The 72,089-nt window shown below is 43.8% G+C and overlaps 1 protein-coding gene across 2 annotated transcripts; it reads left to right on the forward strand.

The window, feature by feature from the left end:
* The first annotated feature begins 38,646 nt into the window (after positions 1–38,646).
* Positions 38,647–39,741, forward strand: LOC147897710 (LYR family of Fe/S cluster biogenesis protein). 2 transcript variants are annotated; one of them, XM_087380803.1, is made up of 3 exons: positions 38,647–38,803; positions 39,103–39,273; positions 39,413–39,741. In XM_087380803.1, exons 1-2 carry the CDS (start codon positions 38,683–38,685, stop codon positions 39,243–39,245), a joined length of 264 nt encoding a protein of 87 aa, XP_087236929.1. In that variant the 5' UTR covers positions 38,647–38,682; the 3' UTR covers positions 39,246–39,273; positions 39,413–39,741. The 2 variants fall into 2 exon arrangements, with proteins under 2 accessions (XP_087236929.1, XP_087236928.1); XM_087380802.1 differs by having other exon boundaries at positions 39,103–39,741.
* The last annotated feature ends 32,348 nt before the right edge of the window (positions 39,742–72,089 follow it).

Raw genomic sequence — 72,089 nt, forward strand, 5'->3', positions numbered from 1 at the left:
CACAAGTTCAAGAAATGTATGCAAGATTTTTATTATTTCAAGGAAATTCCAAACTCCCAACTATCTTATCAACCTCTCTATAGCAAGCATCTCCCAGCTCTAGAGGCGAGTCTGCTGCACTATGGCAAACCTCTTCACACACTCAGATCACACGCTACTTGCTTGACTCTACTGACTTATACGCCCATAGTAACTCCTCCTTTTATTGGGGGTCTTCATACTGCTCTTTACACTCTATACATCTTTGAGCATCTTTCATGTCCTGCCAAAAGAAACCTACATCATGAGCTTGACAAGTATCTTAAAGGAGCAAAAAAAACCCATAGCCAAGGAAATTAATAATCACCGTCTGTGCCGACTCCAAGTAATACACCCACCAGCGAAGCATGTCCTCCTTGCAGCTATTTTCCTACTTCTCCAGGTCTGTTTCTGCGAGGATGCCATCCAACATCATTTTCAGATAGAACAAAAGCATTCCAAAGTCTTTCCGGTATGCCATAGATTTGCAGTAGGTGGATCGATGTATAGAGTTTTGGGGCTAGATTTCGTAATGGGCTCTTAGTTGTGTTAGCACTTCACTTGAATAGGGAGAGAGTTCATTGAGCCCAACCTTATCATTCTTCAGTGTCATGTTAGTTGTCTAATCTAAATCTTTTGTCTCACATTAGTTGTCTAATTGAAATCTTTTATGGTACAATAGTTCACTAATCAAAATCTTTCAGTCTCACATTAGTCATCTAATTGAAATCTTTCGTCTTACATTACCTGCAAATCAAAATCTTTTGTCTCATTATTATCACCGTGCTAGCGTGGATCAAAGGATACTGTCTAATCACTTAGCTGAGAAAACATTGCCCAAGTAGACTCTGGAGAAGATTAACAATTCAATAGATTATACACAGATTACATAGATTACAATCTCAAAGACTCCTTCCCTTCATGCCGCTTCCTCTTTCCTTGATTTGAGCTTCCTGGTTGTAGGCTTGGCCCTTTTCGCTCCTTTCTGAAAGGGGGCTAGTTCCTCCCTTTAGGCTCCTTTTCCTCGCAGTTAGGTTCAGTCTTGGCCTTCTTCAATTTGAGCTCCTTGTCTTTACAGTCTTTTGCCCAAATGCCAAATTGAGCTGCAGCATCTACTTTCTCATCGTAGATAGCTGTAGTAGGCAAGCAAATTTGGTCTATCCATGACCTGGGCAATGGCAAATGACATTCTCTACATAGCGATTTTGTATGCACCCACACTCCAAAGCAAAAAACGTGCATAGGGTGGTAGCATGCAGGCCATCGTATACAGCAATCATCTATGATGGGGGTATGGCAGACCATGCATTTTGGACCCTGCTGCATAGTAGGATAAGCATCCGATTTAACTATTGCGGCCGTCAATACCACAGTCTTGCTGTGTACATGACGAAGTTGCTTCTTGATTCCTTCCTCCCTCATCCTAAGGCTACGGATGTTCTCCTTCATCTCCTCCACTTTTTGATCACTCTGTGCAACAACTACATCAGAATCCCTTAGCATCTATTGAACTTTCGTAAATTCTTGAAAAACTTCTTCATGGGCAGTTTCCAAGAATTCCACTCTAGTTTGGAAATCTCGCATGGCAACGAACTACTTTTCATAACTTCGAAAGCCATGGCAAGCTTGTGCAAACATCTATCGTGGTCTTCTTGCAGGGTATTGTAGATTGCTCTTTGGACTTCCAACAGTGTTTCATAAAAACAACCCTCACAGTGGCTGTTGCAAATTTCTCCACCGCAGTGGCTGAAACTTCCTTCACCATGGTGACTGCTCTCTGCATCCTTTCTAACCTGGGGAGCTGCCTTGTTGTCTTCTCCACCCCGGCTGCTCTCTACCCCATCCTTCCTAGCCTCAAAGCTCTCTTGCAATTTATACATCACCTTTCTGGTTTCTGCATTCTCCCTTTTCAGCTCCATCATCTGGTCTTTTTCAATGTTCAATGAGTTCTGCATGTTATAGAGCCATTTGTAAAGACCCTCCTTTTCGGCTCTCTGATCTGCAAGGTCCTTTCGCATCTTTTCTAGCACCTTTGTCTGCCATGTCCCCATCATTTCTCACTTCTTCAAGCCTATCTCGGAGCTCCTTCATGTGCTTCTCTGCTTCTTCTCTTCTATGCCTTTCCATGTCGACCAATTTTGTGGCAGCCTCAGCTTGCTCTTGTGCCTCCTCTACCTTGGCTTCTACACCTTCCCTGAGACTTTTCTCAAGTTGCACTGCCTTTGCTGCATCAGTGGCTTTCTCTTGTAGAAAAGTCACCTTTTGAGACATCTGCTTCTCGTATTGCTTAAAAATCCCTTTGAGGGTGGATGCCATCAGGTGCATTGCAACTCTAATGGACTAAGATGACAATTGGGATTTGCCATCCATGCAATTCTTTAGGTTGGTTAACATGCTCTTGGAGATCGCCCTTGAGAAAGATACATCATGTCCTTTTAGTTGCTCTACTACTACTTGAACCTGCCAGAATTTGCAGGTTCCTCTCAAATCAGGAAAGAAATGAATTGTCTTCTTCAGTACATGTTGGTCTGTTGGCAAGCTCGAAATCTTGACTCCAACATCTTTACTAATCTAAGCATTGGGGTATAAGTCTAGAATATCCTGTCTCTTCCACTGCTTCTCAAAAAAGTGTGCTTGTGTACTGCCTCCAAAAATTCCTAGAGCCTTTTCAATCATGCTTTCATTTATGGTAATCTTGTGACCTTGATAGACTAGTTGCCCCTCCTTCACGTTCACCTCCTGCACCATCCTGGTCAAGTTTTGGAGAGCATCCAAATTGGGCTTTTGAATCGCGAGAGAGGAGCTCCCATATGTCACAATTTCAAGATGAGGGGAGGAGGGGCACTGGCACTATGCTACAGAGGGGGAGGAAAGATTTTGTGAGGAGCTCTCAGACTGTGCAGGGTCCATTACAAGAGGGGATAGAAGTTGCAGGAACAAGGAAGAAAGAAATGGTCAAGAGGGATAGAAGATGAAGTAGTGAAGGAAATGGAATAGTGGAGGCTTGAGATTGCAAGGGAGAACAAAACGTTCAAGAGGGATATAAGAGGAAATGGTTAAGGGAATGGAATAGCTGACTACACCATCAAGGTGAGAGCCAGCATGGTAGTTGTAGCCCGACTACTATCAAGGTGAGAGCCACCATGGTGGTTGGCCTGAATTTTGAATAATTCAAGGTGGTAGTACTGACTTGCATGGTAATGAATGATTAGATGTGGTGGCATCTAAGATTCCTAGCCACATCTGTGGTGGTGGCTAAGATCCACCAAGCTGTCAGTTAATTACCAGCCACCGTAGTGGCTCGCAATTACTCAGCTTCCAATTACCACCACCGGGCTTGCATGCATGATTACTATGAGTGCAGTAAATTATGGTAATGAGGGATTAGAGGTGATTAGGCTTCATGATTTACTTTTATAGGAATTACGGCCTGATGGTGGTGGCTGTCATTAGCCACGTTTGTCGTGGCTATGATTCCACCATGCCATCGCTCACCCACCATCATGCTTTAGCATGCACAATCACTACGAGTGTAGTAAATAATACCAATCACCAGGATTGCATGCTTAGTAGAGAACTAGAGTGCATGGTAATGAGTGATTAGACATAGTAATGAGTGACTAGACATGGTAATGAGCATTACTGCCTGGTGGTGGTGGCTCTCATCAGCCATGTCTGTCGTGGCTAAGTTAATTACCAACCACCGGAGTGGCACCACATGGTGTCTTCTTCATGATTACTAGCCCCCGTCTTGGGGATTCCACCGTGGTGGCCTGCAATTAATATCGATGGACCCTTAGGCTCCAACCACCACGGTGGCTCAAGCTTTATAATATATATAAGATATGTGGCATTTGGCATTTTACTACATTGCTCTAATCCGCCCATGCTCTGCTACTTTGCTGCACACCCCTCCTCTATCCTCTATCTCTTTTTCGCCTTGCTCTACTTTCCTCCATGCTCCCTTCTCCAACTCTCATCATTGCATCTACTCCCCTGCTCATCTTTTGCTCACCCACTCATCTTCTACTCACCCACTCATCTTCTGCTCATCTTCTACTCACCCACTCATCTTCAGCATGCCTAGTTGGTCCCCCCCTTGATGCTCTGTGATCCCAATAATATCTGCCTTCTCATATAAGGTGATTGCATTGCACTTACTTCGAATAGAAATGCTCGCACTAGTGGAGACACTTTGTTCCCATAGGCGACTCCCCACACATCTAAATGATCACCTTGGATAACATGCTCACAGAGGACCTCTTTATGGTTGTGTTGTATGGGTTCCCCCTAGATGTCGATGAAGCCCTCAATATTTTTAGACCAAAGTACCCTCGACTTGCTAGGGGCGTGATTAACTGAGTCTTGGCAATGTGCATTGGTCTTCGGCCTCTCCATTGTATCCTCCTTTGGCTCCCTAAAAATTTTTAATACAACAAGCTAGACTGGCTGAAAATTGAGTTGTACAAATTCCCTCTTGCTCAAACGAGGCTCTCAGCAATGGTTGGATGTAATCTTTTGGGCAAGCTCAACGATCTTTTGGCTCACTGGATGTAATGTTTTGGTCTCTAAGGCATTTATGTAATCTCTTTTTGTTCAATTTGAGGCTCTCAGTATGCACTGTTTTTAGCTTTTATATTTATATTTGAATGGTTATGGCCGCTACCTATAATCTTTTGTTTAAGGCTCTCAGCAATTGCTGAGTTTTTATAAATGTAAGATCCTCTGTTCAATTTTTGCTCGGTATAAGTTGATAATTTTCATATAATCTGTTATTAGACATAAATGTACATTGTAATCTCTTTTGCTCAATTTTCACTCGATAAATTATACTTTTTCCATAATTTATATTTACAGCAACAAGGACTAAAATACCAAGAAAGAAGGACTACAATTTCCTTAGTTTATGACCAAAATAGCACTAAAATAACTCCAACGACCCCACCGTTGTGGTTGCATGGAGATACATCTAGAAAAATACAATTAAACTTTTAGAAAATGCAATTGACGATATGGCTGTTGAGGGGTCTCCTTTAGGGGAAAGGGCCATATCGACATGCTATTTATGTCCAGTGGCATCCTGGATATTGTATAATGCATGTAGATATGGCCCTTGCCCCTAAAGGGGAACCCTCAAGGGCCATATCATCAATTGCGTTTTGCTTGGTTGCACAACGGAATACATTTTCCTTGGTACACAAATATATAACTCCAAGAACCAGTGCGGTGGCTTTCATAGATCTCTCCCCATAATACGTAAAAATAGGTAACGTAGCTATAACACCAAGAACCGGCGCTTTGATTTCTCCAAAACAACCTTGAATTCTGGGCAATGAAAGGTGGTCACACCAGATACTGCATTGAGGTGATGCTCAAAATGATAGATTGCGTCTCATTATTACACCAAAAACCAGCGCGGTGGTCTCTCTAAGCCAACCTATGATTTGCATGGGTTGCAAGCAAAGAAGCGGCAAAAGGTTGCATGATGACAGGTGGTCAGCGCTACGGCAATGTTCAAAATGATAGATTGTGTCTAATTATTACGGCAAGAACCAGCACGATGGTCTCTCCAAGCCAACCTTCAATTTTAATGATCTGCATGGGTGCGTGCCCAGTGATAGTTGGCAAAGCTACAGCAAAAGGTTGTGTGATAATAAGTGATGCCATGTGTCAAGCTATGCGGTGTTTTGAACAAATAGATTGCATCTCATTATTATGCTAGTGCACCTTCATGACGTCGGGAAAATTTCTGGTGAGAGCACGGGTCCGCGCAAAATTCAAATATTCACCTAGAAGCGCATTGCGTCGTGGCCCCAAAATGGCCTCAAAAATAGTTTCGCGATTGGCTACACCCAAGCTAATGTTGGATGCAAAAAAGTAGTAGAGCTAATTCATGCCTTTATAGCAAACAACTTTCACAGATTCAAACTTAAATACCCAGAAAACTGTACAACCTTTAATTATTCATTCAAGTTCTTCTTCATTATACAAGTTGAACTAGTAGATTTCATCTAGTAGATCACAATCACTAGGTAAGTTCACATCCACCCACTCTTCCTCTTCTACACACAACACTATATGCCATATAATAGCATCTCTACAATCCAGCATCACTTCATAATGAAAACTCTAGTTAAACCTGATAAACTAAACTTTTGGATCAATCTCTATCACAAGAAACATGAGAAAACCACACAATTCCTCTGCTTCTGTATGCAATGGGCTGAATTTCTTTGCTGCAGATTTTTATAGCCCTCAGTTGTCCTTTGTTTCCCTCTTATTTTATCCACAAAACATGCATAAATCACCTCTTCCTGTTGCCAACAACCTCCTCACACCAAAACAGGTCTAATTTTTGTATTTTTCAGTAAGTTCCTAGGGTCTATCACACTCCTACTACCTCCCTCTTCATGAAACACAGTAGCAACCCACTTCTTCTTATGAATATCAGCCAAATAACAACTGTATATGCATTTCTTTTTACCCAGGCAGTGAATTCCAGCTAGTACAAACTTCGGGCAGCAAGAAAACAACCAAATCTGAAATCGACCTCACTCTCTTCACCTCTGTCTGCAAGTTCTACTATCCAGGAACCACCTTTTTGAAATCGCCTAGCTTCTAGCTCCTTCAGCATGCAAAATCAGCAGCACTTCCTCCCATAAATTAGGTCGCCCTTCTTTCCTGACTGTCCTGGCTCCATTTCTGAACAAAAATCTGATTGCCCTGCTTCCCTCTTGCTTTTGACACTTGATTTCAGCAAATTCACGATTGCTTACCTCTTCTGACACCCAGGGATAGCAAAAAACAGCAACTTCCCGTGATGGAAATGCATCAACTAATCAAAACTCACTGCCCACAACCTCCATTCAGCAAATTCAGCAATTATTTTCAGAAGCCACAGACAGTCTAAAATCATGCAAGCCTTTCTTGGTACAGCTTCCAAACAATGAGGTTTCCCTTCTTAAATAGTCGCTCTTCTTGGAGGTTACAGTTAAAGACGGTCAGCCACTACTTGTTGCCAAGAATCAACTCAGAAAACTTCTGAGAACAAGTCGCTTAGGTTCTCCATTATCTCAATTTCTGACATGCCCTCCTCTTCTATAGCTTCGTGAATAGCTCCCCTCCTTTTTCATTCTCCCTCCATCTCCTCCTCGTCTGTGGTCCTCTCATACTCCATAGTCGTCCTCTCCTTCAACATAGCAAACACAAAATCCCCAGACTTCCGTGAGGCAACGGCTCCTCTTCCAGACTCCTTCAGCTCTCAACAAGGAACTCTTACTACCGACGGATGCTAGCAAGGTGCTCCCACGATCTCTTTGTTGCTCACAGATCTCATCCCTCCTTACACATCACCCCCTTCCCCTCTCTTCTAGGACAATCTTCTAGCCACCTTCTCCACGTACTTTGCCACTTCATCCTCTAGAAGATTCAACCCGCTATAATGTAGCCTACTATTGCATGCACGGATTATCTTACTTCAAAAGAAGCCATGTCATCCATGCTTTTTACTCCTCTACCTCAGTGCTTGATTGCCACATATAACCCAAGCCCTCAAACTAGGATATGAATGCTCACATGACTTACAAATCGAGAACCACTCATGACAAGATAACATAACACATGATAACCATGAGAGACATGTCATCCCTCACCAATTACTCTGGAGTGCCTGATGCCCCCCACTGCTTTCCATCATCTCCCAGATGTCCCTGTAGAAGTATCTACCATTTGTACATCTGTGTAGAGTCTTTATGAGAGTATCCATAGCTCATTCCCTCCATCAACTAGCTATGTACATAGCTATGCACCTATCCATCAGCATGTAACAAGTGAAAAAGATATTTACATTTTTTATCCACACATCTCTAGCAACCCCTTTCTTTTGTTGTGACATTCATGTCCAGCAATGAGCCAAAAAGAGATGATAGATCCAAATTTTCTTCTTCTTCACTTTGCATTGACTTCAATTGATTTTGCCACTGCTCATTATCTTCATGATCCTCTTCTTTCAGTGCTACCATCAACTGTGCAAAGTATCTCTTCAACCGGACACCATTGACTCTCTTCTTATGTTTTTTACCATCTAAATTAGTCAATTGATAAGTTCCATTTTCAAATTTCTTCTCCACTCTGTATGGACCTTCCCACTTGGTTTGAAATGTACTATCCAGTTTGCTATTGTATCTAAGAACCAAGTCTTCATCTTCGATTTCTGTTTTCTTAATTTTTGCATTTTCCAATTCTTGCCTCCACATATGCACTCTGGCATAATGCTCAAAAGCCAAATCCCTGTCCAACTGCATTACCTACACTGCTAGTAATCTCTCCCTGTAACTATCTATAGGCTCATATCCTTCTTCAACTAAAAATTTCAAAGTTGGTATCTCTACATCCAATGGCAAAATTGCTTCTTTCCCATACACCACATGAAATGGAGAGAATTGAGTGCTATGCTTCACCGCTACCCTGTATGCCCACAAAACTCTATTTATCTCCAAATCCCAATTTTTGGTGTGGCTCCCAGTCATCTTAGTCATCAACAATTTGAAATCCCCATTAAAATTCTCATTCAACCCATTGCACTGAGGGTAGTATGGGGTGATGTACTTATTATTTATATTCAGCTTGCTGCATAAGTAATCTGTCACTTCTCCTCTGAATCCAGGACCACTATCTGAAAGTAGCTCCAAGGGAATCCCAAATCTGCAACATATGTGTTCATATATAAAATCAGCAACCCCTTTGCTATCCACTCTCTTTAATGCCTTCACCTCTACCCATTTTGATAAATACTCCACTGCAGTAAGCATATAACATTTCCCTTTGGTAGTTCTGGGTAGAGGATCAACTGCATCTATCCCCCATCTTTCAAAATATCATAAACCAGCATAATGTTTCTTGGCTCCATTTTAAGAATTATTTTTCCCATCCTTTGACATTCATGGCAGGATCTGCACCAATGCTGTACATCCTTCTGTATTGAAGGCCACACATAGCCCTCCAGAAGTATTTTTTGCAGTGTGATCTTAAAAGCATAGTGTCCTCCACAAGCTCCTTCATGGTTGGATGATAGTATATAATATATTTCTTCTCTCCAGGGCACTCTTCTCAAAATTTGATAAGCTCCTTTCATGTAAAGCTCATCATCAATCATCATATAATGTCTGCTCTTCCGTATGAAGTGATATTTCTGACTCTTCTTAAGCTCCTGAGGTAGATGTCCAATAAGTAAGAAATCCACTATTTGAGCCAGGAATTCTCTCCCTCTGTACAGTGGATCTTCAAGCTTCGCTATCACTAGATCTTGGTCACTCATCTCCTGAGCCAATTCATGTGCTATTTGATTATCCACCCTTCGCACATGCTGGATGTTCCATACTGTAAATTGTTGAAGCAGCCTTTTTACTTTGGCTAGATACCCTCTCAACCTCGGGTTTCTTGCTTGCCAACTTCCTAGAACCTGCTTTACAACAAGTAGAGAATCTCCCTTGATCATTATCTTCTGAATCTTCAGCTTAAGTGCAGCCTGCAACCCCTCATATAATGCTGCATACTCTGCCTCATTATTACTTCTGGCTTCCATATGGACTCTCTCCTTCTAGATCAGCTTGCTCTTTGAATTAGTAATCACATAGCCTCCATTAGCTTGATGTAAACTCTTCCTGTATGAGCCATCAAAATGCAAGATAGATGCTCCTGGAATGATAGCATGCTCCTCCTTATCTATCTTCTTCTCTACTTCCTTTACCAAAATGGGACTCTCTTTGTATGTTAACAAATTTGCCAATGTGGCTATGGAAGTGCTCTCCACTAGAAATGAGAAGGTATATTCTTATAGCTCAACCAACCATTTCATCATGCTTCGAGAAAGTGTTGAATTATTAACAAACTGAGGTAATAAATGGTAAAAAGTCAGAACCACAAATGGCTTTGAGATCATATATGCCCTGAACTTCCTACAAGCATACACCAAGCTTTATAGAATCAACTTTGCCTCCGTATATCTCCTCTCTGCTTCTATTTTGACTCTACTAGCATAATGCACATGTGGGGGTTAAAGGTCATTGTGCCTTTACCCCGATTATGTACAATACTCAAACACATATATAAATGAATGAAAAAGAAGATTAGGTTGTTCTGCACCCACCAAAACTTGTGTGGCTCTCTATTTCTCTCTCTCCCTCTTCTGTTCTTGCTTTTGTTGAGAGCACTCTCAACTGGTATCAGAGCTCGGGTGATCTAGCTGAGCGTGCGTGAATGCCTAGAAGCTCAGCAGCTCTGTGGGAGGAAGGAGAAGCTCTGTGGGAAGCTTTGTGGGTGACTTTACTTGCATCCAATGTGTAGAGACCTTGGAGGAACCTTTAGAAAAGTCACTTTGGCTTTGCGAAGTGGTTTTGAGAGCCAGTTAAGTGTTTTTAAAAAAAAAGTCGTTTTTTGAGCTTTTCTGTGTTCCGTTCGATGGCAGAGACTCCGTATTGACTTGTAGAGGCAACTATTGCTTGCTTTTGGTGTCCACTTCACTTCAGGAGCTTGGAAACACCTTCATTCATGAATTTGGGATCATTTCATTGGATTTCTGACTCACTGTGTCAGTTTCTGCGTTTTTCTACCCAAGTGTTGGAACTCAAGTTTGGAGCAACCATTTGTAGATCTGTCAGTTCCGGTGGACTCAAGAGGTCCTAAAACTTCTAGGTTGCTCATCATTTGCACTCCGGTGGAAATTAATAGCTCTGTTTCCAAAAACATTTTTCAGTCCATGTGTTGGACCCATTGATTGAGACCACGATTTCCAAAACCGTCTGTCCCATTGCATTTCGGACACCCAAAAACCCCTACCTGTCAGTTCTTGTGCGATTCGGTGGAGGATTTTTAGAGTTATAGATCTCTGTGTATTTGATTTCATGTCTCTGTTATGCATTTTTCATTCTAAGGTTTTGAAACCTTAGATTTATGCCATATGGTAGTGGATAAGTGTTGACTCCCATTTCTCACTCATCGGTTGGGATTTTGGAGTTCCGACAGAAGAGAGATATTTGCAAATTTTCTTGCTGAGTCTGATTATGCAATGGCACCCATGTTTTGAGGCATTTCAAGTTCTATTTTTAGTAGTGGTCATTATCGTGGGACTATGATTTCTTGAGCATACCTTATGCAAATCACTCTGGTTGCAATTTGAGCAGTGTGTGCTCATTTGTTGTGTGCATTGGGTTGTAGTGGATGATTTATAGGCCATTTGGATGCATTGCGGTCCTTATTGGATGCGCTGATAGGCCCAAATTGCCTTGTGGGATGCCATTTTTATGGACGCTTTGCACATGGATGCTATTTTATGCTGAGGGACAGCTTTGACACATTGCAGGTGATGCACTGATAGTGTTATGCTCTCTTGGATGAGATATTATTGATGCATATGCCCATGGACAGTGTTTATGCTTGAGCCATCTGGCACTTATTGGCATTTTGGATTGCCATTGCAGTTGGCATTTTTTTTGGGCCAGATTTGCTCATATGGATGCATAGAATATGCACATGAGTCAGATTCTTTGAGACATGAGTTTTGGTGATATTTCGCTCTATTGTGGCAAACACATTTGGGTGCACCTGGTATTTGGTGTGATTCTCTCTTGTAGGCACTAGCATTTGGGATTTTGCTTTATTTGCATCATGGCATCCTCTTCCATGTCTGAAAAGGAGTTTTTCAGCATTAAAAAGTTTGATGGGACAAAGTTTTCTTTGTGGAAAGAATAGATAAGGGATGTGCTTATTCAAGAGAAGCAGATTAAACCCTTGGCAGGGATTGAATCTAAGCCTGCAAATATGTCTGAGGATGATTGGAATGAGTTGGATGCATTAGAAAAATCTACTATTAGACTTCATCTTGCAGAGTCAGTTTATTTCACAGTAGTAAATGAGCAGACTACAGAAGATTTGTGGAAGAAATTGTGTGCCACTTATGAAAAGGAAACTGCCTCTAATAAATTTTATCTCATGAAAAGGTTATTTGAGCTACAGATGAAGGAAGGGGTCTCCATTGCTTCTCACTTGAATGAATTTAATATTATTTTCAGCCAGCTTCAGGCTCAGAAGATGAATTTTGATGCGGAGACTAAGGCAATATTTCTCTTACGTTCATTGCCATCCTCATGGGATACCTTCCGTACAACTGTCAGTAACTCTGCACCTGGTGGAGTACTAAAATTTGATGATGTTGTGGGTAGCTTGTTGGCCGAGGAGATTAAATGGAAGTCTATGGATAGCAACAAGCAGGATGCAGCCTTAAATGTGCAAAGGGGTAAATCACAGTTCAGGGGGAAGTCCCAAGAAAGAGGGAAGTCTCATAGCAAATCCAGGGCACGGAACATTGAGTGTTACCACTATGGCAAGAAGGGCCATATGAAAAAGGATTGCTACAAGCTGAAAAGAGAGCAAAAGGATAAGAAAAAGAATGCAAATTGGGGTGCAAATCAAAAGGAAGAGAGTCCAAGGGAGGATAAAGGAAAAGTGAAGATCGAGGAGATCAATGCAGTCACGCATGATAGTGACAATGACGTTCTCTTCATGTCTAGTTTATCTGCAGAGTTGCTTACCACTTCATATGATGCATATTCCCAGGATTGGATTTTGGATTCTGGGGCTTCATTCCATGTTACTCCCCATAGGGAATGGTTCTCCACTTATGACAGTGGAAAGACAGGTTGTGTGCATCTTGGAAATGACTATGCATGTGACATAATGGGAGTAGGTGACATAAAGTTTTCTTTTGCAAATGGGTCTGCATTTGTTTTGAAACATGTGAGACATGTGCCTAAGTTGACCAAGAGTCTTATTTCAGTGGGTCAGCTAGATGATGCTGGTTTTCACGCCACTTTTGGCTTTCAGAGTTGGAAAATTCAGAAGGGCTCTATGCTTTTGGCTAGGGTGCTAAGTGTGGGACTTTGTATCCCTTACATGTATCAGGGATATTTGATCATGTTGTTGCAATAACCGAGAAGCCAAGCACTTCTTTGTGGCATTGCAGGTTGGGGCACATGAGCCAGAATGGAATGAAACTCTTATGCCATTTGGGTTATGTACCACATTTGAGTTTCTCTGATTTTGAATTTTGTGAGCACTGTCTCTATGGGAAGCAGACTAAATCAGCCCATAAAAGAAGGGGAAAGAAAGAGTTTGAAAAGCTTGATTTGGTGCATTCAAACGTATGTGGTCCCATGCCGACACGATCATTAGGCGGGGCTGAATACTATGTGACATTCATTGATGATGCAACTAGGAAAGTGTGGGCTTATGCTATAGCTCGGAAGAGTGATGTGTTCTAGGTATTTTAGAAATGGCTGGCCTTGGTTGAGAATCAGTCAGGTAGAACACTTAAATGCCTACGGACTGAAAATGGTGGAGAGTATCTCTCCAATGACTTTCAACATTTCTGTGATACACGTGGGATTAAGAGGGAGCTCACATCCCCTCGTACCATCCCCTCGTACTCTAGAGCAAAATCCAGTTGCAGAAAAGATGAACCGTACCATTCAAGAAAGGTTGCAATGCATGCTTTCCAATGCAAGTCTTTCTGGTGGTTTTTGGGCTAAGGCAATGAAGACTGCAGTGCATGTGATCAATAGATCACCTAGTAAGAGTTTGGATGGTGGTATTCCTGAAGAGGCATGGAGTGGCAAGAAGCCCTCTTACTCTCATTTGCGTATATTTGGGTGTGATTCATATGCACATGTGCCAAAAGAGCTTCGAAAGAAGCTAGATCCTAAGTCTAGGAAATGCATCTTTCTGGGTTATGGTGAAAGTGGCGAGATGGGATATCATCTCTGGGATCTAGAAGCAAAGAAGATCATACGCAGCCATGATGTAGTCTTCAATGAGAAGAAGATGCATAAGGCACCCATGAGGGATGTGGAAATGAGAAGAATCACTTTCCAAGATGTGAATCCACCTGCATATGTTGATAGACAGCAAGCTGTCCATGCACCAAATGTGCAAGAAATGGTACCACCAAGTACTCCCACAGGTATACAATCAAGGGTAGATGATGGATCATCTATTGGTGGAAATGATGAGCCAAATGTGGCTGATATGCAGGTGGGACAGCAAGCTGAAATGCCCTTGAGAAGATCATCTAGAGTGTCTAGACCGCCTGATAGGTTTGTTCCAGGGGTAGACTATATGATGCTTACTGATTGCAGGGAGCCTTCTTGCTACAGAGAGGCTATGATGCGCGAGGATCAACGCAAGTGGGAGTATGCTAGGCAATCAGAGATGAGTTCACTTATGAAGAATAAGACTTGGGACTTGGTTTCTTTGCCACATGGAAAGAAAGCATTGCCATGTAAATGGGTGTACAAAATGAAGGTCATAGGTGATGATGTGCCTAGGTACAAGGCCCGTTTGGTCGCTAAAGGGTTCAAGCAAGAGAAGGGTGTGGACTTTGATGAGATATTCTCTCCGGTTGTGAAGATGACCACACTTAGATGCATGCTTGGACTAGTGGCAGCAGAGGATATGGAGCTTATGCAGATGGATGTTAAGATAGCTTTCTTGCATGGGGATTTGCATGAGGAAATTTACATGGTGTAGCCGGAAGGCTTTGAAGAAAAGGGCAAAGAGCATTTAGTTTGCAAGCTAAAGAAGAGTCTCTATGGTATTAAGCAAGCGCCTAGAGAATGGTATCAGAAGTTTGATGATTTCATTCGGTCCTAGGGTTTTAGAAGGAGTGAAATTGATCACTGCCTCTACACTAAAAGGGCTAAGGATAATAGCCTGATACTCCTAACACTATATGTGGATGATATACTATTGGCTAGTAAGAATACTTATGAGCTAGATGCATTAAAGGCCAAGTTGCATGAGGCCTTTGATATGAAGGATTTGGGACTTGCATGCCATATTCTTGGTATGCGCATCACGCATGATCGGAGTAGGAAACTCCTTTGGCTTTCATAGAAGGAGTATGTTACAAACGTATTGCAGCATTTCAATATGGAGGGGGGGAAGGTAGTGAGTACTCCATTGCCTCCATATGTGAAATTGAGTCATACAGATAGTCCCAAATCAGATGAGGAGAGGGCCATGATGGCCAAGGTTCCTTATGCATCAGTGGTTGGGAGTCTTATGTATGCTATGATAGCTACTAGACCAGATATTGCATTTGTAGTGGGAGTTGTTAGCCGGTATATGGCTAATCCAGGAAAGAGGCATTGGGAGGCAGTTAAGTGCATCATGAGGTACATGAAGGGTACCAAGGAGATGTGCATCTGCTTTGGTAAAGGAGACATGCATGTACTTGCGTACACAGATTCAGACTATACAGGGCATGTGGATAGTAGGAGATCCACTTCTAGTTATGTGTTCACCTTTGCAGGTGGTGCAGTGTCGTGGATGTCTCACGCACAGAAGTGCGTTACTTTGTCTACCACAGAGGCTGAGTATGTTGCAGCCACAGAGGGTTGCAAGGAGGCTATATGGCTTGATTGGCTAGTGGGAGATTTGGGGATTCATACAAGTGTACCGACATTGCATAGTGATTCCATGAGTGCTATTCAGCTAGCACGAAATCTGGTCTTTCATGCAAAGACCAAACACATTGAGGTCAGGTACCATTTCATTAGGGAGGTACTTGAGGACAAGCGCATAGAGCTTGTCAAGGTTCATACAGATGATAACCCTGCAGATATCCTGACAAAGAGTCTACCTAGTCAGTGGTTTGAGTATTGTTGTGTATTGATGGGCATTGGATAGTATGCTCACTGGTTGTTCTCCCTTAAAGGCACATTTTCCTTTAGGAGGTTGTGGAAGTTAAAGGTCACTGTGCCTTTACCCCAGTTATGTACAATACTCAAACACATATATAAATGAATGAAAAAGAAGATTAGGGTTTTCTGCACCCACCAAAACTTGTGTGGCTCTCCATTTCTCTCTCTCCCTCTTCCGTTCTTGCTTCCATTGAGAGCACTTTCAGCACAGGCCTCATATACCAGGACTCCTCCCCTTTCTACAATAAAATGGCTCCCACAGCATCAGGTCCAAATGAAGGGTTCACATAACAGGTCTGAGAGAAATTTGGAGCTTTCACACAAGCAATTTCTCCCAACACTTCCTTCACTCTATTGAACACTACTTCACAATCCTCACTCCATTGCAGAGGTTCTTCTTTCATAGCTTGTTGCAAAGGATACAATAGCTGAGACACTAAATGTATGAATCTTGTCATATACTTCACTTTCTGCACAAAATTCTGCAACTATTTTGATGTAGAGGGAGCTGGAAGTAAGATAAGGGCTTTCACCTTCTCTGGATTAGGCTCAATGCCATTTTGGGATACTATATGTCCCAATAATTTCACTTTGGAGCATCCCAAATGACATTTCTATGGGTTGAATTGTCCTCCTGCTTCATCCATTCTGTGGAGCACTTGTTGATCCAGCCTCCATGCATGCTCTCTCTTGGAACTGTACACACATATATCATCCGGAAATGCTCTCACAAATTTATCAATGAAAGGAGCTAACACTTCATCAGTATTCTCCGGATACCATGCCGATGCATTCTTCAATCCAAATGGCACTACTCTGTAATAAAAGCAACCCCAGGGTGTGATGAATGTAGTTTTGATTTGATCCTCCTCAGCAATTGAAATCTGGAAGTACCCAGACTATCCATCACACACAATGTATTTCTCATACCCTGCCACTCTATCCAATATATCATCAATAAAAGGAAGAGGATAATGATTGCTTTTAGTTACTGCATTGAGAGGCTTGTGGTCAATACATACTCTCCATCCTCATGTGTGCTTAGGAATGATTACCACTAGACTACCCCAATCTGAATGCTCCACTAGATATATCAGCCCAGCCTTGAGCAACTTATTGAAGTCCTCTCTCAGCATGGGCAAAAGCTCTCTGTGTGTCCTCCTCAACTTTTGAAAAATAGGTCTGCTGCCTTCTTTTAGCTCAATGTGCATTGGCTCACATTTGAAACCCTTGATCTCTTCATGTGAGGTAATAGACAGCTTTGGATACTGATGAATGACTTTCATATACTCCTCTTTCTCCACTTCTTCCAGATTATTGGAATTCAACATGGATAGCAATATCTCCTCTCTCTGTTTGGGAAGGTGGGGGTTGCATCAAATTATCCATATCTTCAAGCTTACTCTCCTCCTTAGCTTCTTGTATCTCTGCTGCCTACAACTCATATGCATCAGACTCCAACAAAAATGATATTTGCCCCTCCTCCTCAGATGTAGTACTTTCTTCTTCAGTCTTACTGTCTGACTCCTCCTCCTTGCTTGTTCCTTCTGGTTCTTCTTCTATTTCCCGTCTGCTGCTCATATCAAATTTATTGGCCTTTCCCTTCTTATTATGCAATGTAATTGTACCCATCTTCCAGTTTTGTATTGCTCCCACCTGTCTGATCTGCCCAAAATCAGTGGGTATGCTCCCAAACCAGCAGGCATAATGTGGCAATTAATGCAATAGGATACTCCAAAATCATCCACTACTACTCTTGTGCATATACCCAGACACTTCACCTTCGCATGGTTTGCCAATCGGAGCCTAAAATATGAATGAGCATTCAATTTTAGCCCCAACCTCTCCATACATGCTTGAGTCATAACACTTATCTGTGCACCACCATCAACATATGCCTCTCCAACACTCATACCCCCACACCATGCATCCACTGCAGGGCATAAATCTAGAAGATCTTCCACAGACATCATCTCCATCTCTCCTCTCGTAGGCTCCTGCTCTTTTCTTTTCCTGGGATTAGCCAACTTCTTCCATTCTCTTTTGAGCTTCGGACACAAACCAAGGAACTGTGCAAAAGTTATATTAGCTGTTCTCCCCTTCAAATCATTCATTAGTGTGTATTCCTCTTGTCCTTGACCCATATGCAAATCTAAAGTCTTGTAATGTTTCCTGGGCCTCCGACTCTTCTTTTTAGGAGACTGAGGGCTGAGATCAAACTTTACATGCTTCCCTTTTTTTGCAGAAGGTCCATTTTCTCCTATTGCACTCCTTGTTCTCTTTGCTACTGGCATGATCTCCGGAATAGTCTCCACCCTAATCAGGCTGATTGCCTTCCCTTTTCCTTTATCTTCCCACTTGACTCCATTGGTAGAGGGTTGATTTAGATCCTTCACTTCCACATTGAAGTCTCCTGACCTATCATTTGTCTTCTACATCACAGGATAAACTTCTCCACCTACTCTTGCCGGCTTATCAAAATGAGGGTTGATATGTCCCCACTCTCCACAGTTTCAGCACTTCACATTGCTCATGTATCCCTATCCTCTACCTATTCCACCTGTGTTTCCTTCACTCCTAGCCTATGCATCTCTCCTGTTGTTTTGCACACCTCGGCCTCTTCCTCTTCTTGTAGTCTCCATCCAATTTAGATTGAGTGACTTCATAAGCTCTACAGCATCATGCAAGTCCTTCTTCAAGGAGTCATCCTGCATAGGAACAGACACTGGCTCTCTCTCTACATAGGCCTTTATTATTTATGGACTTCCCATCAGATTCCTAGGCTCTTCTTGCATGCCAAGCTGTCTCAGTCTCTAGACTTTCCATTCCTTCTCTCTGGCCACTCTGATAGCATCTTCAAAAGTATCCGGATTCTTTAGCTCCACTTTCAATCTAAGTGTGGGCTTTCGGCTAGCTATGAAACGATCATGCTTGGTCATTTGAGGTGGTACTTCCGGAACAAGAGCTTCACACCACAAACTCCGTAATCTCCCAAACTAGATTATGTACTGATTCACATCTTGTTCTTCTACCTGTCTCACTTGGCATAGCTCTTTCCAGACTTCATTAGGGCTCCTGGCTTGTGCAAACCGTACAAGGAAAGCTGCTCTCACCACTATATACTCTGGATTTTGTTGCTGAGGATGAGCAGTCCTGAAGGTAGCAACTTGAGTCTGCAACCATGCTTTTGCATCTCCCTACAAACAGTAATTCAAGATCTGAAACAAAATCTCAGGGGTTGCCCTATCTTTCATAAGTGCTGTAAATTCCATCTTTTCCAGGAATCTTGCATTTTAACCATATGCAATATCCATTAGGGGAGAATTGGGGTCTCAAAAGGGCCTCATAAGGAATGGATTAGGGAATGCTTAGTGGGCTAATGCAAGGGGCTTGGAGGGTCCCAAAGAGGCCTAACTAACCCAACCTAGGTGGGTAAAGCCCACATTTGAGCCCACCTCTCCCCCCATCAATGAGGGGAGGGGGCCACTTTTTGAAATTTGAATTTCAAATTTTGAATCTCCCTCTCTCCCTCTCTCTCTCTCCCTCCCTCCCTCCCTCTCTCTCCCTCCCTACCTCCCTCCCTCCTCCTCCTCCCTCCCTCCTCCTCCTCCCTCTCCCTCTCCCTCTCCCTCCCTCCCGCTTCCTCCTCCGTCTTGCTCCTCTAGAAGGCAACAAAACAAACACACTACTGAAGAAGCTCACTCTGCATCCGAAGAGCATTCTTTTTCCTATGGGCAAGCACTTTTAGAGCTCTCTGCACTCTGGCTCAGAGTCGGATCACACATAGCTAGACTTCAATGCATCTATCCTTCCTGTGGCCACATTCTCCACACAACTCACACTGTATCACTCTCATGTGTGGATTTCTCCCCGTTGCTTGCAACACATCTCAGAACATCTTCTCTTCCAATCTTGTAAACTAAAGTGAAGCATGGAGGCACCAAAACGTGGATGCAAAAAAGTAGTAGAGCTAATTCATGCCTTTATAGCAAACAACTTTCACAGATTCAAACTTAGATACCCAGAAAATTGTACAACCTTTATTTATTCATTCAAGTTCTTCTTTATTATATGAGTTGAACCAGTAGATTTCATCTGGTAGATCACAATCACTAGGTAAGTTCACATCCACCCACTCTTCCTCTTCCACACGCAACACTATATGCCATATAACAGCATCTCTACAATCCAGCATCACTTCATAATGAAAATCCCAGTTAAACCTGATAAACTGGACTTCCGAATCAATCTCTATCACAAGAAACATGAGAAAACCACACAATTCCTCTGCTTCTATATGCAATGGGCTGAATTTCTTTGCTGCAGATTTTTATAGCCCTCAGTTGTCCTTTCTTTCCCTCTTATTTTATCCATAAAACAAGCATAAATCACCTCAACCTGTTGCCAACAGCCTCCTCACACCAAAACAGGTCTGATTTTTGTATTTTTCAGCAAGTTCCTAGGGTCTATCACACTCCTACTACCTCCCTCTTCATGAAACACAGTAGCAGCCCACTTCTTCTGATGAATATTAGCCAAATAACAACTGTTTATGCATTCCTTTTTACCCAGGCAGTGAATCCCAGCTAGTACAAACTTCGGGCAGTAAGAAAACAACCAAATCTGAAATCGACCTCACTCTCTTCGCCTCTATCTACAAGTTCTACTGACCAGGAACCACCTTTTTGAAATCGCCTAGCTTCTAGCTCCTTCAGCATGCAAAATCAGTAGCACTTCCTCCCATAAATCAAGTCGCTTTCGACACTTGATTTTAGCAAATTCACGATTGCTTACCTCTTCTAACACCTAGGGATAGCAAAAAATAGCAACTTTCTGTGATGGAAATGCATCAACTGATCAGAACTCCTGCCCACAACCTCCATTCAGCAAATTCAGCAACCTCTACTCGGAATCTGCTCTCTAAACAACTATTTTCAGAAGCCAAAGACAGTCGAAAATCACGCAAGCCTTTCTTGGTACAGCTTCCAAACAATGAGGTTTCCCTTCTTAAACAGTCACTCTTCTTAGAGGTTACAGTTGAAGACGTTCAGCCGCTACTTGTCACCAAGAATCAGCTCAGAAAACTTCTGAGAACAAGTCGGCTAGGTTCTCCATTATCTCGATTCTGACATGCCCTCCCTCTTCTACAACTCCGAACAGCTCCCCTCCTTTTTCATTCTCCCTCCATCTCCTCCTCGTCTACGGTCCTCCCATACTCCATAGTCATCCTCTCCTTCAGCATAGCAAACACAAAATTCCCAAACTCCCGTGAGGCAATGGCTCCTCTTCCAAACTCCTTTAGCTCTCAATAAGGAACTCTTTCTGCCGGATGCTAGCAAGATGCTCCCACGATCTCTCTGTTGCTCACAGAGCTCATCCCTCCTTACACATCACCCCCTTCCCCTCTCTTCCAGGATGATCTTCCAGCCACCTTCTCCATGTACTTTGTCACTTCATCCTCTAGAAGATTCAACCCCGCCATCACGTAGTCTACTACTGCATGCACGGATTATCTTACTTCAAAAGAAGCCACGTCATCCATGCTTTTTACTCCTCTACCTTCAGTGCTTGATTGCCACATATAATCAAAGCCCTCAAACTAGGATATGAATGCTCACATGACTTACAAATCGGGAACCACTCATGACAAGATAACATAACATAGGATAACCATGAGAGACATGTCATCTCTCACCAATTACTCTGGAGTGCCTGATGGCCCCCCACTACTTTCCATCATCTCCCAGATGTCCCTGTAGAAGATATCTGTGTACAGTCTTTATGAGAGTATCCATAGCTCATTCCCTCCGTCAACTAGCTATGTACATAGCTATGCACCTATCCATCAGCATGCAACAAGTGAAAAAGATATTTACATTTTTTATCCACACAACGTTGACCCTTTCCTTCAAATTCTTTTGGGATCAAAAGTTATAGCAATTTGAAAGGTTTTCCAAACTTTGACCAAATTGAGTGCTCTATGGCATGCACAAGTAATGTAACAATTGTGTGCATGTGATTTATGTCAACTGTAGCACAATGTGCTTAGGTGTGGCATAGATTGAGGTGGCACTATGCCATGAGCCTATTGAGGTGTATTATTAAGTTGCTGATGAGGTGGCAACTAAGTTGGACTACCTATGTGGAACTAATGATGTGGCACTACCACATATGATATGGCTTGATTGCCACATGTCACTCATAGGTGATCCCTTATCACTAATCCAATTTACCATGTCTCATTGTGTGGTTATCTGCATGTGGATTGTCTAGTTAAAGGAGAAGCTGGTGTGATTTGTGGTATGAGGATATGGCTTGTGTGGAGATTTTTGATGGCATTGGAAAGAAATTGGGTGTTGAGGCTACATAATGAGGAGAGAGATTGACAACTATCACACAAAGATGACTGAATCCAAAAGACCCCTCCTCCAATAATGTCATAGCATGTACATTCATTCTTCTTGTCACTAAGATTACTCTCTATGAAATAGAAGAGTGGGACATTAAATGCAATCCATAACTCCACACCATCGACCATTATAAAGAGTGGGTTGTGGTCAATGTGGAGAAGATGAATCTACTACAATTAAGGAATTTGCACCAAAAATGTATAAGCTGCAGCTCAAATTCCTACTACTACTTGATTCTCCATAGGCTTATGCTTGTATTCACAATGGTACTATTACTTGATTGCCTTAGTGCTTCTCTATTCTTCCCACTTCAAGTATAGACAGATGGTAGAATGCAATCGGTAACTTTTTAGGGAAGGCAATGGGCCAATAGCTCTTGCTATATTAGATGATCCTAGAAGTGGTTCAAAAGCATTAGAATGCCTAGATTTTTGAAACAATTAAAGAGGACACCAAGCTACATGAATAACATCAAGGGGAGAGCCTATGCCTTGGTAAAAGCAAGGGCTTGCCACTATCTCTACAAAGGATATAGCACCATTGGCTCTGATACCATGTTGAAGGATTTGTGGGGGGGGAAGAGAGAGAGAGAGAGAGAGAGAGAGAGAGAGAGAGAGAGAGAGAGAGAGAGAGAGAGAGAGATGCATAAAAAATGACTATCTATGCAGTATGTTGTATTCCAAAGAAGCTAAAATATATGCATGCTCATGCATTGTATCTCTATGGTGCAATTTACATTGTGGTGTACCTCTCCCTCATTCTCTCCCTCTCTCCTCCACTTTCACATGGTATCAAAACTTAGAATTTGAAAAAAGACATTGTGGAATCCTTCAAGTAAGAGACTTGTACTTTCCACATCTTGTCACTAGTACTTGTGTTCAGGGTTGGAAGGTGTAGGGTTTGTGTGCCTTCCAATACGACTTGTTTGGACTCCATCCTCACATGCTTTTGATTTCCAATGGGACATTTCATGTGTAGAACTCTACCATCTTTTCTATCCATCTCGTAGAAGACTTCTTCCCTCTATGCTAGTTTAAAATCATTCTATTTGGAGCTTTGCACCTCAAGATATGACTCAGTGGATCTTGTATGTTCTTCATGAGCCTTGTATGTGGTTGAAACCACTAGAGTGACAAAATAGAGAGGTACTATGAGAAAGAGAAGGGACAAAATTGCAATTAGAGTTTTACATCATTTTGGGATTTCTTTTTAGAGAAAAGCATGCGGGTTTGAGTTACATGTCAATGCCTTCATTTATGATTGATCTCTATGTCATGTTTCAATGCTTTAGGGCCTTATTGGCCAACAAAAAATCAACAAAGCCATGCACACAACAATCGTAAATACACATAACAAGTAGCGTTGTGAGCACACAACCGTACACATGACACAAAGCACAAACATAAACATGGTGGTGAAAGCAAGCTACAACAGGAGCAACACAAAATATAATAGCTATCATGGCAAAACACACCCATGAACATAATGCAAAACATAATAGCCACCTTGCACAAAATGCACACACCCATGAACACAACACAAAACTTAACAATTGTCATCACATAGAATGCGCATACCCACCAAATCAACACACAAGAAACATGAGCACTATTGAGATTTGTACTTTAAGATGATTAGAGAATGTGGATCTTGGATAGGATTTGGATGTGGATTTGGAAGGTTTGGTTGCCTATAAGAGTGTGAAGAGAGTGGGAGAGAGGTGAGGAGTCTCACTTGCAGCTTTCTCACATACATAATGGGGGAATACACACAAAGGTGGAAGCTAAAAACAGTTTTCCTCTTCTTAGTTGTGAAAGCCAAAAGAACTCTCTCTAAGTACAAAAGGAATAGATGAACCCTACATGTGGGTCTCAAACCAAACTCAGCTAACCTAGGTGGCATACTAACTAAGCCACTAACTAGAGTACATAAAGATAGTTGTCCTCCAGCTATTATTCATGGGCGGTGTACCAACCGCATCTGCAACTAACAAGTCGATGACATAAATACACAACGGTCACCCTGGCATATCACGAGTGGAGCTCGATATCTCAACACTCCCCCTTGAGCTCAATCCCAATTCCTGCACACACCAAGCAGGTCTTTGAACTTGCGCAGCTTCTCTGCACCCAATGCCTTCGTGAATATATCAGCTACCTGATCCTCTATGCTGACACAAACCAGATCAATAAAACCTACTAAAACCTTCTCCTGCACATAGTGATAATGCACCTCAATGTGCTTTGTTGTAGCATGATAGACTGGGTTATTTGCCAAGTGTATATTGCTCATGTTGTCACAATAAATGACAACTGGCCCATCTGTAGACTGATGCATATCATAAAGTAGCTTACGCAGCCAAGCTACCTCACATGCAGCCATTGATGCACCCCTGTACTCAGCCTCTGTGCTCAACAAGGCAACTATAGGCTGTTTCTTGCTGCTCCAAGTGACTGCAGCACTCCAAAAAGAGAACACATATCCACTAGTAGATCATCTATCAGAAATACTACCAACCTAATCAGCATCATTGTATCCATGCAATTGTATCTGAACCCTAGTCTCATAAAATAGTCCATACTGCAATGTGGACTTCACATACCTCAGTATGCGTCTATCCGCATCCAAATGTGGTTTCCTTGGAGCCTACATAAACTGACTTACCAACCCAACAACATAGCTCAAATCTGGCCTAGTAATAGTCATATAAATCAAACTTCCTACTATGCATCTGTTCATAGTAGGGTCTTCCAAAAGCTCACCTGCATCGCGCTCAGCTTCACATTTTTCTCCAAAGGAACTGAAATAGGCTTACAGCTTGTCATCCCATATTTGGACATCATGTCCAATCCATACTACCTCTGCAAGAGCCATATCCCACTTGTGGATCTAATCATCTCAATGCCCAAGAAATAACGCAGCTCTTCCAAATCCTTCATCTCAAACTTCTGCTTCAATAGCATTTTCACATGAAGGATATCTTCATCACTATCACCTACGATGATCAAATCATCAAAATAAATGATAAGCAGCATAATACCTTTCTCTGTTTTTCTCACATAAAGTGAGGAATGTGCCTTGGAAATCTGAAAGCCAATAATGACAAGATATTGTCCTATCTTGTCAGACCATGCTCTGGGTGCTTACTTTAAGCCATACAAGGCTTTCTTCAACCTGCAAACAAACTCAGGATGAATAGCATGAACATAACCTGGTGCCTACTGCATATAGACCTCTTCTTGCAAATCACCATGCAAGAAGGCATTCTTTACATCCATCTAATGTAAAGACCATCCCTTCGATGCAGCCATAGCAATGATAGAATTGGTCATGTGGTGCACCATAAACAAATGCTCATTTCTTTCATTACCCTGTCTACTAGAGGATGCATAATTGCCTTGTTGCAATTTTCCATTCATGATGTCATTCTGGTTTTTGTAGCAGTCTTTAGCCATATGACCCATTTTACCATAGTAGTAGCATTCAACATTGTTGTTTGCATTTTGGCCTCTCTACCATCCACCATGACCTCTTTGGCTCCCCCTGCCTCTAAAGTTACCACATCCTCCTCCATAGGACTGGTTTTCTTGAATTTACTGCATATTCTGATTTCTGCCATGGCCTTTAGATCAGCCTGCTCTACCTTTGCCTCTACCTCTTCTAGCATTTGAGTAGAAGACAGTTTCTTTTGAAGTTCCTCCTGAAGAAGATGCACCACCATTTCTCTGCTCTTCAGAAATTAGAAGAGCAATCAACTCCCCAAAATCAAGAAAATTCTCACAATCAGCAATGGATGTTCAGAACTGTGCATAATCCTTTCGTAGACCATTCAAGGTCATAGAAACTAAATCATCATCTTCCACTAGTGACCCAATGGAAGCAAGTGCATCTGCAATCTTCTTCACCTTCATGTGGTAGTCATTGATGCTCATATTTTCTCTTTGCAGATTATGCAACTCCTGCTTGAGTTGCATTTTCTTGGCTTGCATATTTGTGCTATACATTTTTGTCAAAGTATCCCACGCCTCCTTCGGCAAGCTTGCATCCTGAATATGCACAATCATAGAATCTGAAATACTGATAGACAGCCAGTACATAACTTTCCTGGCTCTCTCATGCCAGCCTTTAAATGCCTGCAACTCCTGTTGATTGGGAACATTAGGAATAACTGGTTCTTGTTCAACTCTAGTAATGAACTCCCAATAGCCTTTTCCCTTAAGGAAATTCATCATTCTAAACTTTCATGCTGGGAAGTTGTTCTTGTCAAGCTTTTCACTGACTATCTGTGAAAGAGCATTAGACTCCATTACAGAACACTACAAAAATATTCTGTCACTGCAAAAAACACAACTTCTTCCTCACAAGGGCAAATCTGCGAAATTGACGAAAGTGGTATTTGACCACACAATCACTTCCTAGTGACGAGTTTGCATTAACAGGCAATAAGAATGATTATGTCACTCCCAATATCTCTATGCATAGGCATATGATGCAATTTCTGCGGCAACTTTTCACCAACTTGCAGAACAGTGGTCGCACAGCAAAAATAGCGCACCTTTCTAAGTGCTCGCGAAAAACTTCCGCCACCAAAACGAGCCCTGAAATGGCCTCGAATCAAAAAAATAATGTCATCGAGGGCTTTGCCCATGCCCGCAGCATATACTACCCTCTCGCCACACCGTGAAGGGCATCCCCAGTGTACTCTTGCACTTTCTGGCTGTGCTACCTGTAGAGATTTGCTCCCAAACTCGAAAAAGGAAAGCAACACTGATCCTCTTACCAAGACACCATGAACTTGGTTTGCTTTCTTGAGCTCTTTACCACGAACCGAGTTCTGATACCATGTGAAGAGAGTGGGAGAGAGGTAAGGAGTCTGACTTGCAACTTCTCACATACACAATGGGGGAATACACACAAATGTGGAGGCTAAAAACAGTTTTTCTCTTCTTAGTTGTGAAAGCCAAAAGAACTCTCTCTAAGTACAAAAGGAATAGATGAACCCTATATGTGGGTCTCAAACCGAACTCAGATAACCTAGGTGGCATACTAACTGAGCCACTAACTAGAGTACATAAAGATAGCTGTCATCCAGCTATTATTCATGGGCGGTGTACCAATTGCATCTGCAGCTAACAAGTCGGTGACATAAATGCACAATGGTCACCCTGGCATATCACGAGTGGAGCTCGATATCTCAACAAAGAGTAGGTGGTACCTATGTCATTTGTGTTAATCACATTATAGCCTTCCATTTATAAGGCTAATAGCTAATAGCTAATACCACATTATGTGTTGGATTATCTCTTGTTGTGTGGTTTACCATTCTTCTCTGTCCTTCCCTGTTAAGCATTCTTCCCTCTCCTTGATTTAATAACATGGTATTAAAGCCTTGTGCTCTTGACCCTCCTTTTATACACTCTTGCCATTTGTATCTACCTATTCTTTAGCCAACTTGTTACTTTTCTACTCACAAGGCCTTCAAATGTTATACATTGATCGAGTGGTGAGACTATCAATGTTTCTTGCTGCTTGATGCTATTATAGCTTGTCCTTCAACAAAAGCTACAAGTTTATTTATTATACAAGTCTCTTTGGATAGTGGCTAGCAATATTATTTGTTTGTTAGTCTTTTTGGCTGTAACATTGCCAGTTCTTGAGTTGTTGAATCACACACAAGAAAGACACAATACATGAAACTGATGTAGTGCATAAATCACATAATAACAAGGTGGATGTAATTCAACAGGCCTGCCCATGGATGGTAGTTGTTAAAATTTGATTTTTGCACTATGAAATTGTAGTGTAAGTCATCAAATGGTCGAACAAGTAAATGTAGCTTGTTCCTTTTTTCTTGTTTTGTTCTTTGTTCGTTGTCCATATATGGTCTATGCACAATCCGTATATTGTTGTAGGTGTTTCGAATAGTTGTTTGAAATTGTTTGATTGCATTTGCGATATTAGTGTTGATGATCTGTTTGTTTTTGTAAAGTAGGCAAAGTCTCCTACTATGTATGTTTCCATTTTGTCACGTATTTTAGAAATTATTTTTTGTAAAGCTTTGTAAAGGTTTGATGCATTTTCTTGTGGTGTTTTGTATACATTTATTATTGCTTGCATTGTCCCTCTTTTGGAAAGATGAATTGTCAGCAATATCTCGACACCATTTTCTATGCAAAATTTGCTAGTTATCAATGTTTTTTCTTTGTTGTGGTATGTTGCTAGCCCAAGCCCTTTGTTGCTACATATAACCTCATATCCTAGAAGTTTGACTTTTCTTAGATCGTGTTCATGTGTTTCTTGCAAGCAAAGGTCTATTGCCGACAATATGCTTTCACAGTTTAGGATGTCATCTTTGCAAGCAAAGATATGTTGCTGACAATATGCTTTCACAGTTTAGGATGTCATCTTTGCAAGTATTAGATGATCTTGTGTTCAGTGATTGCAAGTTTGGTTTGTTATTTGGGGGTAAAGAAAAGTCTACTTGTTTTGTTTTCCATTTTGCCTTTGTTTTTAGCCTTTCAATTTCTAGCATTATGTTTTCGTCTACTTTTATATGTTTACTTTCTATCTCGTTAAGTATGTATAGCTTTGCAAGGTCTCTGATTCTTGAGAGAGATGTGTATAGTAGGCCATGTGTTCTTATGTTTGAAGGGTCGAATTCTAGTTTCTCCATTGTTAGACCCTATGCACGATGTATTGTTCTTGCTACTACTAGTTGTACAGGAAATTGTGTTCTTGTTATGGTGTTGAGGATGTTTTTTCCTATCTGAAATTCTCTTGTGACAATTGTGATTGGAGTCCAGTCTTTGTGAATTTTTTCGAGCTATCTATAATTATTTTTTGCTCTTGTTTGTTTCACTATTCTTTCTTTGTTGAACATAATGCACATAACCAATGCATTAATTTGTTTTTCATATGATTTTAAAACACTGTCTGCTCCATTTACTAAGCTATCTTCAACGTCAAGGTTTCCTGAGATATTTTAACTATCATTCCCTGTTTTAGGTTTAGTTCTGCGTGCAGTTCTACTGTTGATTTTGGCTCCAATGGGATTTTTATTGTTTTACTACATGTTTTCTATCGTGTGTCCTTCGCTTTTATATTGTGTGCTATAGTTGTGAATGCTTGGAAGCCTTCCTTGTTATGTTTTTCTTTTAAAGCGTTTGTGTAAAAAAAATGAGGTGTCTCATGTTTTTCTAGAGGTTGTCTGTGATAGTTGATTTTTAGGTATTGGATGTCATCCTCTATTTGTTTGCCTATACGTACTCTATTCAGAATCTCTAGGAACTTTGCTTTCTTTTGGTGCATGGGTCTCGTTAGCTCTCGTGGTCCTTCCACACTAAAGGGAGCAAAGATGCGATTGTAGGCTTGTCCGAGAAGATCCATGCATCTTTTTGTTGGGCTTGTTTGGCAGAGGTCACCGCAAAAGAGCACGTCTACCCCACCAAAAGGCTGCATGTGGTTGTGTTTGATCTCGTGCATCCGCATATCTGCTTCAATGAGAGTGTTTCGACCTATTAGTGATGCTTCGTCGAAAACAATTAGGTCGATGTTTTTGTATTGGGTTGACAGTTGTTGCAATTTCTTTGAAGATAAGGCAGTGTAGTTTGATGTGAGTAGGGGCAAGTGTAGTGTTGAGTGTATGGTTACCCTCCCAACATTGAATGTTGCTCAACTAGTGTATGCCATTATCAACACCCTAGGTAGTTCTATGCCTATAGTGTCTTTGTGTTATAGTGTCACACAAGGGCTTCCACAAGAAGTAACAATGTGTGTCTCTTCCCTGTCCCTACATTTCCTTATAGAAATAGTACAAGTTGTTTGTGATGTTCCGTACATTTACAAAGCATCAAGTCTTCTAATATTATCCTTTTCTCTTGCGTTAGTTGCCTCAACTTTCTGTATTGTGACATACTGTAGGTTGCATCTTTTTTTGAGAGAGATTGCGCTCAATTGCAATGTCAAACCCGTACACAATGTGTTTGTCAGATTCATTGATGATGTGGAATCTACTATTCTCGTGTTGATCACTGTTGCACTATTGACTAAAAGTCTATTGTACAACTCCTTGTTGGGCTCTATAATGTTTTTTTGGTCCTTGTACTTGTCATGCCATGTAGGAAACTCTTCTGTTCTTTTAATAAGAAAGGTTGATACAGTAAGCACATTTATTTGTAATGGTTCTCAGGGTCTTTAGCCTAGCCTAGTTGTTGAATCGGATTATTTTTTGCCGCTTTCTTTTATGGGTAGTTTTGTGTGCACTGTTGTATTGGGAGACAAACTCTGCAAGGCACATGTTTTCCATGCCTGCCTTGCGCTTGCAATACTTTTAAAGGTGGTCATCAAAAAAAATATCAGTGCTTTCACAGTCCATCTTTTCCAATAGTTTTCGATGTTAAGCAGTAGTGTCCTCTCCTCTGGGGCACTCTTGTTAATGTATGCAAAGTTTCTTGTGCTGCTCATTAGGGGCAGGGACAAAGAAATGTATACCGCATGTTGTGCACTTATGTGTTATGTGTTCAATATTGTGTTTCCCACCTTTCGTTCTCTCTCTGATACTAGACAATTTGAGTCGATGCATGAAGTCATTGCTTGTTTAATAGCTTCTGTTGTTGCCTTTTTCGCTTTTGTCATGTACAACGTGCAATACGATGCTATGCCGTGTGCATTCAAGACATACTGAATGTTTGTGTTTGCACCCCATAGCTCAAATAATTTACTATTGAAGTTGTTTTTGTAGATGTCTCTTGGCTGTCACATCGGAGCATCAATGTTGGTTGTACTACTTTTGCACGGAGGGAATGAATGTATTCTTCTGCTGTCATTTCAATTTTTGTAAGGAACTCAGTGAAGTTGAGTGTCATAGTCGTGGCCTCTTGCAATGCTTTTTCTATTTTCCTTACATTTAACTTTATTGTCGATGTGATCGATCCTGCATTGAACAGTAAGAGTATAATTGTTTGTTCCATAGGTGGTCTTGGAAAACTGAATCTGCAGTGTTTGTTTCTTCTATGACATGTTTTCTTATGCTTGTGCGTCTGTAGATTGGATAGATGATTACTATCCATTGTAATGTACTTGTCAATGAATTCAATTAGAGCTTCATCTGGGGCCTCTCTGGGGCTATGTCATATTGGGGTGCTTCTTCGATCCACAACAAACCGTGGTCATGTTGGCTACCTCTATTTTGGAATTCAGTGACAAAGAAATAGTCTATGATCTTGCCAATCACTGAACGGTCTCTTCTCATCATTCGTTTAATCGCTTGGAACCTATGCAAGTAGTATCTCACTATAGTAATTGGATCAAAGTGTATAATGTCCTGTAGGTTTTGTTGCTTGCCCATACTTGCTATGGGATTTGCTTTATTACGTAGTTCCTCTAAGCATGTAACAACTGGGGACCAACGTTTCTCTACTGATGAGAATGTTATAAAGAAGGTTGGATGGCCAAGTTGCCGAATCATAGTAAATAAGTTCTTCTTGAGCTTGTACTTATAGTCTAGTGATGTTCGGAGGCATTGGAAGTCTCTATACCCTAAATTAGATTGTAATAGCTTCTCAATGTTTGTGTCTTTTATCATTTCTTTTACTTGTATTCTCCTTCCTCGCATTTGTCTTTTCCATAGTAGACATACCTATGTGGAAGAAAGAACTTGTCTCACTAAGATTTTCATGGTTTTGAGGAAGAGATAATTGATTGAGTAAGCAAATCGGTGATCTTTGTTCATTAGCTCCCAACATGCTATGTCTTGGTAGTTTGTACATGCAAGTACTTCATATGTTCTTGGCTGTCCATTAAAAAAAGTTGGAAATGCAAGTTCCTCACAAAATTTATCTTTGAATGAGCTAAGTGGCGAGAAACCTTTAGAAGCAGCTATAGTAATAGTTTTGTCCTCGTAATCTACAACCTGTTGGGCAGTGTATATACCATGGACTAAAGTGTATGTATGAACCTCATCATCTTCATCAAGTGCGATTGCACTATGCTCATTCTCTATAGCATAGTTGGTCGTCTCTTGTAGATTTAAGATGTGATCAAACCATAAGGGATTTAGTTTTGCATTGGCCTCTAAGTTGTATAGTGGTGCTTGTAGTAGCTCCTTCAGAGCATGTATTGTTAGCATGGGCCTTACGATGCCGCTCATGTAATTATGAGTGTACTCGAGTTTCCTCTTAATGGCAACTAACACGGTTGAGTCATCTATTAAGAAACGGGGAAGGACCCTTTGAGCCCTATCAACATCTGTTAGAACATTCATGATGCTACCACTCAACCCGTACTGGGCATCATACGATATCTCCCTCATTTGTGCAAATGGGATTCTTATTGCAACTAGCCTACCTTCAATTTCATTTAGCTTGCACGTGTATGTTATTTGAGATGGAAGTTTCATGTGCGTGTGAGAAAACATAGGAACCTTGTTTTGCTTCACTTGGTTTGCACATAGTGAACACAAAATTTTTTAATTGCTAAAACAAGGGTTTTCTATCAAACCTCTTTCACTCAAGAAGTCATGCCACAATTCCTTTACTTTTACAAGTTTTCTTTTAAACATGAGAGAGCCACAACAAGTACATGGAAACCTTGGTGTGTCTTCAATGATTCATTTGTATTCTTCCTCAAAATGGCTCGCACTGTAGTTTCTCTTGTGTTTCCTTGTTTGACTAAGGTAATAAGGACTTGTTGCGATTGCGTGATGGCTGTCCAGATGGTGTTGCAGTACATTGTTCTCATCGGGTGATTGTGAAAGTATCACTCACATTCTATAGATTTTTCTTTCAATTTCTTTTATAGTGTATGTTCTATGTGCGAAGGCATCGTAATACATATGAGCTACTTGCATGGCACTCAAAGATCTATGTCTTTTAATTAATGTGCAAAGTTCGTCTTCATGTTCATGTGTCCATATCATATATGATCACAGTAAATATTTCCTTGGAAGTGGCAAGATTATGTGAGGTGTTTGAAATTTCATCAAGTAGTATATCATAGCATTTTCTTGCAAAAGGTTGTTGAACATCAAACATATTCAATAATGTCAAACCATTGAATGTTACTACCTTGAATGAGCAATGTAGTTGTGTTGAGAGGAAACTCGATATGTAGAACAACAAAGCTTTTGAGTTAGAACTGCAACATAGAATTTGTTGAACTTGACACATAGGGAGAGGTTCATAATCATGGTAGTGAACTGATAATCTAAACCAACGAGAAGTTTTTTTTGTGTCATTGCAAACACATTCATACAATATATTTGAGAGTTCTTCATATGACAAATGAGGGAACAAATACTCAACAAAACGCATGATGTTAGTATTGAAAGGGTGTACACTGTTGAATTCATAAATCTTATGTTTATCATATTCACTCAGCCATGAATCAAGATACTCCATATCTTTAACAACAACAATAGGCAAAGCAACAAATGTTATATTGAAAAAAGACGAATTAAAACATGATGTGCAAAATCATTGGAAGCAACTTTATTTATTCATTGTAGCATAAGACCTTGAAAACGCCACTACACAGTGAAGTGAAACCATACAATTTATTATGCGTGGAGTTCAAGAAACTCGCCCCATGGGGAAAATAGAGACAATCTTGCATTGTACTCATATGCTATGATGGATCCAGCACTGTTTAAGTGAACGTGCCACTTGGCTTTAGATCAAGGAGCAAACAATGAGTGTGCACAACACTCTCTGAGTGAAGCTCTAGGAATGAAGAATCCAATAGCAACACTTTATCAACATGATTCCCCCTAATCTCCACGGATATGTCACTACCATTAGCAAGAACAATTCTTCCTGTAAGACATGGAATCTAGAGAATCTTCTGGACTGTGTCAGCTCATGGTGGCTAACTTGTACACCTCCACAAGAAGCACACTGGTAGTTTATCAATTGTGCATTGAGGTGAGTAGAATGAAGGACACCCGCCACTTGGCAACCACATAAGTATTGAAGTTTGTTTTCAAGTAATACTAAAAGGAACAGAATAAAATCTTCATTGTTCAAAATCCTATTAACTTCCTTCCATAGCCTAGCTCCAACACTTGGCTAGTGAAAGCTGCTTGGAGTTCATCCCTCTTTTGGCCCTCCAGAATTTCAGCTAGAATCGTGAAATCAAAGAATCCCAAACTTTTATTGCCACGCATGTACGAAACATTTCGCAAAGTGTACATAACAATTCCCTTCTCATGATATTCCTCTACTAAGTGTGACAACACATTCCGTCGCTCAGCAACAATAAAGTGAAGCTATTACAAGTAAATATGCAATCATAATTATCAATTCAATTACAAAGTCTATAACGCTTCAAACTATAATGGTTGAGTATAGAAATCTCACAGTGGCACGATACTCAGGCACATGGCCCTCAGCTATTGTGAGAATGTTTTGAATCAGCCTTTATAACGACAAAAGCAATTGTGCCAACAGCACTCCATATTGTTCCCCTCACTATGCGAAATGCCCATGGAACATAGTTTGAAATGGTGGTTTCAGGGAGCATGGTAATGTTACCATCAAAAGGTTCTCCCTTTATGATGTTGGTAGTGGCATCAACATGAAGAGAGAAGCGACATGTTCCACCTTCACTAGCTGCACGCTTCACTATAGTTGCACCCTCAATCCATAAAAGTAATAAAAAAGAAGGACATCCCTATACTGGTGCACGTATGCATGAGGTACAACCAATGCCACAGTATCAAAGTTGTGATAATCTGTGAAGTCGGCTCTTAAAACAACGGGGTATGAAACATCTCTAGCCTTAAACATCCTGTACTTCACAAGTGATTTCCCCTCAAAGGCAAATCGGAAGCGCACATACTCTAAAAGCTCAGCGATAGTAAGGACAGGCAATGAGTTTCTGCCTTGGAAGAAATGATTTGTAGTAGCAACTAATGCTCTTGAAACTTGCTCTTGCGTTACAACAATAGGCTCTCTACATTTACCATCCACGGGGAGACTTGAAGCAACCAGACCTTGTACATTTTTATGAAAATGTATCTTGCACGGTCTTTTGCTTTGCATGTAGCATGTCTGTATTCTAGATGCTAGATGGCCCACCAAAAGATTGGGTCTTTGGACGTCTTGCGCTTATTCTGCTGTGATATCATGCAAGTGGAGGCCTAAGAGCCCTCCAAACACATGCAATGCATGCACAAGCAGATGCACACGCACGATGAGTTACTGCAGTTGCCAATCATTTTTTTGAGATGGAGATATGCACACTGGTACTCTCGTAAGCCTGTGACTGTGTATAAGCAGAAAAGGGGTGACTGGTTAGTAATACAGTCATGACACCTTTAGTGCAGGCGTACATTTCAATGCTGATTTCTAACTCTATTTGTAGAGCAGACTATTTTGAGCAAAAGAATTCACCTCAAGAGAACTTTTCCCTCTTAGCTGCAATGTCGAATAAACACTTATAAGGAGAAAGGCGACTAAAACATCCAACGGCATTGGAACTATTTCTCAAACTTTATTCGAGCATTAAGTACAAATTTAGTCCACCTACGTAGACAAAAATAAAAAACAAGAACATTATGACCCTTATACCTGCTTCTTGTACATCGCACGGGAAAAGCATATCATGATTTAGACAAAACAATTTCAATAAAATAAAATCGCCATCCAAACAAACATAATATGAAAACAAAACAACAAAATATATAATTACAAAATTTTGAACGTAAATAACAAGAACTTCAGCTTGAAAGGAAACGAAATGATTGCAAAACGGTATTCATTCAAAAATAAAAAAGACAAAATATTGAAATACTTCCATCGGAAGTCAATGACAGGAAAAAAATTCTTATTCTGCTACAACGTACTGTTGCCATGGTACAGTATCGCTAAACTCTATGAAAGCTTACGTCTCTTTCCTTCTACGGTTTGAGTAAGAAAACCCTACAGCAGAAATGACATAATCACTATACAAATGAACAAAAAAGGACGTGCTGACGAATACGAACAGCAATAGAAAATAAGAATGCAATACAAACTTCAGACCATACCCTCAGCGTAAGCTTGCCGTGCCGCAGCCAAAAAGCCTTTACACAATGATCTAGCAGGTCCAGCCTTCTTAAGCGGAGAAGTCTTGCAAATTCCGCCTGCCTTCAGAGCTCTGGAGTATCCCGTCCACACCACGGGTCCATTTCAAAAGGCTGTTTCATCAATTACTCAGACACGAAACGTTCGCTCAAAATACTGAAGCAGGTCCAAACAAACGTGTAGCGGAAAACCTCAATTACAAGAACGTCAACATGCAAAAGGACGATTCATACCTTGGAAGCCAGCAGACGGGAACTTTGAAGACTCTCCAACCTCTTTAGTAGTACTTAATGGAGACAAATTTGTGAAGGGTGTTCGGTTAAAACAGTCGCAACAACGGTACATCTACAAGCCACTGGAAAAGAAACAAAAAGACACTGCTTCCTTCATCGCAGTACATATTGGGATCCTTTTGAATAGCTTTTCCTTTTGCTTGACGACGTACTTCCTAAGAAGAAATTGTCTTCGTTTCCAACTCTGACAAGGGATAGTAGCCTGACAACAAAACCAGGAGCTTACATGCAACAACAACGTAGAAACGGAATTAGAACGGGAAAGCTCATGCAAAACCACCGTAGCGACACAATCAGAAGCGCATCACGACAACAATAAAAAATTTGACGTAACCACAAGCAACGACGGAAGAAATACCCGTCGACTCGGAACACATGCAAGTGGTTTCATGAATAGATTCAGCGAGACGAAATCGTGAGCAACGAATCAAACAAAGTGAAAATGAAACAAACGAAACGAAGGATGAAGTACAAGAGGTGAAACAAAGTAAACGAAGGATGAAGTTGAAAGTCAAAGGCTAGGTAAACCTTTCGCAAAACTGGTACTCTCAGTCTCCATGGGCTCGACGACCGCATCAACAATCTTGCTTCCTTACATATTCAGCACAACACGAAAAGACCGATACCTGAGAGATGACTTGATAGCAAAAAGCGCACAAGGAATGCCCAACAACCTGAGCCTCTTCGCTTATATACAACATCCTCAGGTGCAGCAGCATGCCCCATTGTACCAACGATGGAAGGCCGCCAACAATTTGGATAATCACAGCAAAAGACGCCATCACAGAAAACAACGCCAGGAGGAAGACACGCCAGGAGACGCCAACTGATCGACAGAGTCCATCAGATGCAGAGGAAGACCGCGCCATTGAAGTGCAAAGGAACCATGCAAAGCGCCGTGCACATTGCAACAAAAACTCACGCAAAACATGCAAAGCGCCAAAAGACCTTCCCCATTGGAGGCAGGCCAAAAAGCAACCAATGGATGCACCCATAGTACACACAAAAAATTTATTGCACCTTTAGTTACCACAAGCACATTTGCTAATTACATGTGAAGATAAGGCCTTGAGTAAATCTTACCCAACCCTTGTTGACAAGAGCTAACCTTGGTCAAGTTAACTAAACCAAATCATAGGGTAGTTGTTGTTGTATTTTTAGGTTCCTCCCCATGTTTTGATTTCCTAGATGTGTAATGAGGTAGAGCGATAAGCACGAGGCATAGCATCTAGACATGCTCAAATAGAGTTGTGAGAAAACCTTGAGCTCTAATCCAACTTTTTCCTTAGCTTGGCTTCTTCTACCGATCGTCCTTCGGTTATCATGGGCTCCACTGAATGTTAGAAGAAAAAATTCCTTCTCAAGGTTTCTCAAACTTGCAAAAAATCAGCCACAACGTGGGAACATTTAGCCAGATGTGTCTTAGTGGACCCTTGACTCAAGTAATTAGGGTTTCGATTTTGGCTAGAAGAAGAATAATAAAATTTTAACGTCATGCCACCCTTGACTCAAGTAATTAGGGTTTAGACTTTGGCTAGAAGAAGAATAATAAAATTTTAACGTCATGCCACAAGGTAGGTTCCTCATGGGGTCATGAGAGTTGATCATGGGGATTGAACTCAGCACACCCAAGAACAAGTCACTTTTGTAACCAACGAGTCTGCTCACCAAGAGTGGCAGAAATGTTTGGAGGGAAGAGAGGCCTTGCTCTCACCAAAGGGTTGCTTTTCTTTTTAGCCACACGCCCACACCCACACCCACACCCACATCTAGACCCACATGGCCATTTACGAAGGGTGCATCGCCGCTGCCTATGCTCCAGATAGCACAGGCAGCACAGGGGGCTTCCTGGGGGTCGAACGTGGGTAGCGAGCTCAAGTGGAGGAACATTGGAGGAAGACGAGGTACTTCTGCAGAGGATTAATAATCCCAGTGCCCTACTCTATGAACGACGCGGGGGCTTCCCAGTCCGAGTGGGCGTCGCGGGGAATCGAACACGCACAATCGAACACACGGTGGTGGAATGCCAGCTGGCGAGCTGAGGTGGAGGAACAAGACCCAAGTCCCGGAGAAGGGCTTCCACGCCTTTATATATACTTAACACATTGAACTAGCGTGCATTTTGTACAAACAAGAATGCAAGAAGATGAGCGGAGGCAAGTCTTCCGCTGCCCGGGAGCTCCAGTCTTTCCTGCTGCGATCTCACGCCCTTCGACTCTACCGTTCTGCATTGCGTACCGCTCGCCGGGCTCCTCAACATGCACGAGGTGAAGATGTAGTTATAAGTTTTTGTAGAGAGAGAGAGAGAGAGAGAGAGAGAGAGGGCGGAGGGGGGGGGCGAAAAAGGGCAGAATGCAAGAGAGAGAGAGAGAGAGAGGGGGGGGGGGGGGGGGGCCGGAGGGCAGAATGCAAGGGGGGAGGTTGTTTGGTTATCCAACTCGTAGCATTATTTGAAGCAGCTCACATTGGTGTTGAAACCCCCCCGTCCCCGGGTGTGCACATTTTTTGCGCTCAGAGAGCTAGGAAACGAATGCTGCAACCGTTTGATCGATCTCTTTGACTCCAGCTGAGTTGCGGCAGACCATGCGGGAGGAGATGGAGCGCAATCGCAACCCCCAAGACTCCCAGGCAATTCGTTTCTTAATCAGCGAAGGCATGCAGAGGCTGAAGGAACTGAAAGCTATGTTGGGCAGTCAGGGTCACGCTTGAAGATCAGATCCAGAATTTCGTGAACGTCGTAAGTCTCGTACTTTCAGCAAATGGAATGCGGGACGTGCACCTTGAAGATTCCTGGAGCATATGTCTGTCAGGATGATCAGTTGCATAAATTTTTCTATTTCCCATGGGAGCCATACAAATAACACTTGCAATAGCAGAACTAATGGACACAGGCCATCCAAGAGGAATTACCAGAAAAACCTGCACCAGTGGATCAAAGCGAATGTAAAGTGGTCTGGAATCCCTATAACATCGTTCATTCAATCAAGCTATCTTCTTGAGGATTATAGAATGTAGGAAGCCAGCATTTTCTTCATACTGACGCCGGCTCGCAATTTCTTCGAATGTTAACTGTCAATCCAATTGCTCTAGAGTGGACGGAGAGCAGCTAGGGGATCCTAGGTAAGTTGAGCTATTTTCTTTGTTGGATCCTAAATACTTCTGACCATGCCAAACATTGACTCACGTTGCCTAAAATATTTTTGAAGTGGAGGTACAATATGTTATAAATAAGATGTTTTTATAATTTAGTTCAGTACTGCAATCGTGCTACTTCTTCTTTAAGGGCAATCATACAAGCGTGTAGAAGTTTGCCTGTTTTGATGATTACAGAATGTAGGAAGCCAGCGTTTTCTTCAATTTGACGGCAGGTTTCGAATTTAATTGTCAATCCAATTGCTGGGATGGAGAGCAGCTAAGGGATCCTGCGTAAGTTGCGCTATCTTCTTTGCGGATCATAAATACTTGTGATCTTGCCTACAATGACTCTCGTTGCATTAAATATTGTTGAAATGGCGGTACAATTTTTACTGCCTCTTCACAAGCAAGATGCTTTATCATCTAATTCAGTACTGCAATCTGTCCGTCTGCATTAGGGCTATCATTCTAGCCCTGGGGATTTGAATAGTGGATGCAAAAGAGTTAGCCATCCTATGTATGAGACCTTTCATATATGTTTATCTTTAGGCAAGAGGACCTTGACCTTTTGTGACCTACAAATTTTAAAAGTTGCAATAACAATATAGTTTTAGTTCTGAAAACTCAACACAAAGTCATAAATTTGTGAAAGGGCTCAAGAGTAAAGCAAGTATGGGAAAGATACCTATTTGTCTCAAGTTAATAGTGTCTTCATTGTAAACTCATGAAGAAGACTGAAGGTACAACCCTCCATATCTTGACCCGGAACACGTTGAAGAGAGGCAATACTCTTCACACGTGACCAAAAGTGTCGTGAAGGCATATCCTTTGGAGAACCCTTCTCTCGAGAAGCTTTGAATCATTCGACTCAGTGCACTCAAGAGAGATAACAGCCATATGAAGCTATGTCACACGCACCCCTGCACTTAAGTGCAAAGTGACACACTGGCTACATCGACAAGTGCGTAATAGCTCCCTAATAGGATATTTTGTCGTATGTTGTCACCCCTTTGTGAGCCCTTGTCCAGGGTCAGTCAGGCACAAGCTACGTAAGTCTGTCTCTCAGCCTTAGGTCAAGTTGGAAGATCAGTCCTTGTTCACTAGTACCCACGGGAGAACCGTAGGGTAGTGTTTCCGTCTTAGGTTTAGGTCCAGCTTAGGATAGGAGCCCTTCTAGGCCCCCTCAAGGCTGGAACAAGTGAAAAGAATGGCAGGGGAAGGGCTGCCTTTATAGGCTACCCTGCACCCCTCCCTAGGCTGGCATTTATGGGGCCTAGGGCTGCCTTTATGGGACCTAGGGCTGGCATTTATGGGGCCTATTGCCAAGTTAAGGAGGGAATGTCACATGCACCCCTGCACTTGGGTGCAAAGTGACACAGTGGCTACATCGACAATTGCGCAATAGTTCCCTAATAGGAGATTTTGTCATATGCTGTGACCCTTTGTGAGCCCTTGTCTAGGGACAATCAGGCACAAGCTACGTAAGTCTGTCTCTCAGCCTTAGGTCAAGTCGGAAGATCAGTCCTTGTTCACTAGTACCCACTGGAGAACCGTAGGGTAGTGTTTCTGTCTTAGGTTTAGTGTTGGAATATGGAAGCAAGAACTAGAACTAGAAATGAAATGACAAGACTGAAAGACTAGAAATACCTTGAGAAGAGTGTAGACAAGACACAAGCTAGACTGATGGATTACAATGATGTGACCCATTGAATATATGGGCCAAAGTACAAGACATAAAGCAAGAGTGCTTATGGGATAATTGTAGAAGTGCCACATGGCATACACTAAAGACTAGACTTAGACTTAGACAAATGTAGACTAGGAAATAGTACACTTAGTGTGCACTTATCTCCAACACCCTCCTTAAGTGGACACTAGGAGTAAGACAGAAAGACAAGACTAGAAGACAGACTGATAGACTGAGAGACAAGATAGAAAACATGACAGACAAATGATCCTAGTGATATCCTCATATGGGTCCACAAGGGTAAGGACAAGATGGATCTAAAACACGGTCAGATTGATAGACAAATAGACAGACAGACAAGACTAGATAGATAGAAGACTGACTGTAGTCAAATAGAAAGACCAAGACACTAGAACCCCTTGACCTACATCATCGGTGGTCAAGGTGGTAGACAAGACATAGAAGTAATCAGAAAGCCCACTTCTCATCATGTGAGGAAGGAGCAGCAGGATCAGCTGATGGAGATGTTGCAGCAACATGGGCTGAGGTAGATGCAGGAGCTGATGTAGAGGTTTTGGAGTAGCAGTCCCTCTCCCGGTGATTATCATGGCCACAAATGGTGCATGGATGAGCCTTGAAACAGTCCTTCTCCACATGATTAGTTTTGCCACAATGGGTGCAAGGCTTTCTTACCTTAGAACTTCCTTTCTTTGCTAAAAATGCAGTGTCAGTTACCTTTCGTTGTTGAGTTCTTTCTTTCTCTTGGAGAGCATTGATGATACCCTCAAGAGAAGGATTATTATGATACTTGAAGGTAGTGAAAAGAGTAGCATAGGAGTCAGATAAGCTTTTGAGAAGCACAGCAATAGCAATATCTTCGGAGATGGGAGACTTGACTGACGCAAGCTGAACCATAAGACTGCGAAAATAATTGACATGAGAGGCTATAGTAGCTCCTTCCTGCATATGTAGATCAAAGAATGAGATCATAAGTGCAATCTTAGAGTTTTTAGATCGGGCTCCAAAAAGAGTATCCAAAGTGATCCATGCTTGAGGAGTAGACTGTATGTCGGAGATGTGATAAATGTAATCATCTCCAAGGCCGAGTAATGTGATAGCATAGGCTTTGTCGTTCTTGGCAGTGACAACTTGCTCAGATGGACCTTCGGGAGCATCACGGTGAACAATGTCCCAAAGGCCTTCTTTCATAAGATGGCACTTGATTTTGATCTGCCAAGTATGAAAGTTGGACCCATTGAATTTGTCGATAGATATGAGAGAATGAGAGGAAGATGCCATGTGGGAAGGTCTTACCTCTTGCTAGGATGCAAGGGCAGTGTCTATTCCCTTACAATATTGCAGAAATAAATGAGAGGAAGGTTCTCTCACCAGTTTGTCAGGGCCATAGCATATGACAGCCCATCAAAGCAGGAGGAACCAGCAAAAAAGGAGAGACTGTTCAGCAAACTGAAAGGGGTAAAGCTTAGTACCTTAATCCCGGGCAGAAGTAGAAGTGTAGAAAGAATGCAGATCTCCGTGAAGATGCTGGAGAAGTCAGCCTGTGCAGGTACGGATTCCGTACAGTCGTACGGACTGTACGGACAGCGAGATACGGTCGACGTGCGAAGTACAGGCGTCGTACAGTCAGCGGAGTACGGACGACTGACGACCAGCGGAGTACGGACGTCGTACGAAATACGTACGCAGATCTGTACGGATAGCAGGAGCGACAGCAGATTGCGCAGATCTGTCGTGACAGCAGATGTGGCGCTCAGATCTGTGGCTGAGCTGCAAAGATCTGAAGCGCAGATCTGGCGCAGAGATTTGGAGCAGGCGGAGCAGGCGTACACGCAGCAGATTCGCGCAGATTTGGAGCGCAATGGCGGGACAGAAAGAGGGCAGATCTCGGAGAAGAGGCGGCCAATAGAAGCGTAGAAGAGGGCGGTGCAGAGGTAGAGGTGCCACGAGAGGCTGAAGAGAGAGATGCTGGAGGGAGAGGTAAACTGAAAGGAGAAGACGAAGCTATGGCTGCAGGAGAGTAAGAGGAGAGGAGAGGGGATCTACATGCTCTGATACCATGTTGGAATATGGAAGCAAGAACTAGAACTAGAAATGAAATGACAAGACTGAAAGACTAGAAATAAAATACCTTGAGAAGAGTGTAGACAAGACACAAGCTAGATTGATGGATTACAATGATGTGACCCATTGAATATATGGGCCAAAGTACAAGACATAAAGCAAGAGTGCTTATGGTATAATTGTAGAAGTGCTACATGGCATACACTAAAGACTAGACTTAGACTTAGACAAATGTAGACTAGGAAATAGTACACTTAGTGTGCACTTATCTCCAACATTTAGGGATAGGTTTAGGTCCAGCCTAGGATAGGAGCCCTTCTGGGGCCCCTCAAGGCTGGAACAAGTGAAGAGAATGGCAGCGGAAGGGCTGCCTTTATAGGCTACCCTGCACCCCTCCCTATGTTGGAAAATAGGAGGGAATGAATCACTCAAACCTCCACCCAAGATCTCTCCCACTCTTCTCTACACTCAACTCAGATAACTGATCACAGATGCAATAAACACTCACTCAGAGATAACTTAAACGGAGAGAGAGAAAGAGTATATTCATCCACCGGAAGGTGGGCAGAAACTGGCTCCAAGGGAGCAATACAAAACTCAGCGAAGTGCTGAGGAAAACTGATGGAACTCTCTCTGTCAAACTGAATCAGCTCTGAGTGCACAGCACAGCCTAGGAAGGAGGCTTTCTGTCCTGCACTGGATGCTGGAATGACTGAAGGAGTGGGCCTTTTATAGGCACTGCCCAGGCCCTTTAGGTTGACTGACCATCAGGGTCGGTACCCTGTCTGGTGGCCGACCAGATTGCCCTGGAAATCCGACCAGGGTTGGCCCTGGTCGGTGGCCCTGGTTGGGCTGACTGGGCCTGCCACAGGCCCCTATAAAAGGGTTCCCTGTGCAGCCAGTCCATGGGGCTGTAGATGCCTCCAAGGGAGGCACAAGGCCCCCCCTATTTCTCTGCTGTTGCAGGCAGCAACCAGCCCGTGTGCTGGTTGCCTATGATGTCAGCCTGGGTCTCTCTCTTTCCCAGCCCTCCTACATTTCACTGCCCCTTGTCCCCTCAAATCGGGGGCTCATAGGTGGGTACAGTGAGTTTCTAACACCCCCCCTCAATGTCACAACTGTGGGCCAATCCCCATGCATTTGATGAGGTGCTCCATCTGTTCTCGAGGGAGTGCCTTCGTGAAGAGGTCGGACAAATTATTGGCGGTCAGGCAGTAGATAAGCTCGATCATGTCGTCGATGATGAGCTCTCGAACAAAGTGGTAATGAACTTCGATGTGCTTGGTCCGCGCATGGTACACTGGATTCTTGGCAATGGCTATGCAACTCTGATTGTTGCACATCAGCACTGTTGCATCCTCCTGACACACGTTAAATCTTATCACATTAAATCTCTGGACTCGGGAGGAAGAAGGAAGGACTCGACCTGAGGTTTAAATCCAATTCCAGGTCCTCCAGAATCCACCTCAACCACAGTGTCTCACAAGCTGCTGTACACGCGGCTCTGCACTCTGCCTCTGTAGATGAAAGGGTCACTGTGGGTTGCTTCTTACTCAGCCAAGAGATGGCACCAAATGCAAGTAAGAAACAATACCCTGTTGTCGATCTTCTGGTGTCAGCATCACCCGCCCAATCACTATCACAGAACCCGCCTAGTTCGATGCCTTTGGTGTAGGTGATCCCATAGGTGCAAGTACCCTTTAGATACCTCAGCACTCCTAAACCTGCATCCCAATGACTCTTCCTGGGAGAAGCAGAGAACTGGCATAATAGCCCAACTGCATAACAAATATCAGGTCGAGTATTGGTAAGGTAAAGCAAACTTCCTACCAATCGTCGGTACAATGGAGTATCGACCGGGTGAGATGTGTCGTGAACACTTAGCTTGAGCCCGACCTCCATGGGAGTTAATGATGTCCTGCAATCCTCCATCTGAAATCTCTTCAGAAGTTCTCTGCAATATTTCTTATGTGAAATGAAGATCCTGTCTTTGGCCTGCTTTACTTCAATCCCAAGGAAGTAATGTAATAACCCAAGGTCAGTCATCTCAAACTCAGACATGAGTAGCTCCTTGACCTGTGAAATCTTCTTGACATGATCACCTGTCAAGATAAGATCATCAACATAGAGGATGAGTACCAGTCGCAATCCCTTCTCAATGAACAAGTAAAGGTTTGCCTTAGAAGGACTCCGACTTAGCCCTATCTTCTAAAAGAATACATGAATCCTTTGGTACCAAGCTTTGGGGGCCTATTTCAGCCCGTATAACGCCTTCTTCAACCTGCAGACCTTTAATGGCTACCTTGGATCTTGAAAGCCCGGTGGCTGCTCCACGTATACCTCCTCCTCCAGGGTTCCATTAAGGAATGCGGACTTCACATCCATTTGAAAAATAGGCCACTGGAATTGGGCAGCAAGGGCAATCACTGTCCGGATAGTAACCATGCGGGCTGTGGGAGCAAAACTTTCATCAAAATCCAAGCCTTCAGTTTGAGCAAAACCTTTGACCACTAACCTTGCTTTATACTTATCCAAGTTGCCGTCTGATTTGTATTTAAGTTTGTATACCCACTTAGTGCACTTTCCGTCGCGGGGGTCTGGCCACTAAGTCCCAGGTATTGTTCTTCAGGATAGCATCCATCTCTGCCTTCATGGCAGCCTGCCATTCTGGATTGTCCTTTGCCTCGTCGAAGGTCCTTGGCTCGTCAAGTTGAGCCACCAACGCAAAATTCACGGATGGGGTCTTTTGAAGACGTTGAGACCGCCACAATCTGGAACTGCTACTCTGAGGTAATTCGGTGACGCGAGACTCTTCCAATGTCCGTGGTACCATTGGGGCAACTTTTTCTGCCTCTCTGTGGGAGGAGGAATTGGAACTTCTTCCGGAACATTCTGCTCTTCCTGAGTATCTAGTGGAACATCAGCTTTTGATTTGGCCACCTCTTGGATGGTCAACCTGGGGTGGGGTGGGTTCGGGGGTTGAACAATTTCATCCTCCTCAATCTGCGGCTCCTCCTGGGGTTCAGGTTCCTTTTCCTCGAAGACAACATCCCGACTGATAAGGATTTGCTTCTTTACTGGGTCGAAGAGTCGATAGGCCTTGGATTCTTCGCTATACCCAACAAAGATACATTTTCTGCTCCGGGAATCAAGCTTGGTCCTGTCTTCCTTGTGCACATGCACCCATGCGTTAGAACCAAAAATGCGAAGATGGGTAATAGAGGGCTTCTTACCATAAAATGCCTCATATGGAGTCTTGTCCTTGACGGCCTTCGTCTTGGTCCTGTTGAGAATGTGTACGGCTGTATTGATAGCTTCACTCCAATAGGCTTTAGAAAGGTTCCTCCTCGGAGCATAGCAAGCCCTGTCTCTGTGGTGGTTCTATGCTTCCTCTCGGCTACCCCGTTTTGCTGAGAAGTATGTGCGGTGGTGAGTTGTCGCTTGATCCTGTGCTTGCGACAAAATGTGTTGAACTCATTTGAGTGAATTCTCCCCCCCTGTTTGTGCGGAATGTCTTGACATCCTCCTTTGTCTCCTTTTCAACTCTAGCCTTTCAATCCTTGAACTTCTCGAAAGCCTGAGACTTTTTAGCCAAACAATATACCCAAGTCATTCTACTGAAATCATCCACAAAGAGAAGTGAGTACCTGGATCCTACCCACGATGCTGTAGACATTGGACCACAAATGTCGGCGTGAACCAACTCAAGTGGTTTGCTGGCCCGAAACGAGGCCTCTTGTGGGAACTTATCCATGTGCTGCTTGCCTTCTAGACAAGCCCTACAGACATCATCCTTGCTTGTAATTGGTGGAAGTCCATCCACCATCTTCGACTTTGACATTTCAGCCAAGATTCCATAGCTGACATGACCGAAGCGCTCATGCCAAGATGTGTCTTTAGAAAGTGCTTTCCTTGTAATTTAGGTGGAGTGGCAACAAAACGAGGCAATGTTGTTGTATTCTAGACGCCTCCAAGGGAGGCACAAGGCCCCCCCTATTTCTCTGCTGTTGCAGGCAGCAACCAGCCCGTGTGCTGGTTGCCTATGATGTCAGCCTGGGTGTCTCTCTTTCCCAGCCCTCCTACCTTTCACTGCCCCTTGTCCCCTCAAATCGGGGGCTCACAGGTGGGTACAGTGAGTTTCTAACACCCTAGGCTATCATTTATGGGGCCTAGGGCTTCCTTTATGGAACCTAGGGCTGGCATTTATGGGGCTTAGGGCTGCCTTTATGGGGCGAGCCAATTAGCCCCAAAAGCCCTATAAAAAGGGGGCCTCCGCCTTCAGCCTCCTACAGCTCCTCTCCAGCCTCCCCTCTGAACACCCTGACACTCCCCAGCGGTGGCCCTCTGACCAGCCTCAGCCTTGGCATCAGTTCAGCCCTCTGGGAACGGCACATTAGACGGGGAGTCGGGACAGCGAACGGAGTAAGGTTTGGGGTCTGTTTCAGCAGCTCTTTTCAGTTATCTTTTACAGTTTTACACAGCTCATTCTGAGCTCTTTATTTCAGTCATCTCTCAGCTCTCTTATAGGATCTATCACTCCTAGCTTTCACTCTCTCACTCACGCAGTAACCCTGCATTCCGGTGGACAGCACAAGCCTCTCCCTTGCCTTGCAGAAGCATTGTACATCGTCAGTGTGGACAGCATCAAGGTCTCGGTATTGGTCGGCGTTGCCTGTCAGGTCTTTCGGTACACTCTACGTGTGCACAATGAGCTCTTCAGAAGCGTGTTCCGTGCTCTCTTGAAGAGTGTTCTTTGTATTTCTGAGTTCTCCAAGTATAAAGTAAATTCTCCCTTGATTGGGGGAGGGGGCCCCTCAGTGGGTATAGGGACCCAATCGATTGTCGACTCTACTCTCTCTCTACCCTCATCTCCTTTCTCTCTCTATGGTGTACAACGCTAATTCCTCGCTAAAGGTTTAAAGAAGCTCTTGTTGTGAATTACACGATCAGATTACTGTTGCATGTTACATTGGTATCAGAGCTTTGGTCTATATTGACTACCGCGAGTGTATGGTTGTGTTGAGATCCGGAAAGGACACACAATCAAGCGCCATGGAAGGGTCGGGAAAAGATTTCAACCTTGAAGACTTTGAAGAGAAGAAAGACTACGAACAAGATACACTTCCGCCAAGTGCTCAAGAAGTGATGGCGAACCTTCTAGAGCAGAATCGAGTTCTCCTCCTGTAGCAACTTCATCCGAGCTAGAAGGAAGCAGAAGACAGCTGGACTAAACAAAATAATGTCTAGAGGAAAAAGAAGCAGAAAAGCCGCTGGAAGAAAGCGGAACCACAGATTTTGAAAAACTGCTCTTGTTGATGCGTGAGGAACGCAAAAATGAGGAGGCATTGCGACGCGCAGAGCTCGCCCAGGTAGAAAGGCAACAAAAGCTAGACTGAGAGGCGATGCATCCAACACAAACAGATGTTAGCCACTATGCGGGCAAGTTTGAGCATAGCAGCCGTCACCGCCACAGCTTCGTCATCGACAAAGGTAACACCACTCACTCGGTCCACTCCAAATTTTATTAAGTCTGATGATAAGTGTGACCATTTAACAATTTTGCAATTTATTCATCAGTTTGTACCTCATTTTCCGTTGGCGCAGATTCAAGATGAGCAAGATAAAGTCCACCTCGCAGCCCCTCATCTTATGGGTGAGGCGGTGACTTGGTGGCAACATTGGGCTAGTAAGCATACTGATCCAACAACGTTTAAGACGAATTTTGTTTGGGCAATGTTTGTGGCCGACCTCAAAGCCTGTTTTCTCCCATCCCAACATATGCTTAACTTGGAGGATGTGTTTTCTTGTCTCTCCCACAATGGTTTGTCTGTATTGACATACAGTAACAAGGTCATCGCGCTGGTGCAAGAGTTGGGCGTGACGGAGAGTGCAGATGAAGCAATTCACATCTATTATACAATTTGGAACTTTGACCTGCCGGATTACGAGCGGGTGTTGACTCTCGCACAGAATCAGGAGATGATGCTGAACGGGGAAAAGCCCAAGCAGGTCCAAAAAGATTCTAAAGCCCTGCAACAGTCAAACAACAGTGCAAGTAAGGATCAAAAGAAGAACAACCAGTTCTAAAAGAAAGACGGCTAGGCTTCTGGTCAAAAGAAGAAGTCAAAGCCCAAGATGATTCCATATGAGAAGGCTAAAGCGGGCATTACAAGAGGCTATCTATTAGTCCAACGAGCAGAAGCGGTACCACCAAGAACATTGCTGCTTTCATTGCCACCACATCGTTAGGCATGGCAAGAAGGATTGTCTGAAGTGGCTTGCCGAGAAGGCTGCGAAAGCGCCTACTTCGTCTGTCGCCAATGTAGTGGCACTTCCAAGCTCGCCTCCATCCTTAGCTACGAATGCCGTCTTCCCTGCTTTGAACGCCCTTCCCACGGTGGTCTTTCAAGGTAAGGAGGGTGATTTCTCAGATCAAAAGAAGACACTCATTCGAGCGTACGGCACAGCTAGCGGGCATCAACTTATTATCCTATTTGATATGGAGAGTTCAGAAGATGCCATCTCCCCTCAGCTTGCCAAGACAGTGGGGTGTACCTTGGTGCCTCACGAGCTTGAAGTGGATGGGTTCACCCGGCTTGCACACACACATCACACATAAGGCTATCCATTTCACTTTTTTAGGTCAGAAGGCAATGTTTACGCGGGATTTTATTTTGATCCCTTTGATGGGGTGCAACATGATCCTCGGGATTCAATGGTTCCGTGAGCATGTACCGACACCTGATTGGCGGCAAGACACCTTTACTATTGTGGAATGTTTATTTGAGTCCGCCGTGATACGCGGCTATCGGAGCATACCAGGGATTCCGTTAATCTCGCACATTCAAGGAGGTCGCGCCGCCCGCAAAGGTGTCATGTGTGTACTTGTCTACGTCCTGTGCCAAATCACTGCAATTCAAGCCGCTCGTCCGATGGGGCAAGCAATGGTGGATCTACTCGAAGAGTTCCAAGACATCATGCTCTGGGATGGTCTGCCACGCCAGCTTTCTCCCAACCGACCGGAAGACCATCGCATTGATCTACTTCTAGACTCGGCACCTCCAAGTAAGTTCCCATATTGACTTTCCAAGTCTATGGAGGGGGAGTTAGAACAGCAATTGTCTCAAACCTTTTTCTTCGCCTTTTGCTGCACCTTTTGCATGCAGGGTTTATTAGACCTTCTTCTTCGCCTTTTGCTGCACCTATTCTACTAGTGGCAAAGAAGGATAAGTATGCATGACTATGTGTCGACTACAGAGCACTCAACAAGCTTACAGTAAGCAACAAGTTTCCTATGCCCTACATCGAGTACATCTTGGAACAACTCAATGGTGTAAAATTTTTCTCCAAGATTGACCTCAAGAGTGGCTACCATCAAGTCCCAAAGACAGCTTTCCGAACAGAGCGAGCTCATTACGAGTTTGTCATCATGCCCTTTAGTTTGAAGAATGCACCACCAACATTCAACAAGATGATGTCACGTGTATTTGCAGAGTATATTGGGAAGTGCCTGTTCATCTTTCTCGATGATATCCTTATCTTTTCCGCTACAGTCGAGCAGCATATTAAGGATGTGCGATGTGACCTACAGTCATTACGTGATAACCAACTGTACCTCAACGCAAAGAAAAGTGAATTCGTATTGTTGGAAATTCAATGTTTGGGCTTCATCATTAGTGCTCAAGGGATTTAATTGGACCCTGAGAAGATCCAAGCTATCACAAGTTGGGCTGTCCCCACGACGGCCCAGGAGATCCGATTCTTTGTGGGTTTGTGTCAAGCATACAGCTCCCACATGGGGGTTTCTCAACATATGCAGTCCCTCTTACATATTTACTCAAGGGGATAAACACACGCAGACAAAAAGTTCAAGTCACAAGCAAAACTTTGCAAACCTTCCATGATTTGCAACGGTTGGCCACAACAGCACCAGTTATGAAGATCGCCTCTTGGGATGATCCATTTCTGGTAATCACAGATTCCAGCAATGTCGCCATAGGGGCAGTTTTACAGTAAGAGGATAGGCCCGTGGCATATTACAGTAGAAAGCTTAACGATGCCGAAAAGAACTATTCAGTGTATGATAGAGAGCTCCTCGGTGTCATCCAGGCATTAAAAGCATTGAAAGCCTTTCCTATACAGACGGACTTTCATGGTTAAGACAGATCACCAAGCCCTTAAGTGGCTTCAGACAATGCCTAGTGCGCAATGGAGTGATCGGTGGAGCCAGATATTCTAGCAGTTTGGGGAATGATTGAGTACGTTCCCAACAAAAACCACCCCGTTGCCGATGCTCTCAGTGAGAAAGGTTCCATCCAGACCATTGAGCAGGCCACTGTGCTTGCAATCGAAGAAAAGGATCTTGATAGCATGAAGGCACAGTACGTAGAGTCGGCAGAGTTTGGCACATAGTTTCAGTTAGCCACAACGTTTACTCTAGGTCATTACTCATTAGAGGATGGTTGGCTTTTCTTGAAGAAAAGATTATGTGTACTCAAAGACAAATGACAATTGCTTCTTCACGATGCCCATGACACCCTACACCCTTACCGGTGGTCATAGAGGTATCAATGGGACTTTGGAGAAGTTAGAGCGCTATTTCTATTGGCCAAAGATGCGGAAGGACGCTTATGGCTATGTTCAGAATTGTCAGATATGCCAAAAGGTCAAGGCTTCCCACAAGAAAGCCCGTCGCCTGCAAGCCAGCTGCTAACAGCTGCAGTGTACACAGTACACTCTAGAGTCTAGTCTCGACTCTCTAGAGCTAGGGACCGTTGCCCTCTCCAAGATCTGCTGCCTCATCACTGTCATCATCAGCACTGGAATCAGCAGATGGATCTACATCCTCTGTGGAGGAAGAGGAAGTGCCACCCTCGAACCAAGTAGGGGCTCGCAACTGATCTGAGTGCTCTGAGTCCGCACTGTCTACCAATGCCTCCTCCTCCTCTGGCTCATCTCTGCCTGGACGTCCTCGAGATGACGATGCAAGAACAAATACCTGTGATCCCCTTCGTGAGGCTCGTGCTCGATGCTGATAACCACGAATCTGGGGTGTCCGTGTATCCTCTGCAACAGTAGCAGCACGTACTCGTGGTGCACGAGCTTGAGCCATCGAACGTGTCTGACGTCGGAATCGAAGCATATCCTGTCGCATGAACTCGTAAGCATCGTCATTCTCTCGACTGTGCTGGATGATGGACATGTCGACAGGTTCTAGCTTGATCTTGTCAGGATTGACTTGCTTGGGCTTCCACTCGATGCTACCGGTACCATCTGCAGACCTGTACTTCTCAAGTAGACGTAGGTTGGCATTGACATATACCAACCTATTGAGTTGCTCCACGCTCAACTCGACATAGTTTACAAAGCATAAAGAAGTCAATTCTCACGACTTAAGAATTGTTTTTCAAAATGTTACAAGCTTGACGCTATACTATATAGCCTATAAATAAGAACTATAAGAAGTTAGAACTTACTTGTTTCTCTTCCTGGTGTGTATGTCTGCACATATGCTCCATATCCTCTCAGCTGGATCTGATGTGCAATCTTGCGAAAGGATGCGGAGAGCTAAGTTCTGCAATGAGGGATTCAAAATCCCAAATTTCTCCCATCAAGTAAGAGCCAACAGCCTGTTGTCTCTTTCCTTGGCAATTACACGGGAGAAATGACCCATGTCATTGCGGAACTCGACTATGTCCTCTTCAATGCTATTGCAATTTGCAATACAGAAGAAGACAATATAAATAATTAGATAAATCATAAATGATAATAGTAAATACAAAGTTGAAAGCACTTAGAAGTTAGTAGTGAGCAGGCTGCAAACTTGTACGCCATGCTACCTCACCTATTCTGGACCGATGAGTCGCATACTTTCTCTAAGTATTGGGTCCATCCGTTCACAAGCACCCGATCATTTCATTTAGCAAGCTCCTTCCACAAGGGATGGAGCATATGTGCAACAGTGTGGATTGGCCTATGAAACCAATCCCATCTCTTCCTCCAAATTCCTAATATGTCATCCTTTCTGAAAATTTACCAAAAGGAATCAAGTTAGAGGCTAGACTCTAGAGCTAGGAGAACTGAGTATTAAACTTACAAGTTTCAACTTATATGTACCTGCTCTGGTTGAGGATCTCAATAGGACAATCCTCCGTTGCTTTTCGAAGCTTCAACATGAACGCGTATAGCAAGCCCATAATACAACCCTCATGGTCAAAGAGTCGAAGCACGAAGTACAAGGGCTCTATGGACATCTGAATGCAAAGGGCTTCCTGCCAAAACTGATTGTCAAAGACAATCCCCTCGACATTCTGTTCAACAAGCAATCTCGAGTCACTCCAATCCAGCGAATCTGAACTGGTCATCATGCGATGAAGGTTCTCTTTGGTCTTAGCCAGCCTACAAATGATAAAGTTTAAACAAATTTAAACAATGAATAATTTGAGGAATTGATCTTTGAATGATGAAAATTGAATCATGATTCATGAATCATACCTGCTAAGAACCAGGAAGATGTAGCCAAAGCGTGTCTTTGAGGGTCTCAATAGCTCCCACTTACACTTCCTTCTGAATAGGGCCAGTGCATGTGGCTTACGAGTGATATAAGTCACTAGCTGCATTGCTTTTTTGACCACACTAGACACCCAAGGCAGCTTTCCAATATCCTCCATCATCAAATCAAGAGAGTGTGAGGCACAAGGTGTCCATACTATCTTGGGATACTTCTCCTCAAGAAGACTTCCCATTCTCTTGCAGTTGGAGCCATTATCGGTGATGACTTGCACCACATTGTCCTCACCAACCTCCTTGATGGCTGCCTCAATATGACCCCATATCCACTCTCCGGTGATGTGAAGACCGGCATGTGAGGCATCAACCACCCTCAAGAATATGCTTCTTACACAACTAGTGACCAAGATATTAATCATGTGTCTCCTCTTCGTGTCACTCCATCCATCGGAGACTATGGTGCATCCATACTGACTCCAAGCTTCCTTGAGTCCCTCCATGTCTTTCTTGATTAATCCCACCTGCGTCTTCAAACGTGGTGTGCGGAGAGTCTCAGAACTAGCAAGTGTAAGGGATGATGCTTCTGCTCTACGAGCACCTGCTCTACGAGCAGCTACAAGTGCATGATAAAACTTCTTGTAGGCAGGAGTGCTTGCAACATTGAAGGGAATATTGCAAGCGTAGAAAAACTGCTCCTCTGCAATTGCAGCCTCTTGCTTCAGGCGTGGTGCCCAAGCAGCCTGTATAGGAGTAACTCTCGGAGTGATAGCTGCTGGACCACGCGGCCTCTTGGCAGGAGGCTGTGGAGGAGCTGATGGCATAGCGGACAGCCGAACTGATACGGATGCCGATGGAGTGGTGCCATGTAGAGGCTGAGTAGAGGCACTCCCATGAACTTGTGATGTCGATGTAGATGGAGTATACCGATGCCCCTCCTGCTGTGAGTGAGAACACTCCACATTCCCGATATCTGACTGGGATGATGTGAGAGTGACAGTTGCCTCTATGCCCAACTTCTGCTGCTCAACCAACACATTAGCTTGAAGAACTTGATCTGTGATCATGGGATGGAGGAGGGATCGAATCTTAGCAAATTTGGATGAGGTACCTCCATATGCCAAGAAGATCCCCTTTGGAATGGCATGGCAAGGACTCTTACCTTGGACTCCGATCCATAAAAAATGTGCTCGAACGCGAGGGGCAGATCCCGTCAAAGTGTCACCACAAAACTTGCATACTGACCTCCTCGTGCCAGATATGCCATATCTCTTTATAAAAACGGTATCCTACCATACATCCCGTTTTGTGCTTCCACTCGGTCCACCGGCACGTCTTGAGGCCATGGTATGGGAGTAGAGAGTAGAGTAGAGTAGATTGTAGAGGCTAGAGGAGAGTAGAGGGTAGAGACTAGAGTAGAGGGTAGAGTAGAGTAGAGTAGAGTAGAGGGTAGGGTAGAGTAGAGGGTAGAGGGTAGACCGTAGAGGAAAGTAGAGGGTAGACCGTACATACTAGAGTAGAGGGTAGAGTAGAGTAGAGTAGAGGCTCGAGGGTAGAGTAGAGAGTAGAGAGTAGAGGAGAGTAGAAGGTGGTGTTAGAATTATAGATATAATTCAGCAGTGACCAATGTAATTCAATATGCTAGTTAGGGGCACTTTTCCCTCTTTAAGAGGTTTTCCCCCCTAACCGCAGTTAGTTCACTAACTATGGTTAGTGACTACTAAGGTTTTGTCACTAGGACAAAACCTTATCTCTCTCTTTTAAGTTGTACTCTTCACACTCTTCTATTGCAACTCAGCTTTCAGCTCTCACTCTCTTGCTCTCTCTCACTCTCCATTCTCTCACATTTGATATCAGAGCATTAGATCTAGCTCCCTACGACTTCCCCGTTGAGCTCCAGCTGCAAACCCACGCTTCGCTGCTACACGTCGTCCGTACAGTCCGTACGATTGTACGGAATCTGTACTTTGTCCCTGCACTTCCGTGCTTGTCGTACCTACCTGCCGTACCGTACCGTACTTGCTCGTTCGTACATCACGTACCGTACTTGCTCGTCCGTACATCGCGTACCGTACTTACTCGTCGTACATCGTGCACCATACCTGCTTGTCGTACATCCCATACCGTACCTGTTCGTCGTACAGCACGTACGTTCTCCGTACAGTCCTTTCGTACTGTCGGCCATACAGTACTTCCGTACTGTCAGCCGTACAGTATTTCCGTACAGTACTTCTGTACTGGACCTGCTTCCGTACAGCAGGTAGTCCTTCGATTTCGTACAGGAGAACAAGCAGGTGATCTTTGGCAGGCAAATTTTGCAGACAGCCATTGTTTGACTCAGTTTTTTGGGGGTACATTTGGGGCATTTTGTTTGTTGTAGACATTGCAATCATTTTGTAGTTTCGGAGCTACACTTGGAGCAAACATTGCAGATTTGGTCTGAAATTTCGGGCTTTCTGCTGAAATTGCAAAATTTGGGGCTTTCAGTACTTCTGCCCCTTTCCGGTTGCAATTTCAAGCTCGAAATTTGGGGCTTTCAGTTCTGCAGTACAATTTCTTGAAGAAATTTGGGGATTTTGTATTTACACTGCAATCTCGCAGTGAAATCTGGGGCTTTTGCAGACAGAGCGCAATTCTTGCAACATTTGGGGCTTTTGATCAATTTGCCCCTTTCCGGTTGCAATTTCAAGCCTATTTTGGGGCTTTTGTGTTGGGAGAGCAATTTCTGGAGTTTTCAGTTCATATTGCCTTTCTTGGAGTGTTTTGCAGCACTTCTGGCAGATTCTGGTTAGTTTTTGATGCTTGGACAGATTTCTGACAGTGCAAGTACAGAAATCTGAGTTGCATTTACAGCCGGTGCTTGGCTGTGTTTTTTGGGAGTTGTGCATTTCATTCCCAGTAAGGGAATTCAGTTTTGTATCTGCTTAAATCTCTTTAGATATGGCCCAGCAAAATCAGAATGACGTCTAGTTCGGTGGTCTTTCACAGGAAGACAAGTTGGATGGTACCAACTACTCCCTCTGGAGTTTTATGGTACGCAATATTCTGATTTCTCGCAATTTATGGGATTATGTGAATGGGGGTGAGATCCGACCAGCAGGTATGGCACCTAATACCCCTCCTCAGCAAGGAGGTGGAAGAGGTCGTGCACAAGGGGCAGCTGCAGAACAAGTTGTTGGTGCAGCCATAGCCACTACTCCAGATCAGAAGAGATGGGATTCACGGGATGCCTTAGCTTTGTCATGCATCTCTCTTTCAGTGAAAAGATTTATCATTCCACATATCCGGTCGTGTAAGACCTCGAAGGCAGCGTGGGATATTTTAGAAAGCATGTATGCAGCTCGGAATGATGCAAGGGTATCTTTCTTGAAAAGAGAGTTAAGTAATACACATATGGAAGAGGGTGACTCCATGTCAGTCCACCTCACAAAGCTACAGGATCTCAAAGAACAATTGTTAAATATAGATGAAATTATTCCTGATTCAGAGATGATTACGACCACTCTGAATTCTCTTCCTGAGTCTTATCTCAGCTTTCATACCTTGCTGAACTTATCATTGAGGGGGGTGCAAATCCTCTCACTTTTCATGAGTTGATAGGACTTCTGCTTCAGGAAGAGCAGACCAGGAAAAATTTGGCTTCACGTGCAAGTGAACAAGCCATGCTCTCAAAGTTTAAATAAAAAACAAAGGGACAGTCAAAGACATCAGTAAATCAGCCTTCCAGTGGGTCAGGACAGCCTTCACAAAAGGCTAAAAATGATGCAAGTAAGCCCAAGAAGAAGGGTTTTTGTCACCACTGCAAAAAGCCAGGTCATCACATAGCAGAATGCATGAAAAGGCTTGCAAAAGAAAAGAAAAACAGCTCCGGTATGGTTGTTTCAGATTCAGCTCCTCATGCATTTGACAGTGGGGATGCTGCAGCCAACTTTGTTGGACAGGATTATGCCTTTTTATCTTGCATTTCAGATTCTAGGCTGGCTGTTCCAGATGCTCAGGATAGTACAGCCACTTGCAGTGATGATACATATGCATTTTTGACTTGCAGTTATGACTCTTCTATGGATGCATCTGCTTTCAGTGTCAATGAAACACTGAACACTTGGTATTTTGACAGCGGTGCATCCAAGCACATCACTTCTAGGAAGTGTCTTTTTACTTTCTTGCATCCACCTCCCGTTGGTAAGAAAGTCACTTGTGCCAACAACTCATCATATTCAGTACGTGGCACAGGAGATGTTGAGCTCATTGCCATTGATGGCTCAATTTTCAGACTTTCAGATGTCTTATATGTGCCTGGTATAACCAAAAATCTTCTTTCAGTGTCCACTCTTAACAGAGTTGGATTTCAGGTCATCTTTGAGGATGACAAATGTGCTGTCCGAGACAGGGAAGATGACTATGCCTTAAGGTTATCTGGTACTCTGCTGCGTGGGCTTTTTCAGCTTGATCTTTTTGAGAAAAGAGCAGCCCATGCTCTTGCAGTTTCTACCCCTACAGCTGCCATGCAGAATGCAGAATTATGGCATGCCCGATATGGCCACATGCATTACAACAGCTTGATGACACTTCCCATGGTTGATGCATTGCCACCTCTTGAGATACCTCCTCCACATGCCTGTGAAGGGTGCATTTTGGGCAAGATGCATCGATTTCCCTTCAAGAAGGATGGTTCAGTTAAAGCTGTCCACAAATTACAGCTTATACACAGTGATGTTTGTGGTCCCATGAGGACTCCATCGTTGGGTGGTCATCTCTACTTCGTTACATTTATTGATGATTACTCCAATTTCACTTGGGTTTTTGGGCTGAAACGCAAATCAGAAGTGTTCACGGTGTTTAAACACTTTTCAGCCATGGTTGAAAATGAAACCGGACTCAAGATACAGACATTACGCACAGATAGAGGTGGGGAATACTTGTCTGCAGAATTTGATGCTTTTCTGAAAGGCAAGGGTATTGTGCATCAGCTCACAGTCAGGCTGACCCCTCAGCAAAATGGCAAAGCTGAGAGGAAAAATAGAACTCTCATGGAGATGGACAGATGTATGCTGAAAAGCAAACACATGCCTCACAAATTCTGGCTTGAGGGTTTGATGTGTGCCAATTACATTCTGAATCGGGCTCCCACTAAGGCTTTAAAAACAAAAACTCCTTATGAGGTCTGGAATGATAGAAAGCCTTCAGTGGATCACTTCCGAGTCTTTGGATGCCTTGCTTATGCTCATGTGCCAGTTGAATTTAGGCACAAATTGTCAGATAAAGCCATTAAGTGCATATTTGTTGGGTACAGTGCAGAAAGCAAGGGGTACCGTCTCTACAATCCTGCTACACGCAAGATCATAGTCAGTAGAGATGTGATATTTTCTGAAAATTCAGCTCACACTCAGGCTGAATTTCAAATGCCTTCTTCTTCAGAGGATGTCTTTGAGGGGTTGCTACCCATTGCCTTGGGTTCCCCTGCTGATTTTTCTGATGCAAATCAGAATTTACAGCAACCTCCAGATGCTTTAGTTCCGCCACAGGATGTCTTGCCCCCTCCACAGGCAGTGGAACAGGTGGTGCAGCAAGAAATTGCAGACATACATGCAGCAAAAAGAGTCCCAAACTGGCTGTTACAAACTCTCAGGGAGAGTAAAATTGATGCTCCGTTACCTGGCAGGACTCGCAGTGCAGCAAGGCACATAGAAGGTGCTAATTCAGTGGAATCAGCATATGCAGGTACTCTTCTTGATGAGGAGGAGCCTGCCACATTCGAAGAGGAAAAGGACAATGTGCATTGGATGAATGCCATGCACGATGAGTTGCAGTCCATTGCAAAAAATCAGACTTGGGATGTTGTAAACTTGCCACCGGGTAAACATGCCATTGGCAGACGATGGGTTTTCAAGGTCAAACGGAAGCCAGATGGCTCCATTGACAGATATAAGGCAAGGCTGGTTGCTAAAGGCTATGCTCAGGAAAAGGGCATAGATTATGAGGAGACATTCGCTCCTACATCCCGGATGACCACCATCCGATCAGTTATTGCAATGGCTGCACATTTTGAGTGGAATGTTCATCAGTTGGACATAAAAACAGCCTTCTTAAATGGGGACCTGCTAGAAGAGGTGTATGTCAAACAACCTCCGGGCTTTGAAATTACAGCAAATGCACTTCAAGTATGCAAGCTCAACAAAGCTTTATATGGGCTGAAACAGGCCCCTCGTGCATGGTATGCCAAGATCCATGCCTTTTTGACCAGCAAGGGGCTGCACAATAGTCCTACTGAGAGCACCCTCTACATGGGGGGGAAATTTTAGTCATCCTTCTTTATGTCGATGACTTACTGCTCACAGGGTCCAATGAAGACAAAATTGCAGATTTCAAAGCTGATTTGCAGACCAACTTTGACATGTCAGATTTGGGGCTGCTTCACTTTTATTTGGGGATCGAGTTCTCTCATAAGAGACGTGGCACTGTTATGTCTCAGTCCAAGTATGTACAGAAACTCTTGGACAGATTTAACATGCATGAGTGTAAGCCCATAGCCACTCCCATGGAGCTGGGGATGAAACTCACAATGCATGATGCAGGAGAATTAGTTGATGCCACACTTTACAGTCAGGCTGTTGGATGCCTCATGTATCTCTGCAACACCAGACCTGATATTCAGTTTGCAGTATCTCAGGTGAGCAGGTACATGAACAGCCCAAAAACTATGCATTGGCAGGCAGTTAAGCGCATCTTCCGTTATTTGCAGGGCACGAAGTCCTTTGGCTTGCTATTTCCCAAGGGGGGTGACTTGCAGATGCATGCCTACAGTGATTCAGATTGGGCTGGTGATTATGACACTAGGCAGTCCACTAGTGGCAATTGTTTCTTTTTGGGTAAATCTTGCATTTCCTGGCTGAGCAAGAAACAATCTACAGTGGCTACCTCATCATGTGAAGCTGAGTACAGGGCAGCTTTCACAGCAACAGTTGAATGTGTCTGGCTGTGACGTCTGTTTGCTGATCTTCATCTGTCTTTGGAGGGTCCTTCTCCAATTCTCACTGATAGTCAGAGTGCCATTGCAGTGGCAAAAAATCCAGTGTTTCATGCTCGCATGAAGCACATTGAGGTTCACTATCACTACGTCGGAGAGAAGTTGCATGCAGGAGAGATATGATCTTTGTGTCCACACATGACAACGTTGCAGATATTTTCACCAAAGCACTATCACGTGAAAAGTTTGAGGCATTTCGCAGTGCCTTGAACTTATATCCGTTTGGTGATTGATCATCCTTGTACATGACATTAGCACTGCAGGGGGGTGTTAGAATTATAGATATAATTCAGCAGTGACCAATGTAATTTAATAAGCTAGTTAGGGGCACTTTTCCCTCTTTAAGAGGTTTTTTCCCCTAACCGCAGTTAGTTCACTAACTATGGTTAGTGACTACTAAGGTTTTATCACTAGGACAAAACCTTATCTCTCTCTTTTGAGTTGTACTCTTCACACTCTTCTATTGCAACTCAGCTTTCAGCTTCCAAGCTTTCAGCTCACTCTCTTGCTCTCTCTCACTCTCCATTCTCTCACAGGTGGAGTAGAGGGTAGAGTAAACTGTAGATGGTAGGCACTAGGAGGCTGGAGCAAGGCAAGCAATGGAGCGGCACGGGAGGAGCGAAAAAACGAAAACGGCGGCCAAAATCTGCAAGAAACTCGTCACGGCGGATTTTTGGATAGGCAACATTTCGCCGTAACTGCGCATTTCGGGCGTTTCGAAGAAACGTTTTGTCTAGAAACGTTTCTTCGCGTTTCGATGCCCCGAAACGCGTTTTTTGGTGGCACTGAGTTACGCCTTCCAGACAGTTGGACTATGCATAATGTGTTTCATGTAGCTTGGTTGAAGCCATATTTTGGACCTCTTGCAGAGATTTCTGACGAGCAACAACCTTACTATTTGTGGGTTCAGAATTGTTTGAGCACCTCCAAGTGTTTGGAGAGTCACCTAGATCAACCCATTGCATTGGAGGTTCAAGCATTATGCCTCTATTTCTAACATGGTATCAGAACCATCAGTGTGACTCTTGTATTCACTTTGAAGGTAGGAGTCTCTGCAAGCTCGAAGGCGGCCCCGTTTCAAGTTGATCATGGGAGATAACTGCACATGTCTTGTTAAGGACGTAGGTAGAATTCCTTTCATCACTGACTCGGGAACTGAGACCATAATCTCCACTGTACTCTAGGTGCCTGGAATTTGTAAGAACTTGCTTTCTCTGTGTCAGATGACAAGGAACAGGATGAAGATGCAGTTCAATGATCGACAGGTCCTGGTCAAATTAAACAACAGGAGAGATCTTGGCACGAGGATTCCAAGAAGATTGAGTGTACCAGATTAATGCACTTATGGTTCATGGAAACGCAAACAGCTCCAGACTATGGCATGAGAGATTTGGGCATGTCAACTATAGTACCTTGTCCATGATGCAGAAGGCCGGTATAGTGGATGGACTTCCACCAATAGTAGATTTGCAAAATCTGCTGATGTAAGTAGGGACCACCATAAGCCTTGTATACTGCACCCTCTGCTAAGGATCTCCAACAAACTGCCACATGCCTCTTTTCAGGCTTCAGTAGCTGCTCAAGGGAGCCCTGCTGCTAGCTATGCTCATGGGCACTACTCTGGGTAGTGATCTGCACACAGGAGGGCCCCAAACTGTTCCTGGCTTACCTGCCAAATGCTCGCCCAAGAACTCTATTATCGGGCTACGCAGCCCCCAATCTGGCAGAACAGACTACTGCTGCAGCCAACCAGACTCCACAGATCGGATCAACTCGGTCTGTGCACTGTACTCAGTCAGCTGACCTGATATGCCAACTATGCCACGTGGTAGTCTGCCACTGGAATTATAAGAAGAGGCTTAGGGAGAATTTGTAAGAAACAATACAACGTCTGTGCTCAACAGATAACAGGATCTTGTATGCAAGAGAGAAAAGCAGATAGTATGGAGAATAAAAAATTTGATTACTGTAAAACTGATACAATAGATGGCGCTGCCTCCCATCCGTGCGCTCCTGTGTGAGAAGCTTCGATGGCGTGCTGGAAATAGTAGAGTACGGAGGCTGAATGCTAAGAAATCAGGGTTGCTGTAGCCAGTGATGATGATGATGGGCTTCACGGGCTTGCTCTTATATAGCCATCAGTCGTAGTCGGTTAGACCCAATTGGGAGACCCACCCAGTCGGCCCAAAACGGCCGTCTAGAGATCGGTCCCGAAATAGGCCACCAACCACACGTTAGAAATGTGGCGCAAAATAGAGCAACTAACCTATGGTTACCATTCGGCCTAGAGCCATCCGGGATCATCTGGGGCTCCAAACGGGCCCCACAGCCCGAGAGTGGGCTGCCCCAAAAAATGCTCCGTCTACCCTCAGTGCGGTCAGTCATGGGATGCCTTCCCGCACTTGCATGTAGCCTAATTGAAAGTGCCAACTCTATCTGAAGCCGTCCAGCCATCAGGCCACACATGGCTCCCATCTGGTGTCCAAACCAAGACCTACCGGATAACCGAGCTTCTCAAATGCCTTCTTCTTATATGGGGGGCTTACAAGTAGAGTTAGCTGGTTCCCCCGTAGTTACATGAGAGTGGAGCATTGATATCTAACACCCCTCCTCAATGTCCACCCGTAAGTAAACTTACTTTTTCGGCCCAATGCCAAGTCGATGAAGATGCCTCTCTAGCAAGTCTCTTCCAAGAGCCTTCGTGAAGATGTCTGCAGCAAACTCTGTAGTCAGACAGTACACCAAGTCAACCTCTCCATCCATGATGAGCTCGCGTACAAAGTGATATTGAATCTCAATGTGTTTTGTGCGAGCATGGTACACAGGGTTCTTGGCAATTGCCATGCAACTGTGATTGTCACATGATAACTGCGTAGGCTTGTTCTGCACTGCACCCATGTCCCCTAAAATCCTCCTCAACCACACTACCTCACAAGAAGTAAAACATGCTGATTTGTACTCAGCCTCGGTAGAAGAAAGAGCAACTGTAGGTTGCTTCTTGCTGACCCATGACACAGCTCCAAATCCAAGTGAGAAACAGTAACCTGTCACTGATCTCTTGTTGTCCACGTCTCCTGCCCAATTCGAGTCACAGAATCTGGTCAAGATGTTGCCCTTGGTATAGGTGATGCCATAATCAAGTGTGCCTTTGATGTATTTCAGCACCCGCATCCCTGCACTCCAATGGTTCTCCCGGGGCTTATTGGAAAACCTGCTTAGTACACCAGTCGCAAAGCTGATGTCCGGCCGCATGTTGCACAAGTAAATCAAACTGCTCACAAGCCTTCTGTACTTCGCTTCGTCCACCAGTGGTGATGAATCCTCGTTTGAGAGCTTCACGTCAACCTCCATAGGGGTGCCAACTGTCTTGCACTCAGCCATGCCAAATGCCTTTAGTATCTCTTCAGCATACTTCAGCTGTGAGATGAAGATCTGTATTGGCTGTTGCCAAACTTCAATCTCCAAACAAAAATGCATTAGTCCGAGGTTTGTCATTTCAAACTCTCTTCCTAGTAGCTGCTTTGTCTGCGAGATCTTTTCTTCATGGTTCCCTGTTATGACAAGGTCGTCCACATAAAGGACCACGATCATATACTTGCCTCCTTCTCTGTAGATATACAAATTTGCATCAGATGGGCTCCTCTTGAACCCGTTTTGCAGAAAGTAGGCAATCCGCTGGTACCACGCTCGTGGGGTTTGTTTCAGTCCGTAAAGTGACTTCTTTAGTTTACAGACTTTACCTTCTGTGAATCGGGGATCACAAAACCTGGTGGTTGTTCCACGTATACCTCCTCCTTGAGATCTCCATTCAGAAAGGCGGATTTTACATCCATCTAAAACACGGGCCAACTTTCATGTGCTGCTAAAGCCAAAACACTGCGGATTATGGTTAGTTGAGCTGTGGGAGCAAAAGTATCCTGATAATCAAAACCATGTACCTGTGCGAATCCTTTTGCCACGAGCTGAGCCTTGTACTTATCCAACGTGCCGTCGGACTTGTACGTGGTCTTGTACACCCACTTGGTGCCGATTACCTTGCGTTTTGGTGGTCGATCCACAAGGTCCCAAGTGTTGTTCTTCATTTTGAAGCCATACTCCGACTGCATAGCCTCCATCCACCTATCATCACCCTGTGCCTCTTCAAGACACTTGGGTTCTTCAATACGGATCATCTCTATCATCAAAGCGTAGTTGACCAAGTGTTCATGCGCCCTTCTTTGCTCCTCTAATCTCTTGGACCGGCGGTGTTCGGATGGTTCCTCCTCAATGGCTGGAGGTTCTCTGCCGTCCAAAAGCTGCTTTATCCACTTCGAAAATGGCCGTTGCTGTTGTGGTTCTGCAGACTCTTCTTCCTCTTCTTTATCTTGAATCCTCCCAAGCACCGTTGGGGGAGTTCGGTCTGCTGTTGGTGGTTGTACTGGATGGATATCCTGGTCCTGGTTGTCTGGGAAGGAAGCATCCTCCTCCAATTGATGCGGCTGTTCTAAGAAGACCACATCGCGACTTACTATTACTTTCTTGGTAACAGGATTATAGAGACAGTAACCCTTCGCCTCTTCACTGTAGCCCAAGAAAATACACTTCCGGCTTTTCAGTTCCCATTTGGTCCTGTTAGCATCAGGGACATGCACAAAACAGTCACATCCAAAAACTCTGAAATATGCAGCTGAAGGTTTCTTACCAGAAAAGGCCTGCAATGGAGTCATCCCCCGTTCACAGCCTTCGTGTAGCTACGATTGAGAATGTAAACTGCCGTGTTACATGCGTCAGCCCAGAAAGTCTTTTGCAAATCTTTCCCTTTCATCATACTCCTGTCCATTTCGCAGATGACGCGCATCTTGCGCTCTGCTACTCCATTTTGCTGTTATGTATGTGGTGGGGGTTTCTGCCTCTTGATCTCGTGACTTTTGCAGTAACTTTCGAATTCACTTGATGTGAACTCTCCACCTCTGTCTAATCTCAACTTCTTCACCTTCCTCCCCGTTTCTTTCTCGACCATTACATGCCATTCTTTGAACTTACTGAAAGCCTCATCTTTAGTCTTCAGGAAGTATATCCATATCCTTCTACTGTAGTCGTTGATCGGCGTCATGAAGTAGTAGGAACCACCTAAAGCTTTCGTCTCCATCTTTCCGCAGAGGTCTGTGTGAACGAGCTCTAGATGAGCCTTTGCCCTGCTGGCCTCTTTAGGAAAGGGTTGCCGATGCTGCTTGCCCATCATGCAAGCTTCACATACATCGGGCAGATCTGTAATTTCTGGTAGGTGTGCAATCATTCCACTTCTATGCATCTCCTTTAAAGAACTAAGGTTTAGATGACCAAACCTCTCATGCCACAGCTTAGTGTTGCTCACATCGGCTCGAGCACTGAAAGCTGAGAGTTCGTAGATGTTGTTGCGCCATGTACCTTTACCATTGACCTTTCCTTAAAGATCCAAAATCAGTGCGCCATTCTTATCGAAGTGAACTTTGAGGTCCCGATCCGTGATCGCGGAAATGGACAACAAGTTCCTCTTGATATCTGGCACATAAAGAACATTGGACAACTATTTTACAACTCCATCTGACTTGAGAGCAATTGTACCTTTTCCTTTTGCTGGACATTTTGCATCATTGCCGACTGCTACCAGGATGTCATTTATAGAGAAACGATAGGGTTTGCAGTGGAGCGATCAGAAAATAGACAATACTCAGATGCAACTGAAGAACGGAACTCAGAAAACATAGTGCCTATCGGTAATATGAAAAACTGAATACAAGAACCTCAAGCCGGTGTGTCTCAAGGACCGTGGCTGAGGTGAATCAGAAAGATGATTCCATGTAGAGAAACAGTAGAAAAGATAACAACAGAGAGAGCGAAATGCAGTCCTCCGTGTAGCTCGATGATGACGAAGAAGATGAAGGGCTAGAGCTGCCCTAGGAAATGGCTGAAAACCAGCATGCTCTGAGGAAGGAACCTTCAGGCTATCTGGAATAGCAACATGATGAAGAAAAGGAGCAGATTTGGAGGTGGAGAGGGAGATCTGGAGCAGAAGGAGCAGAGGAGCAGATCTGGAGCAGGATGGGGCAGATCTGGAGCAGGAGGAGCAGAGGAGCAGATTTGGAGCAGGATGGGGCAGATCTGGAGAAGATGGAGCAGCCAGGAGGCAGGAAGGAGAGGCAGAGAGAAGGTAGATCTGAAGAAGAGAGGTAGATGGAGCAGGTGGGGCTGCAGCAAAGAATGGCGGAGATGAGGAGCAGCTGCAGGTCCTGTCCTGTCCTGTCCATGAGAGTGTGGGGGGCTTGTGCCTTTATAGGCCAGACCTAGCTGGTCGGGCTGGTCGGTGGGCCTGTCAGCTGGTCAGCCAGCTGGTCGGCCAGACCAGCTGGCTGGCCTGAATTCGGTCAGCCATTTCTGGTCCTTTCTGGCCACTTGTTTGGCCCTGCTGGCTGACCTTTTGGCTGGCCTGCAGACTGTCATGTTTGCCCCAGAAATTGGGGATTGCTAGTTGCTTAATATCATTCCCTACCGGATGTAGAGAGGTATACCAATCCTTCCGACTAGTCATGTGGCGCGATGCACTACTGTCAATAATCCAAGGTTCATCCGCATATACATGAACTGCCTCCGTGCAAATCTCCTCAATTGCTACGAACAGCTCTACTGGTACTGCCTGCGCGCGCACTGTTGCTGGACTCTTTCTTTACTCCGTTCTTCTCATCTGCAATCTTCTTCCGGCACTCATTCTGCTTGTGCCCTACCTTGTTGCAATAGAAGCACTTGATCTTCTTCTTTCTCTTTTTATCATCAAAAGAAAATTGGTTACCAGAGTCCTTACCCTTATCTTTCTTTGATCCAGTCGAGAAAGCCAAATCTTCTCCAGTCCTCGTCTTTTGACGCATCTCCGCATCCAGAAGGATCGCGCTGAAATCCTCAAAGTTGAGGGGCGGATTTTTGTTCTGCGTATTCAGCGCCGTAACAAGACCGTCGTACTTTGGTGGGAGAATCCGTATGCACCTTCGTGCTAGATTCTCGCTGGTGATGGTGATGCCAATCGCAATCATCTGATCGCGTAGATTCTTCACCCTGGTGATGAACTTCTATGTCGTTTTAGACTCAGACAGTTTCTCGTTTGCGAGTTGAGTCTTCAGATTCTGAATCCGCGTCTGATTCGTGGTCTCGTATTGATTTTTCAAGACCGTCCATGCCTCCTCTGCTGTGGTGACATGTTGAATTAACGCCATGACAGAATCACTCACACTGTAGACAATAGAACACAGCGCATCTGCATTTCTTCTTGTCCACACGAGAATCTGATTCGCAATTGGTACTATCTGTTGTCTTGCATTAGCTGGATTCGGTCTCGCAACCGGCTTCACGTCCACCCCAATAGCAGTATTCCAAAGCTTGTATGCGCTTAGGATGGTCTTCATCTTGAACTTCCAGAGTGGATAGTTAGTGCCGTCCAACTTTCCGCTTTCGTCGAATGGTGGGATTCGCAGTTTTGCGGGCTGGGCCATCTCTCACAATCTGCTCGCAAACAGAAACACACCACCAAATCTTTTTGCTAGAACCCAAGCTCTGATACCATGTAAGAAAACAATACAACGTCTGTGCTCAACAAATAACAAGATCTCATATGCAAGAGAGAAAAGCAGATAGTGTGGAGAATCAAAAATTTGATTACTGTAAAACTGATACAATAGATGGCACTGCCTCCCAGCCGTGCGCTCTTGTGTGAGAAGCTTCGATGGCGTGCTAGAAACAGTATAGGACGGAGGCTGGATGCTAAGGAATCAGGGTTGCTGTAGCCAGTGATGATGATGATGGGCTTCACGGGCTTGCTCTTATATAGCCACCAGTCGTAGTCGGTTAGACCCAATTGGGAGACCGACCCAGTCGGCCCAAAACGGCCGACTGGAGGTCAGTCCCAAAATAGGCCACCGACCACTGTTAGAACCGTGGCGCAGAATAGAGCAACTTACCTATGGTCACCGTTTGGCCCAAAGCCATCCGGGATCATCTGGGGCTCCAAACGGGCCCTGCAACCCTAGAGTGGGCTGCCCCGAGAAATGCTTCGTCATGGGATGCCTTCCCACACTTGCATGTAGCCTAGTTGGCAGTGTACCAACTCTATTTGAAGCCGTCTAGCCATCAGGCCACACATGGCCCCCATCTGGTGTCCAAACCAGGACCTACCGGATAACCGAGCTACTCAAATGCCTTCTCCTCATATCGGGGGCTTACAAGTAGAGTTAGTTGGTTCCCGCGTAGTTACACGAGAGTGGAGCATTGATATCTAACAGAATCATCCTTTCTCGATGCAATCAGGAAGGCTGTATTGCAATCGGTAAGGGAGAGTTCAACTGATAACTATCTAAGCACGCTTCTTGTGGAATAGAAGATGCACTACACGTTGAATTGGAACAGGAGGAAAGAATCGGGATACAGAGTAGACAACGATGTTCAAGAATGAGCTTTGTAAAATTTTGGGATCTTGAGCTGAGAATAATTATGATTGGGAGCTTAAACGTGGTGGATCTTCTTATATGCCAAGTATCACATAATCAAAGAGCCTTGGTGGCTATTTCATTTGCTGAAGAGGAATTTGGTGAAGCACTTCATTCATGAAATAAGAGGAATCTCGGAGACGAGATGGATTGATTGTAGAATTTTATTTAGCATTCTAGAAGTTGTTATAAAAAAAGATCTTGCAGATATGATCCATGAGGCCTCATATGATGCAAATACACGACTAGTCAAGCTCTTTCCAAAAAAACCCATAGTGGCAAGAGGCGTGCATAAGAGGCCCGTATGGTATGAGCCTCCAAAGACTCTTAACTTTAGAGATGGAAGAGGCATTACATTTTAACAAATTTTTTTATATTTTCAAGGGGAGGGGGAGTAGACTTTGAAAACTATCATAGATTGAGAAGACATGTACATATACTCATAGGATCCATCGTAATAACCGTCATTGATCAATCATCAGCCTGCATGAAGGATTAATAATGCTCTTACATTTATTAAGGAAGGATGGATACGAAGGATGGATATGTTTGATTGTAGTATCTTTTTTTATGGATGGAGAGGAGGAGCATACTCAATATACTAGCTCCTCTTGCTTGGGCATTTTTTCCTTGCATGTAGTTGATGTTGGGAAGGCAAAAAAGAAAGTTGATTCACTGTTTATTTTCACAAACTTCAGGCAAGCCATTATTGATGTGGGGGTACAAAATGTAGGGCAAGTTGTGACAGAAAATGCAGGCAACTGCAAAAGGATGGGGAAGATGGTTGAGAGGGAGTTCAATTATTATGTGTGGACTCCATGTGCGCTCATAGCTTTCTCATAAAAGAAATTGGGAAGCTCCCTTGGATTAGCTCCATGATGGGAGTCCAAGCAGATCATATCCCTCCCCAAGAGGGTAAAGGCCCTTTCAATCTTAAGGGTATACAGTACCTTTGGGATCATACGGCCTTCCAAGATGGGATTTGCTTACATGTATTTTGTCTTGGAACACCATTTGCAGATCAAGAATCAGCTTGTAACATGCAACGGTAATCTGATCATGTAATTCACAGCAAGAGCTTCTTTAAACCTTTAGCGAGGAATTAGCATTGTACACCTTAGAGAGAGAAAGGAGATGAGGGTAGAGAGAGAGTAGAGTCGACAACCGATTGGGTCCCTGTACCCACTGAGGGCCCCCTCCCCCAATCAAGGGAGAATTTGCTTTATACTTGGCGAATTGAGAAATACAAAGAACACTCTTCGAGAGAGAACGGAACACGCTTCTGAAGAGCTCACTGTGCACACGTAGAGCAGACCCAAAGACCTGAGAGGCAACGCCAGCCAATACCGAGACCTTGATGCTGTCCACACTGACGATGTAGACGCTTTTGCAAGGCAAGGGAGAGGCTTGTGCTGTCCGCCGGAATGCAGGGTTACTGCGTGAGTGAGAGAGTGAAAGCTAGGAGTGATAGATCCTATAAGAGAGCTGAGAGATGACTGAAATAAAGAGCTGAGAATGAGCTGTGTAAAACTGTAAAAGATAACTGAAAAGAGCTGCTGAAACAGACCCCAAACCTTACTCCGTTCGCTGTCCCGACTTCCCGTCTCATGTGCCATTCCCAGAGGGCTGAACTGATGCCAAGGCTAAGGCTGGTCAGAGGGCCACCCCTGGGGAGTGTCAGGGTGTTCAGAGGGGAGGCTGGAGAGGAGCTGTAGGAGGCTGAAGGCAGGAAGGAGCTGAATGAGGAAAGAGGGCTTGGAGGCCCCCTTTTTATAGGGCTTTTGGGGCTGGTTGGCTGGCCCCATAAAGGCAGCCCTAGGCCCCATAAATGCCAGCCCTAGGTCCCATAAAGGAAGCCCTAGGCCCCATAAATGGCAGCCTAGGGAGGGGTGTAGGGTAGCCTATAAAGGCAGCCATTCTCTTCATTTGTTCCAGCCCTGAGGGGCCTCAGAAGGGCTCCTATCCTAGGCTGGACCTAAACCTATCCCTAAACCTAAGACGGAAACACTACCCTACGGTTCTCCAGTGGGTACTAGTGATCAAGGACTGATCTTCCGACTTGACCTAAGGCTGAGAGACAAACTTATGTAGCTTGTGCCTGACTGTCCCTGGACAAGGGCTCACAAAGGGTCACAGCATATGACAAAATCTCCTATTAGGGGACTATTATGCAATTGTCGATGTAGCCAGTGTGTCACTTTGCACCCAAGTGCAGGGGTGCATGTGACATTCCCTCCTTAACTTGGCGGTAGGTTCATTGCTTCCAAGTAGTCCGCCAATATCTGGGGAAACTCCTGGAAAAAGTCTTCGTCCAACCACATTGCTTCATGGGTACCTCGATCATGAAACTTGGTGTAAAACTCTCGGATCCTGCGTCCTGACACATGCTTGAATTTATGAAGAAGGATCTGTTCTGGCTCCAAAACTTCGGCTTCATCAAGAACTGTAAAAGAACAGAGAGATAGATTAGCACATATGCTTCCAACGTTAGTCATATTATACCAACCACTAGAGTGGAACATGATTCCAGAAAGGAGCTGCAAGCATCCAGAGGACTGCTGGGCAAAAGGACGGCCAGCGAAGGCTGCACAAATCTGAGGTATGCAGACAAGGAAGGTGGCTAGGTT

This window comes from Dipteris shenzhenensis, chromosome 10, assembly GCF_047967505.1.
Source record: "Dipteris shenzhenensis isolate YYH24624 ecotype China chromosome 10, Dip_SZ_1.0, whole genome shotgun sequence".
NCBI lineage: Eukaryota > Viridiplantae > Streptophyta > Polypodiopsida > Gleicheniales > Dipteridaceae > Dipteris > Dipteris shenzhenensis.

What these genes read in the sequence shown, in the direction of transcription:
- LOC147897710 (XM_087380802.1), top strand. Translation starts at nt 38,683, where the DNA reads ATGAGCGGAGGCAAGTCTTCCGCTGCCCGGGAGCTCCAGTCTTTCCTG. An exon ending in GGCTCCTCAACATGCACGAG is followed by an intron (nt 38,804 to 39,102) that starts GTGAAGATGTAG and finishes CTTTGACTCCAG; the next exon opens with CTGAGTTGCGGCAGACCATG.